General features: G+C 33.8%; 4 protein-coding genes and 1 long non-coding RNA gene across 5 annotated transcripts; 3 read left to right on the top strand and 2 right to left on the bottom strand.

The window, feature by feature from the left end:
* Positions 1 to 9,152: 9,152 nt before the first annotated feature.
* Positions 9,153 to 19,361, top strand: LOC132057532 (peroxisomal membrane protein PEX14). The gene is made up of 13 exons (XM_059450171.1): positions 9,153 to 9,186; positions 12,853 to 13,094; positions 13,183 to 13,231; positions 13,361 to 13,548; positions 15,075 to 15,261; positions 15,399 to 15,488; positions 16,683 to 16,756; positions 16,863 to 16,905; positions 16,999 to 17,066; positions 17,721 to 17,765; positions 17,859 to 17,927; positions 18,435 to 19,026; positions 19,084 to 19,361. The coding sequence occupies exons 1-13, from the start codon at positions 9,153 to 9,155 to the stop codon at positions 19,116 to 19,118; spliced, it is 1,716 nt and encodes a 571-aa protein (XP_059306154.1). The 3' UTR covers positions 19,119 to 19,361.
* Positions 19,362 to 28,455: 9,094 nt separating this feature from the next.
* LOC132055821 (1-deoxy-D-xylulose 5-phosphate reductoisomerase, chloroplastic) lies at positions 28,456 to 34,562 on the top strand. Its single transcript, XM_059447821.1, has 12 exons — positions 28,456 to 28,752; positions 29,061 to 29,242; positions 29,754 to 29,840; positions 30,419 to 30,544; positions 30,660 to 30,722; positions 31,296 to 31,445; positions 31,679 to 31,746; positions 32,161 to 32,272; positions 32,428 to 32,532; positions 32,662 to 32,783; positions 32,947 to 33,093; positions 34,201 to 34,562. Exons 1-12 carry the CDS (start codon positions 28,656 to 28,658, stop codon positions 34,367 to 34,369), a joined length of 1,428 nt encoding a protein of 475 aa, XP_059303804.1. The 5' UTR covers positions 28,456 to 28,655; the 3' UTR covers positions 34,370 to 34,562.
* A 7,928-nt stretch (positions 34,563 to 42,490) lies between these two features.
* Positions 42,491 to 44,151, bottom strand: LOC132055820 (uncharacterized). Its single transcript, XM_059447820.1, has one exon. The coding sequence runs from the start codon at positions 43,797 to 43,799 to the stop codon at positions 42,966 to 42,968; it is 834 nt and encodes a 277-aa protein (XP_059303803.1). The 5' UTR covers positions 43,800 to 44,151; the 3' UTR covers positions 42,491 to 42,965.
* Positions 44,152 to 47,613: 3,462 nt separating this feature from the next.
* On the top strand, positions 47,614 to 50,187 carry LOC132055819 (putative pentatricopeptide repeat-containing protein At1g10330). The gene has a single exon (XM_059447819.1). It carries the CDS (start codon positions 47,811 to 47,813, stop codon positions 49,212 to 49,214), a length of 1,404 nt encoding a protein of 467 aa, XP_059303802.1. The 5' UTR covers positions 47,614 to 47,810; the 3' UTR covers positions 49,215 to 50,187.
* A 2,032-nt stretch (positions 50,188 to 52,219) lies between these two features.
* Positions 52,220 to 53,385, bottom strand: LOC132058162 (uncharacterized). The gene is made up of 2 exons (XR_009415197.1): positions 52,602 to 53,385; positions 52,220 to 52,508 (listed from the first exon to the last, which is right to left on the bottom strand). It is a non-coding gene; the product is annotated as an uncharacterized LOC132058162 (long non-coding RNA).
* Positions 53,386 to 64,287: the final 10,902 nt, after the last annotated feature.

Raw genomic sequence — 64,287 nt, 5'->3', positions numbered from 1 at the left:
AAAAGTATATCACTGTCTCTAGCAACCACAGGCCTTGAAACACTGATATATCCCACGTAACTTTGGTTTATATGCTTGAAAAAATACATATATATCTTTGAAGGCAAAGTTTGCCCATAAGGCATAAGTATGCCCCGTCGGCATAAGTTTGGTAAATCCGCCGCACAAGTTTATGCCGATGGGGCATACTTTTAAAGGGCAAACTTTTTTATAGCCGATCCGGCGTAAACTTGTGAAGGAATTTGCAAAGTTATGCTGGATCAAGCATAACTAAATGTAATTTCCCTCAAGACAAAGTCCTGCCCTCACTCCGTGACTTTTTAGTTAAACATAACTAAAAGTCTGTGGAGGGGCATCTAAAAATTTAAACTTTGCCTTATAAGGCAAACTTTTTTTTTGGTTGAAAGTCTATTTTATTCCATCCAAAAAACTTTTACAGATAATACTTTTCCATGTAAACTTTGGTTTATATGTGAAAAAATACATATATATCTTGAGCAAAAGTTTGCCCATAAGGCATAAGTATGCCCCATCGGCATAAGTTTGGTAAATCTTAACAAGTTTATGTGTGCATACTTTTAAAGATAAACTTTTATCTCTTGATCGGCAGATAAACTTGTGAAGGAATTTGCAAAGTTATCCGATCCGGCATAAACTTGTTGAAAGCCTATATTTATAATGTCTTTAATAAATTCCCCACTACTTAACCCCAACCACCTTAGTCAGTTTTGACACCTTTAACCGTCAAAAGCTTGACCACATTTGGTTTGCAACATTAAACATGTGCCTTGATGTTTCTGCTTGAAAAGAGATGTGACTTAATAATAAGCAGACCTCGCTATATATAAACACTTGCGCTAATATAAGTTTGTACAAAAGTAGTGCATCACATTCATTGATGATGCAACATTCAAGTGCGTGGCATAATGTCACAAAACAAGCATCTAAGCCTTGCCTACTTTGGTTTGTTTATGAACCGCAAAACTAACAACTACATTAACTTGTTCTACCAACTACCAACATATTAACACTACTTCACGGATCCTTCGTCATGGAAGTTCTTTTGTCACTTTTTTCCTTTTATTTACCCTCATCTCTTAAAAGTTTGTCATTCTTCTTTGCCATTTCTTCCACTCACTCCGATCCTGCTTTGTGACCAAGGTCCCCAGAATATCACACCTTATATCTTTCTTGAGCAAAGATCAATTATCCTACTACTGGGTGAGCCGTGCGTAGACAAAGCAAAACAATTGTTTATAGTTAGTAAACTCCACTTTACCAATGATTTTTCCTCGCCTTCCCCTACTTTGGTGCTTCCGTGGTTGGAGTTGTCTTTCTTGGCACTCTTCCCAGCTCTTTGCAGTGTGTGACTTGATTGAAAAAGCTTGGCCGAGATCTTCAATGAATATCCGTCCATGACCATAGCTTGTTCTACGAGAATCCTACCAAAAGCAAGATGTCAAATCAAAACCATTAATCTATTCTAGTTTTCTTTTGTTTTGTGTTTAATGTAAGTTTGAAATTGATGAATGAAATCTTTAATTTAGAAATCAAGGTGTTACATGTCTTTCCCATCGGCATAAGTTTGGTAAATCCTTAACAAGTTTATCTTAGATGGGGGCATACTTTTAAAGGGCAAACTTTTATGCGGATCCGCATAAACTTGTGAAGGAATTTGCAAAGTTATGCTTAGGATAACTAAATGTCTGCCCTCAAGACAAAGTCACGCCTCATAAATGACTTTTAGTTAAACATAACTAAAAGTCTGCTTAGGAGAAGGCATACAAAATTTACTTTACTCAAAGTATATAAAACGGTTTACTTTAAAAGCTCATACCTTCAAAGGACAATACACTTTTGTTATGGTTTTTACCATGACAAATGTCAGTCATGTCAACTCCTTTTCTTGACAACTTACCATATCTTTTTGACTCATGGCTTCTCTTCTCGACCTTCTTTTTTTGTCCGTCACGGCATAGGCTTTACAAGCTGCGGTGCAACATAGGGGTTATTGGACTCGCGACCACATTTTCATATACTGGGGATTTGGTCAAAAAATGATAATAAGTCCTCAAGTAGGTCTCCTTCATCAGATTATCAACAAACTCAATAGGTTCATACTTCTTATAATATGGGCAAGGCATGTTCACATAGGTATTCACTTGAGCATCCAAATTTCCTACAACTGCAAGTTCTATTTCTCAAATCAACAAGATGTTGATATGGCCTATCACTAATTTCAAACCTCTCTCACCATTGAAATCAATATTACATTCCATTGACTTCTTTATGTTGATTTCTAGTACCCTATACACGTGAGATATATTAGTTAACCATGTTTTTGAAATTGACTCAACCGACCTATTCTAGTCATTACCTTAACTCTAATCTCTTCAAGCATAAAGGATAATGGTTTATGCCTTGGTCCTAAAATCCAGGCATTGAAGCCTTTCGGACATATTATTGTCCACACTATCACACTTAATGTCGGTTCTAAAGTACAATTTACACCAAGTTTAATTGGGTAGTACGATAAGATGCAACAATATCCTTACCATCCTCGCGCAGCAAGTCAAGCTTCATTTGTTTCATTTTGTCTTCATCTTCCTTCAAAGGTGCTTTACACTTCCTTAACTGGTTCCTTCTTTGAAGACCTCTCCATTCTTTTGACAGGCCAGATATGTCTCTGCACACATCCTCGTGCTCCACCAAAGTGGTAACAATTCTTTCATAGCTGATTGAAGCCCACAATTTTAGAAACAATTATATATGAATGGACGAAACTAAATGAAGAAAAAAAAGTGATTGTCATACCTTTGCATGTGCCGATATCACAAGGTGTAATTAACCATCTCCCATTCCCAAATCGCCTATCAACAATTTCAAAAACCATGTCCAAGTGTTCTTATTCTCATATTCCACTATAGCCCAAGCAATAAGCAACATTTGATTATTAGCATCTTTAGCAACAAGACGATAGTCGTCCTTTGGTTATTCGCTTAAGAAACAACCATCCAAACCAATACATTTCCTACGGCCACCTAAAAGCATTTTTTCAAAGCATCAAAGCAAATATAAAAACTTTCAAACACCAACCTACCACTTTCTTTTGCAGGTCATCAACCTTAACAACACAAGTACTCCTTGATTAGTCCTCAACATTTCATCCTATAGTCAAATATTCTTCCAAACTCTTACACACATGATCACCCATGATTTCTTGGAGTACTTTAGCTCTACTCTCTCTGGCAAAGTGGTTTTTCCAACATGTATATTAAGTTCTTCCCTCAATCCGAAACTTGAAAATCCTAATGTTTGGGCGTTCGTAATTCTATTCTTGTAATGTTTAGACAAGAACTTGGTATCATATATGTAATTTCTAGTAGTCTCTGAATACACCTATGTTTAGGATTGTAGGTTTTGATCATGAAATCATTAGTCTTCTTGTCAAGACTTACATATAGCAGAAAGGCAGCCATCCCTACACCTCACCCTAACCTTTTTGGGCTCATTGACAAATTTCTCTAACCGCACACCTTTGCCGTGCATATTTTGTAACAAGATCCCCAAACTCATTCACATCCTCAAAAACCATCCCGAACTCCCACATCACTTTTTCAACAGCTTTGTCAAAAATTATCCTTCTCCTAGCCCTCCTAGGACTCGACTCATCATCGTATCCGATTCAACACTATATGCGTCAAACCGACATACACTCGGCTCATCCCAAGAACCTTACCTTTCAAGCTTGTATCGGCGGTGATGGCATCGTGAAAGCCCGTATCCGGACCAACTTCACCAATGTGAATTTCTCCCGGTCATTCTGTATCCTTTCTCTCTCTTCCTTTCCTCCTCCGATACGACCTCCTTTCAGCCCCTCAATTTATACACTCTTCATGAACATCATCACTTTCATGTTCAAAGATCATGTTCATTAAAGAGTTGACTTGAGTCGACTTCCCGAACTATCATCGATGGTGGTCGATTCAAGAATAGAAATTCACTACTTAATGGGTCTTGAACGGCAGTTTTACGATCTGGGCCCATCGGTTCAAGACGATTTCGAGCCGTAGAAATTGGTTCTTTATTAAAAGCAAACCCATCCCCTTCTCGATACTCCCCATCCCTTTCTTTATTAAAAGCCAAAGACATTCATCATCGGGCTAGTGTATTCCAACAAAGAATGGACCATCTACATTATCTAAATTATCAACCACGTGATTAATGACATAGATTTCAATAAGATCCCATTTTCAAAACTTTGTGAAATTTCGAAAATGTCCCTATCGGTGGATTTCTACAACACTATCACTATTAGTATCCTAACACAAAAATGAACAACTTGTAGTATACCCTAGTTCTTTAATATAATCCCTTAGTTCAAAAAAGGACAACCTATCCACATCAATATCCAAAAACTCTGTTATTTGTCCACCCTCATACTTTGGTTGCCCACTACTAACATCCAAAACCCCACCATGATGCCATCTCAATGTTACTAATACAAACCCACTCATACCGAAATTACAATTCGGTAATAGTACAAACAATCGAGACCACACATATACAATAACAATAGATGTCAACAACAATCACAACCCCACACACACATCAAATAACAACAATTAAATTCGGACTTCGACAATACAAGGCCAAACATGTTGTATAAAATCACATTTTGGGTGAAAATAAATTGGGACGCAATTACAACAAAGAATACTACACGACATAAGATTACACATCTCTTAACCAAATAACCCAATTTAAACTAGGAAAACCCATAATTTTTTAACAAACCCTAGAAATTCATACGACAATTCCATAAATCCTATATAATATGGAAAAAAATAAACTTTATGCGTACAAATACCGACAAAGAACAAGACTAACCGGGTATTTTTTCATTCACTAAAAGCTTGAAGATCAATCGACGATTTCGGTCAAAATCCACCGCGATGTTACCACCTAAAGTTAGTTTAACTATGATTCTGCTTGATTTTAAAAGATTTAAAATGGTATTTGAGTGATTAATATGGCGTAAATCGAGTGGAAGGTGAGAGAGAATTTTGGATTTCAAATTTTGGAAACCAAAATAATGAAAATGACACCGTCCGATTTTAATTTTATGAGCAGCGTGCATACACTCAAACTCGTTTAGTGACTTTGTCGATTGAAAGCGAAAATAATACACAAAAATAAGTCCGGTGGGGTCGGACCCCCGCAAAGTCGAGGTGTGTTATGGCAAATTTGGCAATGGATTTAGTTGTTTTGAATACTTTTCCCAACAAATTAGTAATAAAACATGATAAAAAAATGGGGCCTCGTGTTTGAGGCCCAAGGCCATTATCATTTTAATGGCCTAGCCTTGGCCTACTGCCACGACAACATTCTCAATGATTATTTTACTTTCAATAGTGACATAATTACTAAGATATTTCTATTGATTCTCATTTACAGTTATATTTGCAATTGTACAATTAATGATTTTGAGATGTATCCATAAAGTACTTTGGGATGCTAGTAACGCTCTTTTGGGCATTTGTTTAGTCTTATCCATTAATTTCTCACCCCTTATTGCTTAGGCTTTAGACAAATAATTATATACTGAGTCTAATAGTTAGTAATAATATATTTAAAAAATAGAAAAAGGAGCATGCTGCTATTTATAGTTACAAATAAATATACAGTAGAATATCATACTAAAGAGGAAATTAGATTAACCTGTGAGATTCCGACCGCCTTTGTATCCGTTCAAGTTGCCAATATTTTTGTCATTCTGAGATCTCTCCTCCTCATCCTCTAAATCCGCTTTTGAGGAGCTTTCTCCTTCCAGTTTTTTTTTCCCTTCCTTTCTTGTTATTTTTTACTCCTTTTATAGTGTCGTTGTTTATTAAAGTGTATCTTCCTCTTAAAGCACGAGAGTAAGTTCTAGCCTCCTATTTTATTTCATTGTTAACATTCTTAATAACTCTTTCGTCATATAGTAACCACTTCAAACATTTTTTAGAAAATACCATATCTCATTCAAAAGAAATGTTTCTTGTAAATTAAACTTTCAACTTCTTCCATTGTAGTTGCCCACAAAAAACAACAATAACAACATATCCTATGTAATTCCACTGAAATCATGAAATGAAATATCATAATGTTGTAATATTGTTGTGTCATCTATATTGGGGATAGAAATAAATACTAAAAAGAGCAATTTGTTAAAACAAAAAATGGTATCATGGTTACCAATTAAGTCGATAAAAGACCCTTGAAAGATCGATTTCAACCATCTTTGCTACTTCCATTGATAGGAGTTGCACTGCCACCTTCGCACTCCGCCACTTCCACCGGTGTCTCAATAATGGATATTTCACCGACACTATTGTGTCACTTTCTTTTCAGAATTTTTTGACAAGTTAATAAACGGTTCAAGATATTTGCAGAGGATGTAATATAGTAGCTTTTAACAACATGTATGGGTCTGAGTTGGTAGTTGATGATAACCACTGCCAATGAAACCACAGTCCATGAAGTACTAATTCTTGCACCATAGGAAAATTGTCACAGAGAGGTTTTGATCCTAGATGAAGAAACAGTTTCTACCGTAAGGGTGTGTTTTTTGGCATTTTAGGAGAAATGAATTAATTAAATACTACTAAATGAGGGATAGGTGAAGAAACGGTTATTTCTATAGTGTTATGTCTTTTGGTTTTTTTTTTTTTTTCTTAAATGAATTAGTAAATGAAAAGAATGAGTGAGGAAAATAAAAAAATGATAAAATAGATATGATATATGATATATGATATACGATAATAATAATTTATATCTATATATAATATAAAGCTAGACATAGATAAGGTGATGTGGCACCTCTCTATGGCCACCATTCCTATTTATCTTTTTTTTTTTTATCAATTTTTTGCATTTCTTTGCATTTACTAACTAATTGGATTTTAAAAAAAAGACATGCATTAAATATTCCTTTGCAAGGTTTACCCACATACATGCAGTAAATCCTAATTCTCATTTCTTAATTGTTGCATCCCAATGGTAGTTTTGTATACTTCTCTCATACTTAAACGTTACTTTGAAATTAGATTTTAAAGGCACTCTTAATAACTTGTAAATGGGTCCTTAAATAACCTGTAAATAGGGTCTTTATTTACCCTCCACTATGCACGTATGCACATTAACTATTAGTGCTTTAACTAATAAGTAAATAAGTGGTTTATTTCCCCTCTTCTATGTAATCTGTACATATTCCAAACACCATATACTATAAATACAGGCTAAGGATATATTCAGACATCATTTTTGCATTTAGCATTTTCTATTTATGCCATAATCATTTACCCATTTATCTTTTTTGCTTTCTCAATTTCAACTTTTCTTTTTATATTTTCTTCTTGGAATATTTTATTTCCTTGATCTTAAATTCTTTATCTTCCTCAATTTTCTACTTTATTGTTTGATTTTTCATGTTTTCTTGGTAATAGTATTGTAAATTTGTAAAGCCGTTTTTCCTCCATGCATACTTATCATCGAAAACTACAGAGGCAAGTTCATTCATCTGCTTATTGATACTCTATTGTTGTCCCTATACTGTATCTTTTTTTCTTTTAATTGGGTATGCTATTCTTCATGTATTGTGCCTTCGTATATGTTTTATTATGCACTAAATAGTATTTACTAACAAATATATCATGTATGATCTTACTTTCTAAGATTTTCATCCAGTAAATTAGTTTTTTTGCATCCTATATTGATCCTAACTCCTAAAACACGAACATTATTTGTTCTGACAATTTTCATTGGTAGTGCATCATTTTTTGTGATGCATTATTTCTTGCAGGATAAGGAGAAGACCAAATGGTGGATTGATGAAAATAAGACTAAAAGATGACTATGGGGAGATTTGAGGAGAAGGACAAAGACATTATAACCACTTGACATGAATGTCTTTTTTGGTAATGCTTTTCTATTTGCTTTCTCTAAATAGTTTAAAATTAGTATTCTTTTAATTTGACTTCAAAAAAAGAATCATTTGATAATCTCTCTTTCACCCAATGTATCTAAGTTTCTTATAATTTAGATATTTTAGATGGCCTAATTTTATTTATACTACCTATTTGATTATTTGCTTTTTCTACTTTTTCTTGGCTTGATATCTTCTTTGTTAAAATTGTTTTAGCTAGGTAATTAATTCTTTTTCTATATTTATTTTCCATTATTTTAGTAGGAAATTATTAGAGATTTAATAAACTGTCGAAGACCGGAAACATTGAAAAAGAATTGTCTCAAACAATTAGCTAATTATTTATTTCATCGCCATATTTTTGCATGCCAGTTAGAAGGTTTGGTTTAGTTTAACAAATTATGTCGGTAAAATTAAATTCTATTTCTCAATATACTACTAAAAAGCGAATTGAGTGTTTTAATTTGTATGGTTATCAATAATAATATATAAGATGAAATTTACAAAATAGACCGGGAATATTGAAAAAGAATTGTCTCAAAAAATTAGCTAATTATTTATTTCATCACCATTTTTTTTGCATGCTAGCGAGAAGGATCTTGATGTCTCATATATTCTTTCAGTCAAAAGATTCTGTATAAATTATCTAAAGAATTATGAATTAGAAAATGGTAGAATAATGAAAGATGTTTGATTAATAAATATTGTTTCTTTTATAAAAATTCAACATTAGTATATGTTCAATTTTAATATTTAAAAGTCTAATCCGCGCGAAGCGCGGGTGGATTCACTAGTATAAGATAAGATAAGATAAGATTCATTCTGAACTAAGTTAATTAGATCTATTTTCAAGAATTAATAAATAAGCATCTTTTGAAGAAAAAGAAATTATTATTTTTATATTTTGAGTTTGAGCCCGAATTTAGCACGGAACTAGTTGTAAAAAGAAAGAATTCTATTTAAACCTGAACACATGATTCTGTTAACGAGGACCAAAGATAAAACGTACAAGAAAAAAGGTACGTAAAAAGTAAGGTGGCAATTGGGTAGTGTTATTTGAAAATATTTTGATCTTTATTCTCTACGCCGTTACTTTTAATTCTTCTGCTTTTATAAACTAGTAATGATAATGATGATTTGTTTCTTTTTATTTTCCTGAAAATTCAGTTGAGTGGAGTTGGCGAGCATGGGCACTCCATCCGATAATTCCCAAAATCCGGGTACGTTTTATTTTCCCAATTATTGCTCTTTCGATTGATTTGAGTGAACTTGAACCGTCTATCTGATTGCTAGTTTGTCAATCATCAAATTTATTTAATTTTACTGTTATGCTTCTGCTGCACCTTTCCATTTTGGGGCAAACGATTTGAACTTGATAGGTTTTAACCTTTATACACTTTACTCACGAAATTATGGGTTTATAACTTAGAGCCCGTTTGGATTAGCTGGAAAAAAGTGGCTATTTTAAGTGCTGAAAGATATTTTATAAATAAGCAGTTACGTGTTTGGATAAAAGTGCTTGAAGGGTTTTTAGAAGTAAGGTTAGTATTGGAATTAATAGAAAGTTTAAGGGATAAAAGGGTAAAGTTGTTGGTCAAACCAAAATGGCTTTTAAGCCAAAAAAATAAAAAAGTTGGGGTTGAAAGAACTTCTTGATTTTGAACTTTATTGTAAAAAACTTTTTAACTTAATTTAAAAATTTTATTTTTACCAACGCGAAATAAGTTCAAAAATGGCTTATAAGCTGGTTTGACCAACTTATAAGCCAATCCAAACGGGCTCTTAATATTTGTTAAAATTCTAGTGATTTTAACATGTATATCTATGTTCTGTGTCGAAAATACCGTAGAATACTAATTATATCCACCTCTGATTGGAATTGGGGAGGGGAGCTGCAACTTTTGGTTTCCGAAGCAGTTATGTGTTTAGTAACTTGATGTTGCATATGGTGATTATTGGTTTAGCTTCGATGGACTGCTTTTCTGAATCCAAAACTAAATCCTTAAGTTGCCAGACAGACACTGTATATCAGTTATAACCTCTTTTTCTTCTTCTTCTTTTTTTTTTTGGTTATTTCTATAGCAACTAATGGAGTGTGCTAATGTAATTCCCTATATGAATAGAGTGGTTTGTGTTTCGCATATTGAGTACTAGATAATGTCGTTATTGGTCTAACGTTTCGGACGATCATAGGTAGACTACTCCAGCAGTTCCTAACACTGTTGGCAAATTCGATGAGCAATCTAATGGCACTCCTACTAAATTATTGAAAAGGAGAGCGCAGAGGTCACTACAAGAGAAGTCATCGAGAAGATGATTTTATATGTGGAAGAGAGAAATATGTTTTTTCCTACCCATAAGTGAAGCTTCCTAATTCTGTCCCGTTCAAACATGCTCCCTGAAATAAACATTCCCTCACTCCACTTGGAAGCAACTTAAATTATCATGTACATCACCTGGAAGGAAATAGTGAGTACCGCTGGCTGAATTTCTGTATACTCATTTATGATATATGAAGTTTCTTTGATGGAATTTTTCCTTTTTCTTTTTGGGAAGAGGGAGAGTCTATCTTGCTTTGGCAAAATATTGAATGTCCAAGATAGGACGGAAATGTATCTCTTGGTGACTGCAACTAGGTCGTGTGAACCTTGAAGACTCCAAGGAGTTCTAAATTACATGTTAATTATCTTATTGTCATGTGCAGAACCAATGCCATGAAGTAACAACTCTGCAAATGCATACGGTAGTGGACTTTAGGGAATATCGGTAGAAACGGTCAACTCTTCTTGATGCCTGATGCTAATGATAACAATTATTTCATCAAAAAAAAAAAAAGGGTCAAGCTAAACTGCAGGAAAAGCAGAGGTCTGGGGTTTCTTTTGAAATTCTCATATCCTAGTGCCGTCTCTTTTCTGAGTCTGCCTTGTGTTTAGAAGAATAATCAAGTGTTGTGAGCTTGGATATCTGTTCTACCAAAATATTATAAATCTTGTGGTAGAAAACTGAGACACAGAGCATCCTTTTACTTGACTTTTGTTAAATTCTTTCTTTTGATAAGTTGACTTTTGTTAAATTTCATTAAGTTGAGCTTTAGTGGATTATATTTTCTACACAACCATTTATCGATATATGGAGTTTCTTTGGCAGAGAATCTTTTTCCTTTTTCGTTTTTCGACCACAAGCAAGTGTTGAAATTTGCTTCAGTTACCGCTGCATGTTTTTAGCACAATAAGTTGCTTAGTTTTAGGATGAATCTACTATTTTGAATTTTAAATTTCTACTATCTTGGGTTCGTAATCCAAGGAGACGGGGATATTGATGATGATGTCGCTTATCGTGGCGGGGTGGGTGAAATGGAGGTTCGCTTCCGGGGTACTGTGCGATGAGAATGTGTTTCCAAGGCTTAAATGTAAATTCTACAGAGTGGTTGTTGGTTAGACTGACTTTGTTGTATGAAGCAGAATGTTGACGTCGAAGAACGCTGCATGTCCGGAAATGATGAATGTATGAGGATGCTTAGATGGATGATACTAGGATGGATATGGATGCTCGGAGATGGATGTGTGGGTATACTACTATGTATATGGTTAGGAATGAAGTGGATGCGCTATACGGGGCAAGGTGGAAGTGGCTCACATGGTGGACAAGGTGAGGAAGAATCGGGGGATTAGACAAGGTTCGGGCAGATGAAAGTGTGGAGGTCGAGGATTGGTGGATGCGCTAGTAAGGAGGTGTGAGAGGTTACTATATATATATATATATATGTAGTTAGGAAATGATAGAGGTAGGACACCAAAATTGTAAAAACATTACGATAAAGTGAGATATCAATATTAGACAAGACATGACACTCAACGCTCCATGTTTTGAGCCTCGCTTGAGACATGACCACCGGATAGGAAAGTGTGGAGGTATTCTCCTTAGGTAGTTAGTAATCGCGTAGATTCTTTTGTTCGAGGTGTACTACTATCTGTTTCTTCATTTGCTTTGATCTTGCTACTTTGTTGTCATATTTTTGTTGATATCATGCTTCAAACCCTTTTTTTCTCTCTCGAGCCGAGGGTCTATCGGCAACAGCCTTCCTACCCCACAAAGGTAGGGGTAAGGTCTGGGTACAGCCTACCCTCCCTAGACCCCACTTGTGGGAATACACTGGGTATGTTGTTGTTGTTTTATTAGCTTTTTTAGTTTGTTGAGATATTTTAGTTTTTTGAATTTTTGTAATGCAGATTTTCTGCAAATTATGTTTTCAAGTTGGCCGTTTAAAGCCCTCCATGCTTAATAAAAATTGTAGAGACAATTTCAATCACTTTTTATATTTTTGTTGCCCACCATCTTTTAAAAAACCAACAGAGAGACTATGAATCTGTTTGGATTGGCGTATTCTAGGTGCTTTTATGCTAGAATAGCTTTTAAGCACTTTTGTAGTGTTTGGATAAAATAAAAAAGTGCTTTTAAGCACTTGTTTTTAAGTCAAAACACAAAAATAAGCCAAAAGCCATAAGCTAGAATTACTAAACTTATGGCTTTTGGCTTATAAGTCAAAAGCCATAAGCCCATCCAAACGGGCTCTATCTTGTTTCGTAAAAAGAAGAAAGACAAAAGCTGCAACATGTGTGAACTCCTAATATGCTCTTAAAGCTCTTGCAAGAAAAAAGTGTGTTTTTCATCTGTGGAAGGAGATCTAATCATTGTGCTCCATCTTCTCAGAACGGACTTGGCTCTATGAATTGTATAACTGAATTGTATTAGGCGGTTGTGTTCTTTAATTTTTTTAAGTTGAATGGATTACCAGATATCATATTTCCATCTATATTGATTGAAGAAAACAATCTCCATCTATATTGATTAAAAGAAAACAAATCTCCATCTATATTTGTGGGCAGCAGCCAATTCACAACCAGCTGCTAAAGATAATCATGATTCCAAGCCTGAGGCTACAAGAGAGGACTCTCCAACTTCTGTATTTGTAAACTCGGAACCGGTTCGGGAGGATCAAGTCCAAAATGCCGTGAAGTTTCTTTCACATCCAAATGTTAGGGGATCTCCGGTCATGTATAGGCGTTCTTTTCTTGAGAGGAAGGGGCTCACGAAGGAGGAGATAGATGAAGCCTTTCATCGAGTTCCGGTAGGCAACTTTCTGATGTTTTACCTTCGATCTTGGCTTAATTATTATTGAAGCATGTAAGGAAAAAATTAACATGTCTAAATGACAGGATCCCACTCCAAGTGTTTCTACTACACAGCCAATAACTGCAAATGAAGGTGATTCATAATGTTCTCTAGAAAGAACCTTTTTGTTATGTTTTGATATTCTGTTTGTCTAAATTGAGAACATGATATGTCTCTGGTCATTATGCTTATGACATTGCTGCTTTTATTTCTTGATGATAGATGAGAAAGTGAAATCTTCATCAACTACTCAACCGCTGACTGCATCGCAAAATCTGCAGCCTGTATCCGCTCTACAGAGTAATACTGTGAGAAAAATGGAATATTTCTCTCATTTCCATTGGACTCATGCAGTAATGGCTGTAGGCATACTGGCTGCTTCAGGAGCTGGTACAGCTTTACTTTTCAAGGTATACTTAGTAAGGAGATTCCAGTCTATCATGCCACTTGTTACCACATTTGCAGAATTGAGCATGTATCCTGTCATTGGCTAATTGAGAATTTGATGTGACGGATCTTCGAACTGTTAAGTTTTTCGAAGGACTTCTAATTGAATATTGTAGGCAAAAAATATCTTTCTTTGCATACTTTTCTACTTAATCAGTGACCCTTAATGATTTTCTTAAACTTTCTGTCAAATAAATTTGACATATCCATCAAAACAAAAGATTCACGCTAAAATCAAAGTTCTTTGCTTTAGAGATGAATGCAGCTTCCTATTTTATTTTTATTTAAAAAAAAAAGAAATTTAAACTGGTATTTCCATTCAATATTTGCCCCAGGGCTTTGGTCTAGTGATAAGAGCATAGCGTGTGAGGTGTGGGTTAGGCTCAAGCCATGGGTCCTGCTGCAGGTATCAAATGGAGAAGGGTAGAGGCGGACCATTATCCATTGAGTTTCGGAGGCGCGCCACTGGCACTGGAGAATTTTTCGTCAATCAAAAAGACAAATTTAAACTAATATGAGATATCAGACCTTTTCTTTGTGCAAAATCAGTGCTTTTCAAGAGGAACTCTATTTTTTGATTGTCCTGTGCTTTTGGCTTCTCTAAGGTTTTTCATGGGCTTATTCCATGAATGATTTCACGGGAATAGTTTGGTAGAAACATTAAATGCCTTTTCTTTCTAATGCAATTTGAGGACATCTACACTTCTCCATTTACCTTTTCCTCCTATAGTTTTGGAAGAGAATTCCAGTATATCAGTTATCTCCTTTTTGGTGCCTTTAGTTACTTGATCGGGTGTATACAATTAGGTCTTAAATCATAAAATATATTCTCCGTTGGTTTAGTTCTTTGTTTTCATTTAAAATTTTAGTTTTGGTAGTTAAATGTTGTAATAGCTTTGTAGCCACTAACAAGTGTTTTCTCTTATAGAAAATCAAAAGCATAGCAATTCATTAAAAGCTGATATTCGACTGTTCTAGAGTATCTCCTGAATGTGAGTTTGCTCTTATATATGAGATTTTTGCATGGGAATTGAACAATGAACATGACCATAGATTAAATTTTCACCATTTTGGTCATTGAGAAACCAAAAGCAAGCCTTAGAATTTCATAACAAGTTGATATTTGATTGATCAAGAGTATTTGTTAACTGCGCTTTTTCCCTGATATATGAAACATTTTCCTTGGTGGATGGAGCAGTGACCATGACTCTATGATGATATATTTCACTATTTATGTGAGTTGAGAATAGTTCATACTGTAATATGAAGGACAATTTTGAGACTATTATCTGACAACCTACCCAGTAATGAAAATCAATTGTTCTGACTCCTCCATTCCGCGATTTGATTAGATTCTAATATTCAAGTTATCGAATGAGGATTTTAATTCTTTATCTGAACTGATCTTTGAATATTATGCTTCTAGCCTATGTATTATATTGCTAGTATCACTAGCGCTCCACTGAAAATGATAATGTGCTTTTGCCAGCATACTGTTATACCCCGGTTAAAGTCCTGGATTCGCAAAGTTGTAATGGAAGAAGAAGATGAAGAAGGCATTGTGAAGGGAAGACCAAGTTTAGCTGAAGAAGCTGTTGTTGCTGCAAAAGCAGCTGCAGCAGCAGCTGCTGATGTGGCCTGTGCAAGCCAAGAGATGCTGGCATCAAAAACTGAAGGTTTGTTGATAAAGTTCTCGGCTTTTAATACTGAAACAGTTTCTCTTCCTTTCTTCTTAGTGCATACCCCATGCCAAGCTTATCTAATCATCAGCATTTTACAATGAATAATCATCCCAACCTGTTGTCCTCTACAGAAAAAAGGAACTTTGAGGAGCTAGCAAACCTGTTAAACCACCAAGTACGAGAGATGAAATCAATGAGTAGTGCCTTACAAAAGCTGGAAGGTGAGTTTATAGTTGTTTTCAGAACATGCTTCTGCCACTACTTTGTCTCTTATTTTTCCCTTTATCTTTCCAGTTAACATTTGGAAAAAATTTGGTTAAGGTATAAAGTATGTGCCTTTTGAGCACTTATTGCTGTTAGAAGTAACATTCGTGTACGTTAAAGGGGGTGTGTTTTCGAAAAATAGGGGGATATAATGTGTAGGCTTCTAGATGCACTTACTGAGATTGAAGAGTAATATAAGTGCCTCTAATTGAGCGATTAAGGAGGAAGAGAAAGTGATAGGATATTTTTCTGGTTCCACCTTCCTTTGAGGCTTGGCTACTTTGCTTTAAATCTTTTTGGCTTTATGTCTCGGTATTAAACACTTGACTTTTCTGCTTGCACATCAGTGCATATTTATAGTGTCTTAAATGTGTCTCCTCTCACTCTGAGTAGTTCTCGCCGTGGTGCCTATATTCTGAGGGGCTTAATGATTTATGTCACTTTAGTGGTTTCTGTAAAAGTTTTGCTCAAGCATAAAAGACTAGACATTTGAATTTGGAAAGTTCTACATTTGCTTGATCACAGTGACCATGGCCCCCTAGGTCCTGATAAGCTGGAAACAAAAAGGAAAGGGTTTTGGCCTGGATTCATTCATGAGAGTATTCTATTTTCGCTTTGTATTGATTTAAAATTTGTATAGATATAACACTTCTTAGTGTTGCGGCTTGCTAATGCCACTATACCTTTGTTCTTTTTTCTTTTTATTTCATTTAAAGAAGTCTAATTTTTGCTTCATATTCTTCTTATTGAAATAATAATATTATTGAAATAAAAGTTGAAATCTACTTATACTTGTATCTATTGTTTCCTAATTAAATAATGTAAAAATGTAATGTAAGTAGGCGAGGTGTGGATGTAGGGTAGTGAATCAAGGCATTCAAGTCCGAAAAAGTTTCAGTTCAGATTTTGTGCTCTTCACTCTGTTGTCACTCACATTTGTATATTTTGGATTTGATCCAAACTATAATGTTGTCATCTGTCTTGGTGCTTAAGATATAAAATAAATGTCAGGCTCTTTAGGGGAGAAAATTTTGTCATGGTTGTTTAAAATTCGTATTCCTTATCCTCGAACTACCTTAAAGAATAAAGAAAGATAAAGGTATCATGCATAGTGAGCACCAGGTACCTGATTGGTATTTCTATGCGTTCAGGGAAAAGCAGTACTTCCGGAAGAATACCTGCCATGGAACGAGATGATCGAAGAATTCCGGTTTCCCGTTCTAGGGTGAGCTGTATAGTAGTTACAAATAGGCTTGAATCCTTTTTTTTTTTTTTTGATTAATCTCATTTGACTTTTAAAGTTCTGTTTCTGATATTCTTTGATGGTACAGCAATCCTATTCAAATGGAGAACTGGATGTTGATGCACGTTCAGGTTCTAATATCTAATTCTAGCTGCTGATTAATCTTATCATATCACTAGTTTCTTTTTAATGCTGATTCTGTGTGATTCGACTCTTATTTGCAGTGAGATCTTTGTCACCGCCTGCATCTGTGGAACCATCTGTTGCACCCCATCCAAAATCTTATATCGACGTAAGTCCTCCATCCTCTGGGTTGTTACTATTTTTCCAAACTAATATTTGCCTCTGCTCTAGTTCCTCGTCTGTCTTGCCGTTTAAACCAAGTAGGCATGCAACTTTGCTATTCAAATATGACTGGTCTGCGAGCCTGTTAACCATAGCTTTTGCTGTCATGTAGAGTTTCTAGATCAATTTATCATTTATATATTTCTGCCTGACTCCCTTTGAAACTCTATTTAAAGGAAGAAGGGGGTGGGTGTGCAGGCTCATAGGCCATGCTTTCAGCCATCCAGATACGTTGGGTTCATTTCTCCTTGTTCAACTTTTCATCTCATTCATTTGTCCTTTCATTTCATTAATGGCTTTAGTCACGCCATAATCGCCTCCCTTTCTCCTACTCAGAGAAAGATTCTTTTTTTTATGTATGTTATTAGATGTGGTATATGAATATGTGGGAAAGTAGTCACAATCAAATGGATCAACCTAATATATGCACAGAATCTATATGATTGTGATATTTGTAGCTTGTAATGTAATGTGCGTCTATGTCTGGGAAGATTTATAGAACCTGTTTGATTTTCTTCTGAACTAAGATGCTAGGAAATTCTGTAGATTCTCCCTAAGAGGAGTTAGGAAAATCAGTTAATCTAACTTCATAATTTTGTAGATCATGGCTATGATTCAAAGAGGAGAAAAGCCGTCGAACATCCGAGTGAGTCAAGGCTTCTTATTGCACCAATAGACATAACCTTAAGTTTGTGTTGAAATTTTTCATGCTCTTACCTTTATACATCTTTTGTTGCAGGATATAAATGACCAACAACCGAATCCTAACCATCCTATACCTGATTCTCATGTTGGTCCAAAGCCTAAGGTCTCTTTCTCCTTCCATTTGTTCTGCCTACAGTATTGGGCTTGGCACAATTTACTTTTTTCACAGACAAGACTTAGAAATTATTGCCTGAACCTATAACCTTAAATACTAAATTTAATGCTGCTTGTATTTGTTTGGTTCTGCTGGTTCCATCTTCTGTAAGTCAGTGTGCAGCCTACATTTGGATATCATGATAAACTTTAGACACCACCTTCCCACTCGGAAACTTCCTTCATGTAGCTCAAACCTAAAATAATAGAAGTACCGATCCTTAACTGATGCTTTTTGCTAATTATTGGCTGCATTGTTGTTTATGGATTTCTATACAACTGTCACTTTGATTTGGATCACAGAATTACGGTTCTATCTCTTCATGGTAGACCTTTCTATTTGATGTATTTTCCTTTGCCTTCTCTGTTGATGTGGAAGAACTTGGGGAGGTGGGGTGGAGTCAATCTGAATCATTTGTTTGAATTTGAGATGATTTTACTATGTTATCGTGAACAGCCTTGGGAAATTGGCCAGAGTCAAAAAAGTTCAAGGAATTTCCTTCAATCCCGAGGGAGTGGCAATGGCTTGACTTATGGGTATCAAGACAATCTGACGAATGGAGATAGTTCAACCCCTTGGTGGCAACGCAAGAATGCCAGAATAACAGAAATTGAACCTGAGAATGAAAAGAAGTTCGGATCTACTGCTGCACCAACCGAGGTACGACCAGTTCAACGATCCTGGGTTCCTCCCCAGCCACCTCCACTAGTAAAGCCAGAAGCAGTTGTTGCCATCCGACAACCTAAAAAGCCTTTGTTTCAGAAAGAAAAGCTGACAGATGATGAGTTGATGGATCGTTCCTCTGAAATATCGGATGACTTGAAGAGGATTACAAAAATCTCCGAATCGGGTGGTCTCACCGAAGCTAATGACTCAAGTTCTGGGCGACAGTTGAGTGAGGCACCTATTACAATTGGATCGGGTGGACTCACTGAAGCTAATGGCTCAAGTTCTGGGCAACAGTTGAGTGAGGCACCTATTACAAATGGATCGGGTGGTCTCACCGAAGCTAATGGCTCAAGTTCTGGGCAACAGTTGAGTGAGGCACCTATTACAAATGGATCAAGGGTGGTCTCACAAAATGGTGAACAGTTGAGTGAGGCACCTATTACAAATGGTGACAATGTCTTGAGCAGTTAAAGAATCTCTTATTGTACCTGTCCTAAGGTTTGGTTATTGGGTCTTGAGGTTTATCACAATCTTGTAAGTACATGTCATGGATGAACTCAAGTTTCTAATGCTTCCATTGTACTTCTAGGTTGAAATTAAGAATTATACGTCTTAAACTTGCTCTTATGGGCAAAAGAGAAACTGAATACCAAAAGCTTACTTGCAATTACCACTCCACCCCCAAAAGAAAAGGAGGCTACTTATTTTGATTTTGTTATGAAATTATGGATGTCCATTCCTTTTTCTTCCACCATGTTAATGGTTCTTCCTTTTTCTTCCACCATGTTAATGGCTCTCCCATTATCTTCCACCATGTTAATGGCTCTCCATTATCTTCCACCATTTCATTAATAAATGCATATGTATCACTATAAATAGAGGCATGATATGGAATGCACTTGTAATTTGGAAGAACAATAAAATCTCTCTCTTTGTTCTTGTTTTCATCCTTTAATATTGTGACTCTTTTAGTATAACCGATAAATATTTTGAAAAAGATGCGGAGAGTGGAAAACTCTAATTATCCTCACCATTGGTCTTCAGTTGTGTTCATAGAGTTTATAGGTACCTTTTATTAACATAGTAGCCATAGGAGCGGTATGCCTTTGGTAAGTAAAATAAGTAATCGCTTGGATCTAAGCAAAGTGTTCCGAGAATCCTCAAAGATTTAGCACTTTCATTATTTTTGATCAACTAATTTTTTTAAATGATTAATGAAAGTCTATGACAAATCGATTATGTTGGTATCTTCTTTTATAAATCGTTAAGTTTTTTTTTTAATTGTCTTTTGAGTGTTACGATTTTGTTGGGTCGTACGATCCCGATCAGAAATCTAAATGGTTCGTTTGATCCTACGTCACGTGATTAATTCTCGACTATTTGTGCCTCGCCAAATGTGTTCTCGAAGAACAATATTGTTAAGAGGGATTATGATGTTAATCTCATATCCCTTAATGGCTAAATGAGAGCTTACAAGCATGGTCATCATAAGTGACAATATTTTCTATGCCTCGTTGTGTCTAAACTTATTTATGTCTATAACCACAGTGGTAATAGTTTTAATGGGTTTATTGTTGGGACTAAATATGTATGCCTAAATTTGTTCTAAGCAGCAATATCTTAAAGAGGTTATAAGCTATCACGATTTGATATGCTTAAGACACGTTCGAAATTATGTTTTATTCAAGAATGAAAACTTTTGATAAATGTTGCAAATATGATCCATTTTTAAAGTGAAAATAGACCACTCCAAGTAGTAGAATTATGAAATTTAATCCGAGTTAATAAATAATAAAAATTTATCAAGTAGTAAAACTTTGAAATTTACTCTGTTAGAAGACTTTAAAATTTACGCTCGAAGTAGTAAACCTTTAAACTTTACTCCCAAGTAGAAACTTTAAAACTTCACTCTACGAAGCGAAAGAACTGGTAAATATAAAGAAATATTCATAACGAGTTATTAATGAACGTTGTATTATCACATTTGAATAATCGCATTTCCCGAAGTGATCAACAACTTATCTCCTGAGAGATAAAATACAAGGAATATACATTTTATTTGTGTGGTATGAAATTGAGGCATTGCAACACGTACATCTGTCGTATGTAGAAACATCTTGAATAATTTTATTAAAGTATCATTTTAAAGAAAAATAGCGTAAAGTGCTTTCTACTATAACCACATTGATAAATTATGGTTAGTTGTTATTGATTTCTCGAAGGAAATAACAATTAATGTATTTTCCACGAAGGAATTAATAACTATATGGTTGCCTGATACAAAATGATCAGATGTTAATGATGAATCTCCCTTGTTTAAAATATTGAAAGTTTAGAATTCAATATTTATTTAGTGACCTGTAGTGTTCAAATTTTGCTTTCATGGTATCGGAAGTATTTAAGAAATATTTGGTAATAGAAATTAATGATTAAAGGCTCCGAAGAGCTAATTATTTATTTGCAAAGTATCGTGACACTAGCGATGTCCAAATAATATACGATCATGATAAATAAATTGAAGTCTCTGAAGATGTTATATATGATAATACCATTCATCGTAGATGTATCAATCGGAACAACGTAGTAGACCTGAAGTTTACTAACAATAAAAATGGTTATCATATTGAGACTACAAATGATCGGAATATTAAATATCTTCAAGTTACTACGGGTAAAAATACACGTGAAATTTTACCCGAGCATGATGAGATCACATACCACGATAAGCTAAGTTTATTGATATATAATTTCATACAATAGTAAACCGAAGTTTATTAAAAGAAATGATAGTAAACTTGAAGTTCAGTCGGATAATTTATCGATTGACAAGACCATTTTGATCGTCTGAAAATCTGATGTTTAGTATTAAAAACATATTGAAGAACTAGAAGATTCTTAAAGGAATTTGTTTTGTGTTGCTTGTTCTCATGATAAGTTGATTACATAATGTTGGGAAGTGAATCCCCAAAATTAAAAAATATAAAAAAGGTGAATGTGGGCCCTTCCGCTGTAATGTGATGTCTTAAATAGATGCATCTATGAGACGGTCACGTGTATGTTTATTAATCAATGGCGAGTTTGACATTTACGAAGTTAGCTCGCTCGAAAATGATTGAGTTGGAAGCACAATTTTAACATGTAATCAAGACAATCATCTTGATAATCTTTGGTTTATATCTAAGTTGGTTTGGCACTAGATACCTCCATGTCTGACTAAACCATTGCTTATGAAACGAGTTTCGATTTTGATGCAGATATGATATATTGCATACGGCATAACTAAAAAATTTTGATAAATTCTCCTACGTATTTGGTTCGAGTAACTAGATATTTACATCTTTTAGCATTTGATGTGCGGTACATGATTAATGGATATACCATGATGCACCTGGATGGATTTTCCCAAAGAAAATGAGGACATATGTCACTAAAATAAGGGGGAAGAATAGCATTAAAGAAATATATTGTGAATTATCATCGGTATGATCCTCGGATAATTCAAGTCAAATCTTGGAGAAGCATTCTTTGACCCAACTATTTCATATTTCATCTGCAAAATCCTTCTAATGTCACTGAAGAATGATCTACAACATCGAGCATGATAGACCAATCGGTTCCAAATATAATAATCCTTGAAAAAAGGAAGGAGGAAAATGATCATAATAAGGAGGCAAGTGCTGCGAAGAATGACGACGCATAACACTTCATGAAACCTTATGCGAGGTTACGATGCGAAAATAATGAAGTGATGAGATCTCGATGGAAGTTATGTCGGATTGCGAACCGATACAAAATGATATCTTGTCGACGATATCTTTGATACAATATGGCGCGCAATATTGTATAAGATTGATCTAAATTCTACGTACATTTAAACATAGAAATTATTATCAAGTGAAATGACGCGTCTTGGTAAAGCGTAAAGCTTATTGGTTGTCCAGAGAATTTAAGATGTCACATCATTTAAATAGAAATAGATGTTGTCACCTATATGAATCACTTGATAATGATATATATATATATATATATATATATATCGTTATATGGTTTAAAACAATCGGGCGCATGTGGTATAATCGCTTAAGTGAGTACTTGATAAATGAAGGATATACAAAAGATGCCATTTGTCCATTGTTTTTATTAAGAAAAACAAAATCGGGGTTCGTTATAACACAGTTTACTTACATGTTGATGACATAAATCTCGAATATGGAACTCGAGATGAAGAGCTCAAAGCGATTGAATTATATATATATATATATATATATATATAGAGAAAGTTTTAAAAACGGTTTTACATGGACAATGCGCATCCTTTAAGTACTCCAATGATTGTTCGCTCACTTGAAGTGAGTAAAGATCGTTCCGAACCTCAAAAAGAAAATGAAGAGCTTAACCAGTACCATATATTAGCAATTAGTGCACTTATGTATCTTGTAACGCTACAAGACGACATAGCGTTCTCTGTTAATTTGCTAGCAAGATATAGCTCTTCTCCTACACGAAGACATTGGAACGGAGTTAAGCATATATTGCGATATTAAATACGGGTCCGTTTTATACAACAAAGGTAACGAATGCTTGTTAGTTATGCAGATGCAGGTTATTTATCGATCCACATAAAGCTCGATCTCAAATAGGCTTCTTTACATGCGGAGAATAATATCATGGCGATCCACAAAGTTTTGATGCTACTTCTTCGAATCATCTTCGAGATAATAGCTATTCATGAAGCAAGTAGAGAATGTGTGTGTGTTGAGATCGTTGATACATTTCATCGAGAGAAAGATGTGGCTTGAAATGTGATACAAAATTACCCATGAAGAAGATAATGCGCATGCATAACAATTAAAAGGAGGATTTATAAAAGAGATAAACGAAGCACATTTCAAAAGTTATTTTTCGCACATGATCTCAAATATTGATGTGCAACAAATTCGTTCAAGTGACAATCCTGTGATTTGTTCACCAAATCTTTTGCCAACTTCAACTCTTGAAGATGATATTTAAGATTGGAATAAGACCTCCGAATCTTAGTCTTCGTCGGGGGAGTGAAATACGCGTTGTCTTTTTTTCCTAATCATTTTGTCCTTTGTACGGTAAGGTTTTTAATGAGAGCAACTCTCAAGCGTATTAGATATGTGTACTCTTTTCCTTCATTAAGGCTTTTTCCACGTGGTTTTTCCCCGATAAGGTTTTTAACGACGCACATCATCTACATGAGTGTTATGAAATTATGGATGTCCATTCCTTTTTCTTCCACCATGTTAATGGTTCTTCTTTTTCTTCCACCATGTTAATGGCTCTCCCATTATCTTCCACCATGTTAATGCTCTCCATAAATATCTTCCACCATTTCATATATTAAATGCATATGTGAATAAATAGAGGCATAGTTTTCATATGGAATGCACTTGTAATACATCTTGGAAGAACAATAAATCTCTCCTTGTCACTCTATTTTATGGTTTCATCCTTTAAATTGTTTCTTTTCGTTTTTATAACAGATTTTCATTAATTGTTTGAAAGCTTTAATTTGTTGTTCTTGTATCTTGCTGTATCCGATAAGCTCCATTATGCACCAAGAAGCGTATACTTTAAAAATAAACATAAGTAAAATAAAATCGCTTTTGATATTTGTTAACTATTTTTCTGGAAGATAACGATTATGTTGGTCATCATTAGTGAGTTTGAGGATGTTCTATTAAAGTAGTCACCTAAGACCGACCGCTAGTGCAGCGAATGAGATGCATACACGTGTGTTGTCTGTATTCTAAGTGGAAGTAAAGATAATTTAGAGTAAGCGTTACCTAAAAAGACCAAGTACTAGTGTGTTTAGTGACCCATTAGTCATTGCATTGGGTAGGACATATGCCTAATCATTTTTTTGCGCGGATTGCCCTTCTTTTGGGGTGGTATTTAAATTTTCCCCATTTTGTATTTTACTTTTTTTTGGGCGAATACATAAGGTTTTCGAACCCTCGCTCGGGCATAAAATAAAAAAATAATTTCGCAAGGCGAGGGCTAGGGGCGTGTCTGCGGATCCGCATAACTAAAAGTTCTGGTAATTTTTCTTAAGACATAGTTTAGTTATGCCTTATGGGGGCGGTAATTTTAGTTGGGCGCATAACAAAAGTATGCCATAAAATAAGAATTTTCCAAAAGCATGAATTTGCCTTAAAAAAAGTTTTATACCCTTATATTTTTTTTTTTATTAATTCCATAACTAAAAATTTACTTTGAAAAGTAAAAATAAAAAAAAATATACCTCAAGGCAAAGTCTTTTTAGTTAAATATAATTAAATGTTTGCGAAAGGGCTAGCGAAATATAAACCTTATAAGACAACTTTAGTTATCTTTAAAACTTACGCCTTATGGGGCATACTTATTTATGTCTTTATGTGGGCACACTTTTAGTTAAATAACTAAAAGTTTACTCGAAAGTTATATATATATATATATATATATATATAGCGCAAAGTCGCCCCGTAAAAAGTCTGCTTAGGGGGACATAAATAAATTTAAACTCCTAACTTTGTGAATTTTTTTAAATTTTTGATCGAAATAATTGAACCCGAAACCTATGAATTTTAGAAAAGCCAAAATTTAAAGAGCAAAATTTTAAATACCACCCCAAAAGAAGGGCAATTGGCATTGCTTCAAATTTTCTTCCGTGCATACCTTCCCTTGGTACTTTTCCTACCATTTTCCTCACGGAGCATCCTAGTAAGTAATAATGTGATAATTTTTTTAGTTTTACATGATATCAATATCCTAGTTCCTTTTTTGCACTAAATGACGCATACACATGTATTGGTGAATATTTATTATCGGGTTTTTTACTCCAAATCAACTTACCATAATTAAGTGATTTAGAGCCTGTTTGGATTGGCTTATAAGTTGGTCAAATCAGCTTATAAGCCATTTTTAACTTATTCGGGTGTTTGACAAAAATAAAAAACAACTGAAATTATGTTAAAAAGTGCTTAAAATAAGCCAAAATCAAGAAGTTGCTCAACCCCAATTTTTTTTTTTTTGCTTAAAGGGTATTTTGGTTTGACCAATAATTAACTTTACCCTTTTATCCCTTATATTTTTTATTAATTCCAATATTACCCTTGCTTCTAACAATCCTTTAAGCACTTTTATCCAAACACGTAACTGCTTATTTATAAAATGACTTTCAGCGCTTAAAAAGTACTTTAAGCACTTATGCTTAAAAGGTTAATCCAAACGGGCTCTTAATATAGTAAAAATATGCATTTGAGTGTTATAAGTGTATGTATAATCACACGTCGCACATCTATTTAGTGGTTGTTTGGTGCATGGCCAAAATTATCCTAGGATTATAATCCCGGGACTAATTTATCCCATATCTTGGGACTATTTTATATCATTCCAGGAGATAAGTGGTATAGATATCCCTATATCCCAAACATACTACGTATTTTATCTTTTTGCATTAAATTTATCCCAAGATAAATTTATACCTTCTACCAAACACGTGATATAAAAATTAGTACTTTGATATCCCAAACTTATACCTTCTACCAAGTAAGTTTTTAGTCATATTATTTTAGGTTAAATAACTTTAGAAGGACGTTATAGCACCAGTTAGAATGTGGAACTCTAGCAGCCAACAATGTATAACTAAACAATAAAGGAAGTTCTACGTCGCTATAGACGGCGTTCAAGACCAAACACCTATTTCTTAGACTAATTTATTGCTTTGCTTGTATAGACCAAGAATAAGAATATCGACTCCTTCAACCAACTAGGGGCAGTAATTAATTAAATTTAAAAGTTTGTGTGCTCACTGATCACCGTAATCCCAATATTAAGACTGGTATTTTAGAAATTGTCACTACTTTTTTATTAGGGTAGTACACTATTCTACTTCTGAATTTATATTGTAAACTTGTAGACGAAAATGTAGCCAACATAATATTAATGAAAAAAGAGCTCTCTTTATTCAATAAATAAGAACGATTTAGGCTTCTTTAACAAGAGCAAATCTTCACTTCAGGAAATATGCTTTCTCGCTGGTATTTAATATTTAATTTATATTCAATTCTTAGATAACATTTAAAATAAAAAAGAAGCTTATCGTACTCTCAAGATGAAATAAATATCATGCATTGACCGTCTAGATGGGAATCTAAGAAGGAAGTGAATGGCAAATTCCCAAGTACCTTAGATAAACATAAATATTCATAAGTCATAAAGAAAAACCAAAGAAACAAGTCTAAATTATAAAGTGTGAGAATATAATGATATAGCTTCAACAAATATACCATATACAGTCCATTAGACGTGAATGATTCTCAGTTCGTCCTCATGCTTTCTAATGTCCCTTTTAAATATCTTCCACCGCCGGCATCTTATGGATTTGATTCTATATAATCCTATTATTCTATCACTATATTATAGCGGTGAAATCAGGATTTTCACTAAAATAATTTATAATTAAAAAAAATTTATCAAAAAATGAGAGAATTTAACATCTATTATATATATACATAAAAATAATTTGAACATTTTATATGCAATGTAATTTTTTCAGCGAGTGCCCCCAACTCCACCCATGTCCTCATATATATATGATCGTGTAAGGAGATACGAAGTTACTAATTCCCTCTATCAATGTGCAATTTTTAGTACTGAACATGGAATCTAAACCGTAAATGATACAATATGAGGATCCAACGTAGTTATACTAAATTCGTGAATGAGTCTGATTTTGATATAAGAAATAAATCTTGTATTTAACTCAAACTTCAAATAATGTTAATACGAGGATCATTCAAAAGAAATATAAGGAAAAACAACTTATTCCTTTCACCACTATTGATGATTCTGGTTATAACACTATTACTATATAAGTATATAGTACAGCTTTTACAAATTTTAAGAATTTAAACGTATTTAACACATTAAAATTAAATTGTTGGAGTAATATGATACTTTTCTTTCATCAAACTAAGTAGGCGTTTGGCCAACCCATGGTTTGAAACCATGGTTTCAAACCAACGTTTGGACATACGTTTGGAACCATGGTTTCAAACCTCAAATCATCCAAAAAAGCATGATTTGGGATTTGAAACCATGGTTTCAACTTTTTAAAATATAAAATTTAACCCATAAGTTTATATTTTGTAAAAAAAAAACCATAAGTTAGTAGATATTTTTAACAATTGCCCCCATTAATCATTTACCAATCTCATTAACTTCCACCAACCTTTATTTATGTCTACCAACCTTTAATTTATGTGGGAAGATTATATTAAAAAGTCGTTACATTACTATTCATATTAAATTTTCGTTTTTATTGAACTAAAGTTTGATTAATTGATGTTGCATTTTTTAGCAAGGCCTTCTAGTAGTGCACTAATTTTATTATAAATTATGATTTGCTCATTTGGTAAGATTATATAAGAATTGAGAATGTTTTGATCGTTTTCACAATTTGTGGGGTTTTTATGTCTATAAAAAAAAAACAACTTAAAATGTTCAAATTGTATGTCCAAACATGATTTCAAACCATATTCAAACAGGGCCTAACACTTTTACAAATTTCAAGCATTTTGATTTAACACATTTAAATTAAATAGTCATATGATACTTTTCTTTCATCAGACTAACTTTCGTATCAATAATGGATTAATACTGTACGCTGTCTTACTCATTTCTATAATGTACCGAAAGTTACCGCAAGTGGCAAGTATCTCATTTTAAACATTTTATTCAAGAGCAAATTTTTTGGCCGATCTTTTTTGTACTATAAGACTGGTACCACTGCAGCCTTCTTGCGAGCCACATATTTATCCAATAACTAACATTTTACCCACAACAAGACACACAATACCATCTTTCTCTCTGTCTCTCTCTCTGAACGGCTGTCAGTAACTTTATTGCCAAATACTGCACTTTGGTTTTGTAATAAATTTCCTTTGTACTCCTATTTCTTTGGCTCACTTGGTTGGTGGGAGAAATCAATAGTGATTGAAAATGGCCTTGAATTTGCTATCCCCTGCTGATATTAAGTCCATCTCTTTCTTGGATACCTCTAAGTCCAGCTTCAATCTTAATCATCTCAAGTACCAAGGTTCTCTATTTTTTTTTTTTTTTTTACACCCATTTAAGTTTCTTGAATTTGGATAACTCTGCTGAAAGTTTTTCCTTTGAGTATCTTTTGTGTGTTTGATGGTGGTTAAAGTGTAAGGATTTCTTTCTTCTGGCACAGCTGAATAGAGTTGAATTTGTATTTTCTTCAATTTTGAGTTATGGGGGTGGTAAAAGACTTAATCTTTTTGCTGCAATAGTCATTCTTGATTGTGCTTTGACTGATTTGGGGCTGACGGATTTTGTGTTTTTTTTTTTTTTTTTTTTTTTTTTTTTTTTGGGGTGCTTTAGGTGGGCTGTCTATGAAAAGAAAGGAGTGCAGTGGGACATTTGCTAAGAGGGTTCAGTGTTCAGCTTCAGCACAGCCACCTCCAGCCTGGCCTGGAAGAGCTGTTGCTGAGCCAGGCAGGCAGAGTTGGGATGGTCCAAAGCCTATCTCTATTGTTGGGTCAACTGGCTCTATAGGAACTCAGGTTAGTGAATTTTGAAATGATCAGTAATAAATACTTATGAAATAGTATTGTCTTTTTGAGTCTTGATTGGTTCTAGCTTTGTAGTTGGACTAAAGTGCTCGTAGTAGTTATGTGTTAGTTAGTATTTTGCAGTTACAGTGTAAACTAAAATTCAACTCTTTTTGAAAAGAGGATGAAGAGATTCAAATTTACCTAGATTCTATTCTGCATCTTTTCTTTATGTTCCTTATTGTTAGTGGCGTGCTGCTTTTGCTACTGTGTCAATTATGCCGGTTGTCTTTTGCTTCTTTTTTCTTTCTTTTTCTTTTTGTATTGTTTCGGTGAATGGAATTCCAGTTATTATAGGTTGCTTGCTATTCGAGAGAATCAAATCAAATCTCTACTTTTGGAATACTAGTATATAGGAAGTCTTTCCAATAAAATCAATGCAAATTATTACTTCTATTAAAAAATTTGCCAGTTGTCTTTTGTTTAAGTTCTGTATTAATCAATTCTAAGTTTGTGTCTGCAGACATTAGATATAGTTGCTGAGAATCCAGACAAGTTTAGAGTTGTTGCACTTGCTGCTGGTTCAAATGTGACTCTTCTTGCTGATCAGGTTAGTATTCGTTTACTGCAAGTGGAAAAGACCATGAACTGTCAAATCTGAATAGAATAAATATATCCAACCTCTCAGCTTTATTAGCTGTATCACTGAATTAACATAATGAGATACAGCATTAACATTTTGAGGTCATTATGTGGCTTCCACCTTTTATAACGCTACTGGTTTTGTTTAAAGATATGATGATCATTCAATTATAAGATGGTTCCTCCTCGTTCCACCCATGTTTTCCTGCCTTTCCTAATGCTCGTATGTTCACAGCACGTTGATTGACATATCCCATTAACCATGTCGAAACTCAAAAATCAGGGCCAATTGTACCATGCTTTTTATCACTTTTTTTCTTTTTTCTTTTTTGGGTTTTGGATGTGAAGACCTTCCTACTTAAGAGATTGGTGAAATTCATTCAAACTTGTTTTATATCAAACGTTATTTATATTTTGGATTGCAATTTGCACTGTGATGGAAATATTGGTTCTTCCACATGGATACCCAACATATCAAGCTTCTCTAGTTAGACTCTTTTATCTGGCTGTCTGGTCTTGATGATAAAAATTGTTATCTCTGAGTAGGTCAAAACATTCAGACCAAAACTAGTTGCTGTTAGAAATGAGTCATTGGTTAAGGAACTCAAAGATGCTCTTGCTGATATGGAAGACAAGCCTGAGATTATACCCGGGGAGCAGGGTGTCATCGAGGTTTGTCCAACTGAACTTTCTCTTCAGCTAGTAGAAGTCCATTTCACTTGTAGGCAATTACTTTGTGACCTTCAAAAGATATGTGTTGACGATTGTTGTCGACAATGTGTCTCAGGTTGCCCGCCATCCGGATGCTGTCACCGTAGTTACAGGAATAGTTGGCTGTGCAGGTTTAAAGGTAAGGTTAAGGTTTTCGTCTATTTGAATCTTTTCGATATTGATAGTTCTGCCAAGATATCCTTATGCAGCCATTCTAAAAAGAAAGCAGAATAGAAGAAAAGAGCGCTGAGAGAGTGAAATGCGTTCTATTTCTTGTTTTTAAAAGAAGCAAACAAGATGTACCCGCTTAAGTAAGAATAAGAAATCAACTAGAAGGTTTCTCCAAGTTGCTTTCTGAGTTATATAGTGGCAGTGTTGGAAATACTTCCAACTTTACATGAAGCAAAGATGCACTTTATCTTGATTTCTTTTGTAGACATGAATGTGCATAACTTTAATCACCCAAAAATGGAAGACTAAATCTGCAACAGAGCTAGTTCCTTTCTTCTACAGGATGAATTTTCAGTACTTAAATGATTTAAGCCACTAGTGGCACTGTATGCTAGTTTGATAATGAAAGAAATGTCAGTCATTGCTCTTCTGGCTGTTCTATTTGATAAATGCATCTTTACTTGTCTTTCGTGGCTAAGGTAAAATAGTGAATCATTCAGAGAACATTCTCAAATTAATCTGGCTTTATTTGCTTCACTAGCCTACAGTGGCTGCCATAGAAGCAGGAAAGGACATTGCTTTGGCCAATAAAGAGACTCTAATTGCTGGTGGTCCATTTGTCCTTCCTCTTGCACACAAGCATAAAGTGAAGATTCTTCCAGCGGACTCAGAACATTCAGCTATATTCCAGGTACTGTTCTATTCAGATTGTAATTGTGTATGGAACGGTTAGTTATTGAGGCTGAGATTGTCTCCATATCTTTCTGCAAAATTCACTTAGTAATTAGTATGATCATCTGTAAATGTAAATCATGCATCTCTATCAACCTTCAATTTTTCATTGATTAATTTCCAAAATAACTTCCAACACTGGTGTCTTCCATGGTAAGAGAGGTATTTTCTCACTCTTTTTTGTGGTTTCAGTGCATACAAGGCTTGCCAGAGGGTGCTCTTAGGCGCATCATATTAACTGCTTCTGGAGGGGCTTTCAGGTATAAAAACTTGAACTTTGGTCGAATTTCAATAATTTGTATATATCTGAGTTTCTATCCTCGTATTGCAACTTTCATATCACTCTGCAAACCCAAAGAGATTCAAAATCCTTTTCTGTTTTTCACCTTTCCATTATGTGAAACAGTTACTCAAAATATTAAGTGCTACTTCTTCTTCAAATCCTAAATGACGACAATAACAGAATTGTTGTATTTCTCGATTAAATGACTTCCCTTCCCAACCCACAACCCCTACTACCACACATGAGAATGCCAAAAAATCATACATGTGTGTAAGGCTTCATATCTCTATATGTTAGCGCGCCAGATATTTGAACAAGCAATTTCTTCATCTTTCTTTTAACTATATGTACACCTTGTTAACCTTAAAATCGATAATTCTGTCACTTGTAGGGACTGGCCAGTTGAGAAATTGAAAGAAGTTAAAGTAGCTGATGCTTTGAAGCATCCCAATTGGAACATGGGAAAAAAGATTACTGTGGATTCTGCCACTTTATTTAATAAGGTATTCTCAACTGTTGTTTTTAGATCTTTGCTCCACAATTGTTATTTCGTAGATTTCCAGCTCTTTATTCCATATGTGAACTGTCGGAGACTCGGTGTTGTGTTACAAATTTTTTGCATTAGCCTAGGTTTAAAGCTATTTTTTTTGTTTCTCAGGGTCTCGAGGTTATTGAAGCTCACTACCTTTTCGGAGCCGAGTATGACGACATTGAAATTGTCATCCACCCCCAATCCATCATACATTCGATGGTGGAAACACAGGTATAAATTTTGTATCTATCCTTCCTTCAGCTCTGAGATTATATCCATTATGTAGTCTAGATGAATATGCTTATAACAGCATTTTAATAGATTGACAGCTTTGGAATTCTTTTCCTTCTTAATTTGTAGGATTCATCAGTATTGGCACAGCTGGGGTGGCCTGATATGCGCTTGCCCATCCTTTATACTTTATCCTGGCCGGACAGAATTTATTGTTCGGAGATTACTTGGCCTCGCCTTGATCTTTGCAAGTAAATAACTTTCTTTCTTTGTTTTGTTTTGCTTATTGCTCTAAGCTCACTAGGGATCTATGTTTGCTTACAGCTTCGTTTATTTTACTTTTTCCAAATATGAAATAAGCTTTGGCATTTCCTTTCCAAATTAGTATAACTAATTCTGAGCATAATGGTATAGGCTCGGATCATTGACATTTAAAGCCCCTGATAATGTAAAATACCCATCCATGGATCTGGCTTACTCTGCCGGGCGCGCTGGAGGGACCATGACTGGAGTTCTGAGTGCAGCAAATGAGAAGGCAGTGGAATTATTTATTAGTGAGAGGTATGTAGTATGTATTCTTACATTTGACTTCTGTACAGGGTCACATTATATGTCCAGATTCTGTAGTTTGCTAATAATTTAAGATTCACTATGGCACCTTCTAGTAGTCACAGCAACTCTATCTAAATTAACATTATGATAGTGACATTAATTCGTTGAAAGACATGGGTGCTAGATAACGTCAAGGGATGCAAAGTTCATTGCATCCTAACAGTTAATCTATCTGTCCTGATTCTTAATATTTATCATTGGGTCTTTCAGCACTTAACAGTTTCCATAACAAATACCGTACATAATATTCTTTTTGAAATCTACCAATAGCGGAGGACCCATAAGTTGACAATTAGTATTGAAGCTAAGTATTCTTGTTTCTTGTTTGGCCTTAGAATGTTAAACACATAGGTCTTACCCTATACTTGCTGTAAAAATCTATTCTTTCTCATTGGATGTGGTTCAGATTTAATTAATATGTATCAAATTGTAACCTATTCTTCTCTTTTCTCTGTTGCTGGATGGATGAATATATTCAATCTTTCCGATTGGATGTGGTTCAGAGTAAATGGATGATAGTTATTTGTTGCCTAATTATTTTTCAGTTGCATTTTCAAACATTCTCATGGCACTGCTAGAAATATTAGTAATCTGTCTCCTTTTTCAGTCCTTCAAAATATAACTGTTTCCAGTCTATTATTTTTCTTTTTAAATTTATCTTTCCTCCCTAACTTCATTTAAAGCCTAAATTTATGATCAGTAACCATTAAGTCTATTTTAAGCGGAAACTAACGGCTTTGCCTATCTTGAACTTAACGAGTATATCCCCCCAAATAGAAAACCACCTTCTGCTTGGACGTTTCAACACTAGAATTCTACAAACATTTGATGTCTGAATTTCTTTAGCCTGCTAAAGAAATGTCTGTTGGCCGATGATTATATTTCAAGCTGTGTGCTCAGATGCAGTTATATGTTGGTTTTACAACTTTTTTTTTCTTCTACAAATATTCTTAGCACTGGAATATCTGTCTGTCTTTTGATCATCAAATGTGTAGAATCTTGTACATGACCCGGATCATTTAAAGAAAAACAACTGATGAATTGTCCTTGTTTCAGAATTAGCTACTTGGACATATTCAAAGTTGTGGAGCTAACCTGTGCGAAGCATCGGGAGGAGTTGGTATCTTCTCCATCACTGGAGGAAATTATACATTACGACTTGTGGGCTCGAGACTATGCATCCAGTTTGGAAACATCATCTGGTTTGAGTCCAGCTTTTGTATGATTTGGTTTTTGGTCAGCATGTTGAGATGAACGTGTTTACCCAGTAAAAGGAATTTGTATAGGGTGGTGCAATATGCAAATGTGTACCGTAGTGAATGTGATATGATTAGGTTACGTGTACTACATCAGGCAACTCACCCTTTTGGGTAAATTCCTTTTATACATGCAATTCAATCTATTTCTTTCTTGGAGAAGAGTCTTTCTTGGAAATTTTACAAACAATTATTGGAAATATTGCACAAAATAAACGCACACAGAAAAGGGGTGCAGCAATTCTCCGCTTTTGGCCATTTCCCTTCACTCATTTTAAGGGGCTGCAAAAAAATTTTAATTGAGATCATTTGGCTCATATTACTTTTAGATATCATGTTCGTAAGGTTGTATGATGCTTTAATTTAATCGACGTTTGAAGAAATTATAACAAAGTTGGTACAACTAGGATCTCGATTTTTTAGTTTTGTTCTGATAAGTAAGATTTATTCGTAGTTGGTTAGTTCAACTGGATCTTGCAGTTTTTCCTTTAAGGAGTAAGCAGATGATTATGGTCTCACTTCTCTTAGACTCTGACAGAATGTTATAGAAGCAAGAAATCTCTTAACAAATTTGATGTGTCTTTCATTTCAAGTACGGTATATGGAAATGCAGAGTTTCCTGAATTAACCATGTTTTGATTTTGTTTGAGCCTTGGGCCGTTAGTAAGACATCATTACATACAGACCATATAAAAATGGGTTTGGGGAGTGAGGACATGGGGCTGAGATAGGTGGGGGTGAAGGCCCAAACAAGGAGAGGGGCTAGAGTTTGATCATGGGTAATTTACAAGAATGACCTTGGAGGTGGATGATATTGAACTATTGACCTCGTTTGGCCGATAGGCAAAGCTTCAAATTTAACAAGTTTTGACTATTGGTCTTGAAGGGTTGCCAATAGGACAAACGGGGGTAAAAAATTCAAGATCGTTCATTTTCAAGATCATTGGGTGTAATTTCTAGGACGATCGTTGAATAAAATCTTTGATTTAAAGATGAGTGACGAGTTATCATTCAATCGATTTGTCTTTTTCCATATTCCAATTAACATTCTGTTTATTTATTCGTGGTCCTTCGTCGAAAAATCAATGGTTAGAGAGAAACTTGTTATCCCGAGTAATTGTTCTCTTATTCGTCTTTATGTTTAGCGTGCTTTTAGAATAAAAAGTTCTCCTATTTTGTGGTCGAAATTAAACAAAAGATCTCTTTTGTTTTTGTGTTCTCTTTTTGGTTGAGAAAGAATTTGGAAAGTATTAGAGATAATGATCAAACACACATTTGAAATATTTCTTTTTTTTTTTTTTTTTTTGTGAAGTTTTCTCCCCGAACTAAAAATTAACTCAAAAATAAAGAAATACAAATGTGTTTTGTTTCCTATCTAAACTATCACCAACTATTATCAAAACACACCTCAAACCCACTAAGACTAAATGTTTAAATAGAAGAAGCCAAAGAGAGAGCGCGTGACAATTAAATAAGAGGAGAATAGTTAATGTACCAACAACAAGAGCTATAAGATGTAATTAAAATAAATATAGCTTCTTTTGCCCATAAAATTTCCTATTTTAGTCCAAAGCATCTCTTTTGTTTTTGTGTTCTCGACTCATTAATTTTTAGGTGTTTTCTGATAAATAGTTTAGGTCGGAAATGCAAACACCGATATTTCGTATCAAACCCGCAAAACACACCTGATACCAAATGTTTGTTTTGACCATTATCTCTTAATTTTGTTTTTAAAAATTTTCAATTAATTCCTTTGATTATCCGTGTAGTGCCATTTGACACCATTTTTAAACAAAAAAAGTGAGTGTACACCACGCACCATCTCTTATACTAGTTTTTAAAATGTTTTGATAAATATTATCCGGTAGTGCCATAGCCATAAAAAATGCAAACTTCGATTTAGTTAAAAAATGCAAACTCTTGATAGTTCAAGTAGAAAACTTATAAAAAAATAATAATACTTCAAGTGCATTTTTGACTATTATCTCAAACTACTATAATCAAATGGAAATGGTGCAAAATATCTGGTGTCCACTTAAACCCCAATTAGGGAGGACAAGTGCTATGAAGAAGCTCCGCTAAGTAGGAACGTCTTAATCTCTTAGCTAGTTCGTTTCATTATCTTCCAAGTTAAATGCTTTTGTACTCAAAATTTAGGTTGACTACTAGCATTAAGTAGGAGAATAAACCCACTGGGTGAGTGACTCTTCCATAATATTTTATGACAAGCATTTCTCTGCTAACCAGTTACTCTACCAACTACAAAAGTTTTTGCTGAAACAGTGGTGTAAGTAGAGTTTTTTGCAAGTAGTGGCAAGTCTAATATCACAACTCTATTAATATAGAGGTCTGATGTGATTGTAGAGGCTCTAATATTTTATTTCATGTCTCAAATTGATATTTATTTTACATAATTTATTTTTATAGATAACTGACGTTTCGGGGACAAAATAAGCGACTTTGTTATGTTAAAAAAGTGAACTCTGGTCTAAAGAAAGGTGATTTAGTATACCATTTCAAATAGAATAACCAATTGAGGAATCAAATCACTCTTAAAACCAATCTATTTGTTCTCTAAAACAAACAAGCTATGCATCTACTAAGTGGCAAGTATAAAATAAATTCCAATAACAGTAAATTTCAGAATAAACGATAAAAAATCGAGACTTTTGTAAACGTAAATTTTAGGTGACTGGCAAATATAAAAAAAAAAAAAAAGCAAGAAAACTATTTCTTTTCAGGAAAATATTTTCTATCCTACCAAACACACCCTGAATGCAAAGACTTGCAAACTTTAGTCTTTGGTAGATTATATGCAGAGTGGTCGGCAGAAAAGGTTTAATAGGAAAACTCATGGAAGCTCACTACTATACCGATTTGGTTAGATACCCAAGAAATCTTGGTGTCTGCACAAACTCAAGGGGACTCTAGCTTTTGCATAGTGATGAGTAGTGACCAAAACAAAAGAAACTAAAAGGAAAGTCTGTGAAAATAGACTACAACTAATTACATTCACATGCTCTTGCTTCCTTACTACATACACCTTTCCTTTATTTTCTTTTTAGTGACGCCAATCAGAATTTGATATCAATCTTCTACCTTTTTTTAATTTGTTCTATTGGCGAGTCACGCTTTTTTTTTTTTTTTTTTTTTTTTAAAAAGAGTACTTTTCAACTTACCCCATTATGTGGAAGATTTGAAAATATTAGGCCCTTCATGTTTTGGGATTGTTTTCTTCCAATCACTAGTTAACAAGAAAAAGTGCCACTAGTTCTGAAGCTATAACAATACATAAGAAAGTGTACCACGTATGCTTAGTGCAAAAACAATCCAAATGTCCTTAATTTCACACAAATAAACATTGATTAGAAGTTTCTGATGTAAAAATAAAAGGCAGAAATGTAGCTTCCAAGTATAAACCAAGTTATACACTGGGATCTCGAACATGATCCCTTCACAGAGAAGCATTACATAAAGCATATATGATGCAAGAAAATATTATGTAGAAGGATGAACAACAAGCCTTATACCCAATTACTAGTTGATTTCTCTGTCCATTAAATAATCAAATAAAATTTATTCATTAAAAACATTTAGGTTATGAATTTAACCTTATTCATCTCACGTAATTTAAAAAAAAAAAAAACTAACAACTTATTCGAAATAGTGGACGTTGAATATAGTGGAAACATTTTCAGTGATGCTAAGGACGTTGAATCAACGGACGACTTTGTACAACAAAGGATGGAAATGCTTTTCCTTTTTCCTCTATATGGGCTAATGGGAGTATATTAGAAATAAACAAAAAATTGGAAAAGCAAGAAAAAAGTACTCCCTCCCTTTTAATTTATGTAAATTCATTTGATTGGATATAAAATTTAAAAATAAAGAACGCTTCTAAATATTGTGATTTTTAAATATGTCATAACATTTGTGTGATTATGTTAATTTTAAATTTTGTGCCTTAAATACGTCAGTAACGCTTCTTTTACCGAAGATATACAAACAACAACAACCCAACGAAATCTCACAACGCGGCCCTATAAGGTAGGAAACAGATTTAGACCTTACTCCTACCAAGCAGACGACGATCAAGCTCGAAAGACGCTTTGCTCAATTAAAGATAAAAAAAAGTCATTTTTTAAATAGATTAACAATGAAATTGGTCCACATAAATTTACGGAGAGAGTAAACCAAATGTGATTTCTGAATAAAGACGCAAATAATTGTGTTTGTAGAGAAAACAAAGCTAAGCTCTTGGATTTCTATTTTCTGAAATCCAAAAAAAGAAAGAGAAAGGGAATATACATTATAAGAGCTCCCAATCTTTTTAACAGTCATTATTGTCCCGTTGGATCCAACTTTGCCAGGTGATAAAGGTTTGGCATACTGTTATCATATACCCCACAAATTACAATACTATCATAATTTTTTCTGGTCCTCATCACTGACTAGTAACTACACAGACTTGAGTCTTTATTAATTAATTAATGCTAATAATCAGAAGCAATATCAACCAATAAACCTAAAGAAAAATAAATGCTCTTTTCTTAAAGAGTGTTTTATACGAAAAACAAAGACTTCATGCTTGAGCTTGGCAGAGCCACACACAAGACAAAAATGGGCCAGAGATATGATGATTTTTTTTTGCGGGCCAGTCTGAGAACATGACCTTAAATTTTCGGGAAAGATCATGGATGCCCCCCTCAAATAAAAAAATTTATCCGCTCATATACCCATAATTTTTGTGTCTTTAAAAAAAATTAAAAATATTTACCCAAGATACCTCTCCATTATGATGCCAATACGGTATATAAATATACTGAGATGGTATCGAAAGATCTTGCCTTTTCTTTTAGTCATTCCCACGATACCATCATATATAAATATACCGGACATTTATTTAAATGATCATGTTCATTTATTAAAATGACACACTTTTTTTGGAAAGGAATCTCTCTGATACCATTGTCTTATGTTATACCGTGATGGTATCATGAAGGAATGTTTCAGTCCTTAGACACTTCTCAAGAACATGGCACCATCATGATATATAAATATACTGAGATGGTATCATGGAGGACTGCTTAGTCCTCCATGATACCATCGTGATATATAAATATACTGCGATAATATCACGGAGAGGAAGGGATTTGGCCGAGGGGTATGTTGGGTAAATATTTTCAACGGGTGGAGCTAGAAGCGAAAATAGTTTGGGAGGAGGCATGAGCGGATAAATATTTTATATTTTGGGGGCAATTAGTGATATTTTCCCTTACTTTTCTCGAGAAGACTTTCAAATTAAATAATACCAAAACTAAAACAAAGGAACTTTAATCCTAATTATTAGAAAAAAAATTATTAGATATTGATAAATTACAAAGAATTAAACCTTCACAAATTTACTCCTTTTGAGTTTTCAATTATCATTGGATATTCGAAATTCATTGATCTGTCTAATTAAAATATGCTCGCATAAAGCCTGTTCAAGAGAAAACACGCGTCTTACTATTCGCAGATTTGAAGGGAGACAACATACTCGTTTTATTTCTCCCAATATGTTCTTGAATATTGACAAAATAGTGTGTTCGATTTTACATAAATAGACATGAATATATATTGTTGGTTGTCAACTCCAAATAATGAAACGTCTTAAATCTTATCCACCTAAAGTCTTCGTGTGTTAATCAATTTTCCATTTTTATCTAGACGTCTAAAAAGTCTGATAAATACCTCAATTCTCAAGATAAGAAGACATGTCCGAAGGTTCTATTTTCCAAATCATTTTCAATCAAATGTGGAAAGCAGTTTTCCATTTCCTTTTCATGTTGAGAATAATAGAGTAATTTAATTAACTTCCTGCTAATATCCTGAATGACCTTTTCACTTCTAGAAGTTTAGAAAGTTGACTTTTCACATTCCTTAAAAATAGTGAAAATTCATTAAGAAAGGCTTCCCTTGCTTGCAAGAAATCTTACATTGATTGGGTAAGTGATGACCAAATGTTTATTATCATTAATGTAGTACAAACCATAATTAACACAAGCCTTCCGACATTCTTACCTGCAATCATCAATGACATTCTTTTGTTTTCATTTGATTGCTACTACTGTTATTTCCAGTGTATTAATTAATTTGGAGGATATGGTATGTTGTCTCCTTAGATTGTGAAAGGCAAATGGTAAAGCAAAGTGAATAAATGGGATACGCTTCACATGCATGGTTATATGATATAAATTATATGTCGATCGTCGAAGGTCCGATAGATACATCATACATCTTGCCACATTCAACCTGAGTTGTATTATACCTAATTCGAATTTATATTTGTATTGTCACATATTAGTTATACCTAATAATTTAATTAATGAAATTTCATATCAAGGTTCTTTTTGTTTAAAGAAGACATTTTTCTTCCACTTAAACACGTAAACAGAGAAGATAGCAAGCGTTCTATGCTATGTTACCATCTTGCCTCTCTTATTAATAAGTATATAAAATTCCCGCTTGAAATCTACGTCTTCATGTGTGTATATATGTTTTAGCATAGTCGGACTCGGAATTTGACCTTTATAGACTTTGCTGTAATCGATAATAATTGGATTTTGAACAATTTCAGTATATTTTTTAATGAATTTCTTATATAAAGTTTGGGGCAAAATTACTAAATTCTATCGAACTTATATACATAATTTAAAGCTTAGATCAGGCCTTCTACTTAAGGGATCTCGTTCACTTTTACTTGTCCACTATATGAAAAATAATTTTTCACTTTTACTTATCCACTTTATCATATCCAGAGAAAGACAATCTTTTATTTTTTCTATTTAACCTTTAACATTAACTATTAATTCCCTAAATTATTTTTCAAAATTTTTTGAAATGCTAATTGTCATGAGTATTAGAGTAAAATCTTCATTTCATTTTTTTAAAAGGAAGTGCAAAGTTATGGTAGACAATAAAAGTGAACGGACAATTGCAACAGGACTAGATCAAGGGAAAGTGAATTTGCACATTCAAGTTACTTGCCACTAATGGTATCATTTGAATTTGGTTGAAAATTGAGATTAGTGATTTGATTTAGACTTCTAGTTTTTACGTTAGATAACTAATTACTCTCTCTCCTTATTCCTTTTTATGCCAAAAGATTAATCGATAGAGTAAAACTCTTGTTAGGTACATAGAGCCGTAGATGTTACAATTGAACGTTTGATCTTGGATGGAAGGTCTTTTCACGTGCTAGAATTATTTAAACACAATTCAACATAAAATGTCTAACCTCCACATTATTTGAAGGTCCACAACAACTTGCATAAATGTTGCTCGTATAACTTTTTGGTTTTGCTCTCACGATGATGGTGCCCTACACTGATTATTTATTTATCTCTTGCTTGGCAATCAGGGCACTCTATCAAAGTTGGACAATACAATCCCTTCGAGAAAGTGCATTAATTTTCTTCTTCCCTGAGAAGAAAGAAAGATATTGATAGATATAAATAAGTCTTCAACAACTATTAGTTGATAAGGTAGAGTTCCTCCATTTAAGAAATATATATGCATTATCAATGAATCCCTTTCGAGCTCCCGCTCGTCAACTTTGTTACTAAAAGAAATTGAGTTGGTAACTTGGTGGAACTTCTGTATTGTCAAACTGACCAAACAGGGAAAAAACAAAAAGAATCGATCACATCGGAAAGTTAGGCTGAAAAAAAAAATCAAATAGACATTGGTTCACATCTCATGTTGGATACCCTCAAGATCTGACTTTCATGTACAAAATCAGTTTAGCAAGGGTTAAATTTCTTTATTTGTATTTCAGAATGGGGTATTGGACTATTGGTGCAACACGTCTAACAATGAATTTAATCTGAATTATAGAGCTATGATACAATTAAACTATACCCCAAACATTTATTTTTATTAACTTTAGACCCAAAAAAAAGAGGAGTGTTTTCACTCTTCCTCTATTCCACAATCGAGAAATGCAGCAGACGCGCATTTTTGGTCCCACAAAAGGTTCTTCCATGAAAATGAGCGGGAGAAAGTAAAAGAAACAAGAAAGGTAAAGTAAGCGACATCATTTTTTCTAGTAAAAATAAAAATTTATTTTTAATATAGTGGATAGATAAAAGTGAACGGAGAGAGTAGTTACAAGATTATTATTAATGAAATCAGGAAAATACTACTACTAGTTTAAAAGTTCATTGATAATTCATTAACTGAGATAAGGACAAAACTTATACAGATATTTACAGACGGTCTAATAATCATTTACTCCATAATTTAACCCCTCTAAATCCTAACATCTACCCAGATATACCAAATAAGAGATAGCAGGTTCGAAACCCCCGCGTGCTTTTCAATGGAGCTCGTCGCACGGACTAGTGCAGTTTACCTCTCCAGTGTGATTGCGAGCTATTGCACTGGAGTAAGATTTACCCATGACATACTCGAAAGGTAGCCGCTGCAGATTTTTTTAAAAAAAAATCCTAACATGATCACTCCAAAACCATCACAATCAACTAGGTACTCGTAATTAATAAAGGCCTTAATCACGTATTCACCTTACAATGGCAGTACATTATTCTTACTCATCCCATTCATGTTAGCAAAGAATCCCACTAGATCTTGCCTGTAAGGTAAGTAAGTCTTCCTTTTCTCGCCTCCATTCTTCACATAATTCATCGATTTTGGGGTGCCCTTTGGTGGTGCATTATCAGTCTTCATCGTTGGCTTCTCCAATTTGTTTTCTTTCTTTTTAAACGAAGGAGTCAAAAACACGAAAGTGTCCTTACCATCACTATTGCTCCTATAAAGTAGGTTCCGAAATTTCCAGCGTTTTGATGAGGAACCTGTAGAGTTGCTCTTTTTACAAGAATTTTCCGTCTCTTTAGGCCTCCAAACGCAGTATGTTCCTGCAGGAATCGATTCCAAATCGTCTGCTTCAGATGATGAGCAAGACGAGTTAGCTTCTCGTTCTTCTTCCAGGAAAAGTTTCCTTAATGGAAGCCGAATTGTTTTTGGCTTACCAGAAGCCGAATTCGAGTTTGTATTCGAATTAGAGCTACCAAATATGATGTTGTCATCGTTGTTGTTTGACAACAAATCTCTGTTGAAAATCGGGTAAATTGGACGGATCTGTCCGTTGTAAAAGATCTCATCAGCTGCAACTGGTGAAATTTCAGACTCTTTTACAAAGGAAAACTCAAATTCATCATCATCTTCATTTTCATCCTTAACTTCCCTGAAACCTCCATTATCATCAACAAAAAAGTCATCATCTGTTCCATTTTCAAACCTGAATTCTTCAACAACTCTATCAGCAATTTCAGCCAGCTGATTCCTATTGGAATAATTATTGAAACTCAAAGACTGTGATAACTCCCGTTTAGCCTGCATTTCTTCAGCAAATTATCTGATTACCTTAAACACAAGAATAAATTTGTTCAGTTTGAGGACAGAGAGAGGTTTTTTTTGTTTGTTTGGTATAAAAGGTGGAAAGTGTGGGCGTCGGTTTGAGATTATTGAGGCTATTAATTCGAAACGGAAGGAAGATAAAAAGGAGAGGGGGATATAATAAGGTGAGGGGAGGTGTACAATAAGTTGTTGAGCTTTAACTGGTGTACCAAATAATCGGTGGAAAATTAGAATAATTGACCTTTGAAGTGTCAACGTATTATGTACATGTAATATTTGTGTGTACACTAGGAACAGTTCTTTGCTTGGTTCATACGTAATATATTATGAGCTAAAGTTCACACGTGTATGTGTTTACTAGTCCACATGTAATGTAAGAGATTTTTGTGTGGTGTTCTAGAAATTGGCTGCGCTGTTGTCTGCGGTTTCTTTTCTATGTCATCTCATTTAAATAAATGCGAGTTGGCTGTGTCTGTTGATTTATTAATCAAAAGAAGGGGGTTGTTTTAATGATTATCTTTGTTGATATTTTGTTGTTTCTTTTCCATTTTCAGAATTCTCGATTTCTTTCGTTCGATAAGTCATTAAGTCATTCTTCTTGTTTGATAAAAACTTAAAAATATACACAGCTGGAACAAAACGAGATAGTAACTTTTATTTTCCCTATTTTATAGCAGTGATGTTCATCTTGGACTAATTCACCGGAAATTCGTTACCTATAATTATCAATTCTACACGTGAAGAGCGAGATGGTGAGGGTGTGTGGGTACGTAATGCCTAACTCATTTTTTTTTTTCTCTAGAAACCAAACTGTAGCATGTCTTTAGTCGTTAGGCTTTCTTTGGGTTATATGTGCAAAACGTTGAAAAAGAAGTACAGAATCTGAAACTTGAAAGTCATGATCGATTCACATGTCATTAATTTCTTTGTAACGAAACCGATATTGCAACTCAATGAATTTCAAGTTTCAGAATTTGTATTTCCCCAAGTGTTGCATATATCGTCAAAACAATGCCTAGTGTGCAAGTGCGACCAAATGGTGTAGTATAGTTGTCGTGCTGTCGTTAATTAGCAATACATAATCTAAGAAATACATGTGAATGCATACTTTTCTGTCCACAAAATGAACTAACTTTAATGGCGAGTCAAGCGTATTATGGAGTGTCATTATGTTAAAGTGATTAATAATACACAATTATAACACTTTAAGACCTATGTAGTATGCCTTTCCGCACATTATAGGTCAAAGAGAATTAGAAAACCGAGCGATGGTAAGGAACCGCCGACTTGACATGCCTATGTTGGTTTCGTGCTTTCTACAATTTTCTTTCAAGAGTTGCTAAATTGTCATATCAATTTGACTCAAATTTGGTTATACTTATGTAAAAACTATCATAACCTCTATTGTATAATTTTAAATTAAGATAAACTTTAAGAAGAAAAGATGGAAATAACATTTTTTTTTTAATATAAACTGGCATTTTATTCATCTTCTAATCAGTACACTTTTGAATATAATTTTTAATTCTTTATTTTCTAGATAGAAATGACATTAAGTATGCATAAATTATTAAATTTGACCTAAATAGTCATATGAATTTACCCCATTTGGATCATTATGATCAAAATAGTGTGACAAAAAGATCTTATTGTTTTCCTTTTAGGTTACAAAAGAGAGACGCAAAAGTCGCATCTATAAGAAATCTTCTAGGTTTCTTTTTTTTTTAAAAAGATTAATATATCTACAGATGGACTAACAAGGAGGAAATGCATGTAATTCTTCATATATAATATTGGTGTTTAAACCAACTAATGCGTTCCTAAATCAATTCATTAGATACTTTTGTTGAATATAATTTTTAATTCTTTATTTTCTGTCTTACTTATACAGATTATCAACTTTCCTGGTAGGGAGAGAGCAAGAGTGTCATTTTGGAACACTGGGGAGTACGAAGATTTTTCAATTGCGGCCAGAAGGTTCTGGTGATTATCCCTATTGGAAATAATAGTTTAGTAAATGACGTTTTTTTTATTTTTTCTAAGAAATCTGTTGTTTAGTAAATGATTACGATCTAAAGATTTTTTTTTAGTAAATTTTAAAAATTATGAGTGAATAAAATTTTATACACGTTACACGACAGTTTAATATTTTACTAGTACAGTCAGACTTCTTTATAACAGCATCCGCATATAACATCTCTCTATAACATCCATATTTTTTCGGAACCGATTTTTTATGTTATATCTATAACAGCAACAACCAACTTTATAACAGTAAGTTCTTTGTAAAATTACCCCTCATATAACAACTATCTTCTTTTTTGATAATATAATAATTAACCATCTATTTAAAAATAGAATATCTATGATTAGACTAATAGTATAGAAATTTTGACCAAATATTTGATCCTTTAATACACTATTTACGACAAATAATATTATATGAATATATATTTTTTCATCCTTAAAAGATTTTCCTTCGTTAGACAAAGTGTGATTAAGTTTAGATTTTACAACGTAAATTGAAAAATTAGATTTTATGAATCTTTTTTGTCTACAATAACGAAATATTATTTAAATGTCAATGCTATTATAAGTGTACAACAACCATTATTTATAATGGCCAAAAAATGTCAAACCTAACGATGCCATTATAGAGAGATTTGACTGTCTTAAGAATTATATTTGCATTAACGCTTAAAAATTGGGACAAAATTTAAATTATGACCAATAAACGGCATAAATCAGTCAAGCTTCTGGTATTTGTTTCTTCTGACATGATATTTGGGCTGTGTTGGGGAAGGGCCCAATAGGGATAATATCCAGGATCGATGAAGTAAAGCTGGGCATTTTAGATGGGTGTTCGTGGTGAAATTTGTTCCTTATTACAAACGGTGAGTTCCCAATGATGAAATCACAGTATTAATAATGTAGGTAACCAAGCAAATGTAAGTTGTTTAGTATTACAAGTAATTAGACAGCTTCAATCTTTTTGATGCACACGTTTTGATTGATTCTCTTTGCTTGGACTAGCCGCTTTTGCACTATCATTTAAATTTCTTCGTATTTTGTCAACATGATAAATAATAAGCAATGCCTAGAATATTTCTTTCTGGAAACCAAATTCTAGCAACTAGCCATTTGGTAATTCAAAAGAAATTAAAGAGTTTCATCCATTGAATATTTTCTTTCTTGAAGGCAGGGTCAATGATGTTAGTGAAACTATCTCCCATGCCAATTTTGGTTATAGGTGGACCACGCTAATTAAGACACAAGGTAATAGTTATCATTAGACATATTCTTCTACCACCGAAAAATAGAAAATAAATAGGTAACAATTGATGGATACAAGTTGTTATTCTTTGATAAAATAGTTTAAAATATCCGTAGCTGGACTGGAAAATTTTACTTCTCTTCGACTACGTATATATTATCAATTCCTCACGAGAAGAAGAAGAATGTTAATATGTAAGCAGAAAATAGACAAAAACCATTTTAATCAAGTTAGATAATGTTGTGAAGTAATTAGACTGCTTCAACTTTTGATGCACACTTTTTCTTTAATTCTAAATTTGCTTAGACTAGCCGCTTTTGAATAAAAAACTTTATCTTGTATTTCACCTACACCAGTTATATTGGTGAAGTATTAGAAGTAATTAGACAGCTTGAATTTTTGATGAACACGTTTTGCTTAACTCTACATCTGCTTAGACTTAGCCGCTTTTGAATAAAAAACTTTATTTTGTATTTCACATACACTAGTTGTGCTAATTTTTTTTTTTATTATTATTATTATTTTTTTTTTTAAAAAAATATTTCAAAGGTTTGTTAAACCAAATTACCATACACTTTTGAGTTTACAAACTTGTGAGACAAAACCTCAGGCAACTACGTATCAGTCGAGGGATTAGGGATAGTGAAAACATGGTTGTTCAACAGTTCTTTATTTCATAGGACAGTGAAAATTTCTTTGACTGCTTAGGTTCTGTTGGAATGCCAAAGCCAAAAAAACCTGAACATATGCTTCAACTTCTTCAGCATTTCATCAAACACTCAAACCAAATCAAACAAATACACTCACTTGTCACAACCAGTGGTTGTCTCCTCCTTACCTCTCAATGGATCAACACACTTGTTTACAACACCCTTATCAGGGCTTACCTCAACATTTCTCAACCTCAAACAACTCTCACCCTTTTTACCCACATGCTCTTTCATCAAGCTCAACCCAATAGTCATACTTTCCCTTCACTTAACAAAGCAGCCTCATCTTTCCCACCCCATTTGGCTTCATATATAGGCAGTAACCTTCACTGTCAAGTCTTGAAAAGAGGGGTCTTGGGTGACCCGTATGTGTCCACATCTTTTATCGGGTTGTATTCACATGCAGGTGAACTCGAGAGTGCACGTAAGGTGTTTGATGAAATTCCTGAACCGTGCGTTGTCTCGTATAATGCAATGCTTGATGCTTGTGGGAAAAATGGGGATATGGGTTTGGGGTTCTTGATGTTTTCTCGCATGATGTATAGAGATGTTTATTCATGGACTAGTATGATTCATGGGTACATGAAGAATGGGTGCTCTGAGGTTGCGGTTAAGTTTTTCGAGAGAATGATGGTACATGAAGATGTGAAGTGTGGTTTATTGAAGCCAAATGAGGCGACTTTTGTTAGTTTACTTTCTTCTTGCACGTTTTTGGATATTGGTGTGGCATTATATCTAGGGAGGCAAGTGCATGCTTACATGGTAAAGAATGAGGAGTTGAGTGTCTTCATGACGACCGCATTGATTGCGTTTTATGGGAAGATGGGTTGTTTGGTACATGCTTCAAGGGTATTCGATGCAATGGTTAGCAAGCAGGTTTGTGCTTGGAATGCTATGATTTCGTCCCTAGCTTTGAATGGTAGAGAGAAACAGGCATTAATGATGTATGAGAAGATGAGAGCAAGGGGGCTGCAACCAAATGAGATTACCTTCGTGGCAGTTCTATCAGCTTGTGCGTGTGCCAAGCTTGTCGATTTGGGTTTTAAATTATTTAAAGCAATATCACTTGAATTTGGACTTGTACCTAAGATGGAACACTATGGGTGTGTAGTTGATCTCTTAGGGAGAGCTGGGCTACTGCAGGAAGCGTACGACTTCATAAAAAAGATGCCTTTTGAAGCTGATGCCACTGTCTTGGGTGCTCTGATGGGTGCTTGTAGACTTCATGGAGCCATTGAGTTGGGAAATGAAGTAGCACAACTATTGCTCAAGTCACAACCGAATCATTCTGGGCGATATGTGCAACTCTCAAGTATTTATGCTGGCGCAGAGAGGTGGGATCATGCTGCCACCTTGAGAAAAGTAATGTTAGATGCTGGAATACATAAGGTTCCAGCCCACAGTCTTATTTAGTAGAGCTGATAACTGCAACAGCTTTTATTTTGCAAATTTGCCAATGAGCCTTCTTGGTGATGAGATCTCGACTCATCAAAATCAGCTAAAAGGATCCTGCATATGGATTTTACACACAGATTGAAGCACTGCATAAAGAAAGCTGAAGTTGCAACAGAAAAAAATTAAAAGCTGAAGTTGCAACAGGAAAAATTAAGGAAATGATAGATTTCTATGAAAAATGCATAGCAGACATGGTTCCCTAATCTGTTTGACGAGGTTATTACTTGATTGGCTGATGGAGTGCAATAAAGTAATTGCAGAGAGAAAATTCTTGGAAAAATTGGACTTCTTGGAGTTAAAAAGTTTTCTTTGAAGGTTCAAATTTGTATGTTGGACTCAGAGGCATATATCAAATGTATATTGGCAGACACGAACTTTAAGGAAGCAAATTTTTATTGCATTTGTCCGCAAGCAGACATGCATCATCTTGACGTGAACAAGTCTACAGGGACTAAAAGAGCATAAAAACTTGTTTGAGGAGCAAGGAGCTTGTTATCTGCTAAGAATAAGAAAAGAGCATCGATTTGACCTGAGCTCTGTTATTGAGAATGCTTATTTAATGAGCGTTGTCAATCTTATGTCTTGAAGGGGATTCAAACCTCTTCATGCTCTTTAGTAATAACATTACGAGCTACATGCTAGTCCAGCAACTGTCTCTAGCCTATTCTTTGAGTGCATTTGCTCTTCCTATAGATGGAGGAAACTGCTATGAGAATGAAGACATTGAACTATTAGCCAATGTAATGCTTATTGTTATTTGTTAGTATGTAATGCTCATTGGTAGTAATAGTTCTAGTTAGTTGTTAGAAGTGATGAGCCCAAATGGTATGTTTCTGTCTCAGATTTGTGATTAAATGTTCACTTTGGTAATAAAAAGTTTAGTTATCAGAAAAAATAGTAAACATGTAATCTCGGGTTAGTTTGGTTTCGATTTGACTTTTTTTGGTTAATACCATATCAAATCAATTCTGGTAGGATTTTTTTCTTCAATATCAAATCAAATCAATTATGGATGATCACTTTGCTTACAAGACTCTTAACTTCTGATGTATTCAAGCTTGATTTCATAACTGATAATCATGTGGGGCTGCAATAGTTGGAGGGTAGCTTAGCAATCGTGCATTCTTCATTGGCTCTAATGCCGGTTTTGCTCTCTGAAAACCACTCACTTTCCTGAATTGAGGCCCAATTTTATTTACTTTACAGATTATCAGACCTGGGCTTACAGGTATAGGAAATAGCTGAATTGTGGAGGTTATGATTCGGGCATCTATGACTTAAAGAAAGAAGCTTTTCATGCTGTTACGATCCCATTAATCTCGACAAGATGCAGAGGATTCTACAACCATTGTAATCTACAATTAAATTGAACAATTAATACATTTTAATGTCTATGCACTAGGGGATGGTCCAAAGAATATTTAAGGCCAAACAGTACTTGGAGGAGGTAGGGTATGATCTTGCTGATGTGCAGCAGATGGAGCATTTCTCAATTAAACACATAAAGCTTTGCAAGGTAGGTTGGCTGCTCATGGAAGACTGGCTACCAGAGATAGGATCTCACAGTGGGGGATTGATACTAGCTTACTATGTCCATGCTGTGAGATGAGCAATGAAGATTCGAACCCTCACCACCAAGGTGAAAGTTCGGTAGCCAACCAACTGAGCTACTAAAATCCCTACTTGCTTTAGTTTTATTTTCTCTTTGTTTGAGCTGTAAATATTTCCCTACTTGGTAATAAAATCCTTTATTTACCCAAAAAAAAAAAATTGAATGATTATTGTGTAATAATATCTATGCTTCTCTATATTCTATAACTAGTAAATTTGCTCGCGATTATAAAAACAATTTAAATAACGAAACTGCTTCCAAACTACCAATCATTTAGCGGCTGGAATTTATAAGTTGTCTGTGTCAAAATGGATTTATAGCGTTTCTTTTTTTTCAGCATATTGTTCGGTATCTGTTCTCTGAGTATTTTTCATTTTCAAGGTTAAAACTTGACATCTCTAAGACAAAGTAGTTACTATTATTGTTGTATTTTGACATTTAATACATCTCCAAATTATTTTCAAGTTCATACTTGTCAGCAAACTACAAATATTACTGCACTGATAACCAAAAACTCTACAACAAATAATTGAGTCCAGCAGGACCAGCACTCCAGCCCCACGCTTAGCTACTTGAAGTCGAAAAAATGTACTGCTCGGGGGAGCAAGGGCGGTGCACCAGCAGCACTAGCGGCAGACCCATAACCGAGTGCACATCCTGCGGCCATGTAGTGGAGGAACGATTAAGCCAATCCCACCATCCTTTTCATACCCGCAACTTCAACATATGCATATACACCCTTGTGTCTGGGGCTGCGTTGCGCAAAAATAATCATGCTCCTCATGAAGCAGTCTCCTCTACTTCAGCATATAGCTCTCTGTGGGTGCTTAACGAACAGGAAGAAGAGAGATTCTAGATTATATGGCTCAGCTCTGGAACACAGGAGAGGTGTTGCAGGCAAGAACACAAAGTTGCGCTTATGTCCGACTCCTTTAGAGTTTGGATTAGACGATGAAATAATCCTTGACAAAAACTTAAAGAGACTGCTTTACAAAGTCAACATCAAATGGAAGTCCAGTTGTTAGACAAGAAAATGCATATTTCAAAAAGATAGATGTTCAGTAAACCCCTCCCCTCGTCCAAAAGATACATTCCTCTCTGCCCATATTTGGAAAAAATATGTACTTAATCGAACCTATCATTTAGTTGAGTCAGATAAACCGTAAGTGTCCAGCACACTTCCTACGAAGGAAAAAAAGCTGAAATGAACACTCTCAAAAGAGAAGCAAAGCAATATCCCAAAAGTCAAATGGCTTAACTTTGCACTCAATCAGCATGCTGTATTACTTCATAAGGTTTAACTCTAAAATTTATAGGAGTACCGACACCTACTGCGAAGCAAGAAGGCAACTGAAATTTAAGGCCATAACCAGTACAGCCACAGTTTTATTGTTTAAAAAAGCTTGTATTTGCTGAAAATACAGTTCTGAATCTTCTCTTCTGATGATCGGAAAGCAGGATATGCTACATTGCTACTGATTTTGGTTTTCCTCAAGTAACAAGGACTGTTACCGTAGATATTACTCACCACATACATCATAGTGCAACTTTATTAAGTTGGAAAAAAAAGAACTCTAGAGGGTTGATCTCTTCTATTAGCTGCAAGCAGAGTTTCTCACACATAAATGAAACAGGTCTACCTGCATAAAAAGCAAATAAATAAAACAATTCAACACCACCCATAGCATTATGAAATAATGATTCAGACAAGATTTTGTTCAGCAAAGGGTAACCTTTTCCACTTCAAAGTCCTCCTCCTCAAGTTAATCTTGTTTTGGGTGGACAGCTATAAAATGGTGCCTGTTCAACTCTAAATAATTTGGTGAAGAGAAGTTTTTCAGTTTGTAAAAAATTCTACTTATGTGAAAAACATTCCGAGAGAGAAAAACACTTGATCTTACGCTGCTCAGTACCATGGCAGCCTCAAGTTAATCTTGTTTTGGGTGGACAGCTATAAAATGGTGCCTGTTCAACTCTAAATAATTTGGTGAAGAGAAGTTTTTCAGTTTGTAAAAAATTCTACTTATGTGAAAAACATTCCGAGAGAGAAAAACACTTGATCTTACGCTGCTCAGTACCATGGCAGCTATGGCGTATGCTCCTGAAACTCTTTAAGCAAGACTTGAAGAAAACAAAGTCAGTTCAAAAGGGACACAAGTGCAGAAGCACAAAAGGAGTATATAGTATTCCATCCCACTCTGCATTTTCTGGGCACGGCAGAAAGGAAATTATTACCATATGCTTTGAAGGGGAACTAGGGAAGTCAGTGCACCGGTGTTAAAATATTTTGATGATCTAGATCTTAATGTAGATTTTATTAGATCCCTACAAAGCTGATAAGTGACTTTTTGCTTATCGACAAACTCCAGCTTCAAAACAGCCTAAAGATGCCAAAGTCACGTGAACCTTGGAGGATTGATTCTTAGCATCAGACTAAGCCTATGTAGGGAAAAGACATCCATTAAAAAAAAAAAAAAAAAAAACGAGGAGAAAGAAATAAGACCGAATGGGAAAGTAACAGGCCAGACATCAAAAGGCTTAGCATGTAACCAATAATTCATTAACTAACAGGCAGATGTTAGAGCTACATAAACATAAAGCTAGTTATTTCATTACTAAGAATAAATTTGTTGCAACGCTTTGATTTTAGTAGATATATATATAAAATTATTATTAGTAAATTTATAAAAGATTTTTGGGCTTATAACAAATTTAAATGTTATGTCTTTTTTGCAAGAATACAAAACTTTAAAATAATATACTTCTATGTTAATCCGTAAATTTTATGATTAATTTATATATTATTAATGAAGCTTATGTAAATTTTATGCAATTGAAAGACTCAAGGAGTAATTTGAAAATAAATGGCTAAAATTAAAATTATAAATTTCACATTAAAACTTACATAAAAAAGAAGAATTCAAATTTTTATCAGGCATATATTGAGAATATAAGTTCAAAATTGGTGTGTATACAAAATAAAGAGAGTTTTTTCTTCATTTTCTAAGTAGACGTATAAAAGTACTATGAGAAAAAGCGGGAGTCTAAACTAAATATGTTAGCTTCTCCATAGTCTCATATTTGTGTAGATGAATATAGCGGATCAAGTTAATCATTTGTTTTAAGAGGAAAGGGGATCAAATCATTATTCCCTCCATTCTTTATTTTTAATTTCTCAAATTGTCTTAAAATTTTCTTCCAACAAAAATTAACCCGCAAGGGTTGGCAGAATTTGTTGGTGAGTGGTTTTACACACAGAGATCTCGGGATTGATTTTTCTCACCGACCTTCTCGTTCACAAGGCTCATTCTAAAAAAGAATAACATTAAAATGTCCGCACTAAGCATTATTACAACGCAATTAACAACTTTGTTGCTCTACATCTCTTATGTGATTTGCGAGTTATTGCTGAAGCCATGGAACAAATGGAATCTTCTATAAACATAACCGCTACCTACAAAAGAGCATCCGAAAGGTATCAGCTGCGGTTTACCTGAGATCTCCCCCAAAAAAAAAAAAAAAAATTTACATTGTTAACTTATTTTCAGCCTTTTCCCTTGTGTAAATTCTAGAGTATATCAATAAGACGATAACATTAGCTAAACGAAAGTCAACTTTTCTTTTTTGAGTTCATTATGTTACTCCGCGTGACTCCGCCTACATATGCGTGTAATTATTATTTTTTCAAATGCATATAAGTTGATTAAATATGGATATTTACTTACTTACTCACATCATGATGCATATGACTGTATTAAAGACCATGATGTTAAAGTTGTTCAATAGCCATTCGATGTTGATTATTTAGAGAATTAATGATAGAGACTTTTGACTTTCTAAATTGAAAAGGATCTAGAGAGAAGAGTAAAAGGAGGAGGTGCAATTAAGAGAATATAAATAAAAATTATGGCCTAAGAGAGGTGCCAAATCACTTTGCCTATGATTAAAATTAGAAGTGAAAAATTAGTGAAACCTTCAATTAGCCGTTCTACTATAAATTTTGTCAATCTAGAAATGAAATGTTCATCTATGTGCATACAACAATTAACTATACATTGACCAAATCAAAAGTATAAACATTCTTTGACTATACATTGACCAAATCAAAAGTATAAACATTCTTTGAGATTCACTTTATAAATACCTAAGAGAGGTGCAATATTGTTAATCTATACTATATTAAAAGCGAAGTCAATCTAGAAATGTTGTTTGAACATTTTATTTAAAAGTAAAACATTCTTTGATTAAAAGACTCTACAATACACAAAATTGTCATTTACAAATTTTTTTCAAATTAATACTTATTAATTATTTTACCTTATAAAAATATACCTGCTGACAATTGATACTTACAAAAAATTAATACGTGCATGTAACCAATTCTATTTCACCTAGAATTTTTCCTTTTTTGAGTTTACTTTTATGACGCAATCTATTTATTTCCTTCTATAAACAAATTTGTTTGGGTTAATTCTACAGTCTAAGTAATAGAAGACTTTGACGGGAAAAAAATTATGTTACTTATTTTGGCAAAAACTTCTAACCCTACTGGTGCCGCCATTATGGCCATATTTAGTTTGAATTTGGGTAAAGCACTACCGACACAAACATTACCAAGTTTGTAAAGGACTCTAACTTAATGGTCCATGTCTAATATAAAAAGATGAATTCGTATCTACTTTTTCTAATTTTTAACAATTTTTAATTTTGAATGACACAAATTATTGCTATTCATTCTGATTCTTGTCATGTATTTTTTTTTTTTTTTTTTGGCATGTTGTATCCATATTCAATTTTTCTATGCAATTTTCTAACTTCATATTTTTAATTTTGAATGACACAAATTATTGTGGCTATATTGAAGCATTCTGATTCTTGTCATGTAATTATAATTCATTTTTTTTTTTTAAGTACTTCTATTACATTCTATAAACATAGATATTTTTATTAGGTTTGTATGTTTAATCCAAACTTGAAGACACAACTAAGCCTTTTCCTTTTTCAGCTCTTGTAATTCAAATATCATGCTTTCTTTTGATCGTGTTTTCTTTATTTTTATTTTTGTTTGTTTTGTATGATCAATTAATTTTCCCTTTGTTATGATTTATGACATAAAATCAAATTTGTTGAGTTTGGTGACATTAATTTTCTGAATATATTTTTGATTAAATTATTAACTTTGTTGGTTTACATTATATAACGTGAAGATTTTTGATATATTTTTTCGTTTTTTATTGGTTAAATATTACATTCTTTTTCGATGGAAATTAGTCAATTCGGTGCCAATTGATGATGTGTACTCGAGGTTATGTATGTATAGTTTAACTGGAGGATATACGGATTTGATAAGATGCATTAATTTTACTCCATCGGAGAGAATAGTATTTTCCAGTTAGTCAAACTCGCTATCAATTTATGATGCGTAGTAGAAGTGCAATTTTTATTTTTGAATTGACCTCTTGATCAAAATGTGTGCAATCATATATTGATTTTCTAATTTTGGGTTATTGTTGTTGGCCTTTTACCCTTTAAAAATCGATTGCACACCGAAATAATTGAATTTAAAATTTTCTAATATTTAGAAATAAAAATTTGATTGTTTTTAAATATTGACTACCTTTAGGAGTTCTTTTTAGGTAAAATTTTCCCTACCATTTATAATTTATACTACCTTTTAATATTACCATTCGTAGCTAAAAATCAGCTGATTTGTGTATGTTTTCGCATGTATTTGTTGACGGCAAATACATGAGCATGCAGTAAAAAAAAAAGAACAGACTCCTTTATTTTAGGCTGTAACGGTGGTGGTATTAAATGAGTAATTAAGATATTTTTTACCTTCTTTTCCGCAAAATCTCCTGTAATATTCCCTTTCCTTACACGTTTATCTTCTTCCATGCATTCTTGAACATTCAAACGTAAAAATTCAAATTTCAAATTAAATCTTCAACACCTTAAAAATACATTGACAAAACAAACACGATCAATCAACCAATGTATTTGAAGTTTTCAATATTGATTTCATTTTTATTTACCCATGTATTTGATAGCATAACTAATGTATTTGACGTTTCCAATCAAACTCCATGTATTTTATATTAAATATCATGTATTTGTGTGAGTAACAATTTGCATCACCCATGTATTTAGTGGTAATGTATTTGAAGTTTTCAATATTGATTTCGTTTTTTATTTACCCATGTATTTGATAGCATAACTAATGTATTTGAGTTTCCAATCAAACCCCATGTATTTTAAATTAAATCTCATGTATTTGTGTGAGTAACAATTTGCATCACCCATGTATTTGATGGGATTAATTTGAACAAAATACATAAATATATAGAAACTTACCATGTATTTGCGTCACCCGTGTATTTAAAACTAGATGAACATGGAATTAATTTGAACAAAATACACAAATATATAGAAAAACTTACAAAAATACACCACCAACCACAACAATTGATAGTTATATCATAGAACATACACAAATACATATATTTTTTTCTCAAAACCCTAAAAAACTTTCTCTCCCCCTCCTCTCGTGTGCGCCGCCATAACCACCACCATGGCTTTGAAGCAAAAACAATCACTTCCACCAAGTTGATTTTGTGGAAGAATAATAACACAAATAGCGAAAATTTCACGAAACAAAGGAGATGGGATAGAACGTGAGTACTTTAAGGCTTCTTTTTCCTTTTTTTTTGAAAAAAAAAAGAAAGAATACGACAATCTTCTTGATTGGTGAGAATGGAAGTGAAATTTTGCGAAGGGTGAAGAGAGAGAAGGAGACGATCATAAAAGGTAAGTTATGAAAAGGAGAGAGAATGATAATGTATATTAAGTGAGTAATATTGTTACCATTAAAAAGGGATATGGGATTGGGGGTGCTAATTTTTTAGGTGTATTTGTGAAATGGTAATTCAAAATTCTTTGTGTAGCTATAATAGTTAAATTAAAAAAGTATTTAATTATTATTAGTAATTAAAATAAAAGCTAGTTATTATCACTAATTATGTATTAGAAGGAGCTATAACGCGTAAAAATTCCTTCTTTTTATTTCCTTTCAGGAGTTGGTGTCCTTTTTTATTTAGTAACTTTCTATATCAATGCAAAATCTACCAAGACTGTTTCTTCCCTAAAAAATCGATCAATTACATTTCTTCTTGGTGTACGGAAGTAGGATTCTTCGTTTTCTTTTCCATTCACCCACTTTCAATTCCTTTTTGGTTTATGTATCAATTTTCTTGTGTGTATTTGAATTCGAACTATACATAATTTTACCTTACATCGATCCTAATTTAATTTATTTCGAATATTTAGGACTTTAAAATCAACTAAACATTAGTTATTAAATCTTTCTTTATTTGAACTATATAAAAACTCTTAATATTTAGAAATTTAAATTTAAATAAAATTTACTTATATAAATTCTTTCCTTCTTAATATAATTTATCAAACTAATGCTAATTTGGTGTTTATATGGTAAACCTTCGCCATATTTGGTGTTATTGTCAAACCATGCATTTTACGATCCATAATCATTAAGCATCAACTAATTATAGCCTTCCTGAAATATTTTAAAATATGCAAGAATTAAAAAATAACATAAAAAGGAACATCTCAATGAATGCCATATTTCAAAACAAAATATAACCATTTTTCCTTAGTAATTAGCATAAAATAATTGTTCTTTTTGCGAAAATTGAAATACAGATAAAAAATGAGAGATCATATGCCAAAAAGATGTAAAAACGTTATGTGTTATAATGGTTCTGGTTTTGAAAAATATGAATCAATTTTCAATTTCAACTTTATTGTTATACCACTGCTGGTACACATTATTTAGTAATATTTATATTATTTATTTAAATTTTATATTCACAGATAAGGAGCACGCGCAACGCGCGTACACTACACTAGTTTGGAAAAAATTGTGACTAACTACAATAAATATCGATATACACAGATCAAGAGCTATAATGACTAACTACAAGGAATAACTATGTACACAAATCAAGAGCTAAGAATGTGATTAAAGAACATTTCAGATATTACAAGTTGGAGACTTAGTAATAGGAAATAGTTAGTATATTTCTTTTAATTAATTGAATTTGTTAATTATGTCTAAACTTGTTTTAATTCTAAACTTGTTTTAATTTAATTTAGTTCGGTATTACTACGTAAATGCTTTAAGTAAGACAAGGGGAAGAACTTGATATGGTTAGATGTTTGGACAAAATGAGAGATAAAAGCAAAAAACTGAGAAAAAGCTTGCTAATGTTTTCTTTACCCATATCTTGTCATATTTTTTCAATAAAAAGAAGAAACCTAAAGAGAAAGAAATAATTAGGAAAAAAGTAGAAAGAAATAATGATATCACCATTTGTTTTTACATTTATCGGTAAATTTTTCTCTCAACAACATCACTTTCTTTCCAAAGCACTTTCCTCTTAAATCGCGAAACAAATCCTTCTTCCTCTTTTTTCCTTCTAATTTGACGTGAAAGTCAAAAGTATGTTTCTCTTTGCAGATACTTTGTCGTACCATTCTGATACTTTGGTCACTCTTCTATAAATTTAATCTATCAAAAAAATTGTATTTGGGCATGCGATTCTTTTCCTTAAAAAAAAAAAAAGTAGATTCCAATCCAAAAAAAAAAATCAAATTAAGCCAAACAAACATTACCTCCATGGCTCCATCATATTATTCGCTCAACAAAAACCTGCTTCCTGCATGATACATTGATAATCGCCGTAAGTAATTAACATCTAATCATATGTGAATGTCATTTCAATGTAAGAATGATCATTATTTTCTGAAAGTTTAGCTATGGAAAAAGACAATTACGTAAAACATGGCTTAATTATATCAGTCAACATGATTATCGTTAAAGAGAAAAAGCATCAACAATATCAAAAGTCAGCAGCAAGTTAGGACCTAAGAATTCAAAGAAAAAGTAAAAACAATTGGAAGTAGATGAGGAACGGACAAAATTCAATGTTTCTAATCATACTTCTTGTAGGTTTGGGGTGTGTCAAGGGCGGATTTACGTTGATCCGAGGAGTGTCACGTGACACTGCTTCGTCGAAATTTTTTACTAGATATAGATATTTAATAAAAAGAACGAAATTAGAAGGTAAAATGAATATAGTGACACTGCTTCTAACAAACTTGAGCACTGGACTATTAGTTAGGCGCTTCAAATTCGTGGGCGAGGTCCTGAGTTTGAACCCCCACTCAGCCTCAATCTTTTTGTTAATTTTAAATCTTTCAAATCCTAATCAACTGGACGAAAAGAAAAGGCAATAAAATCAGTTAATTTAAATCCCAAATCAAGCATAAAAGGGCAGTTACTATGAGCATAATTCATTAGAAATTTTTTTACCATAAAAGTTAAAACCCTAAAAGAACTCATAAGTCATAGCCTTAAAAGTTCTTTTTATCAATTAGAATATAATTTCTTCTCGTCCCTTATCCCGATTGGCGTATCAGTTACTAATTGTACATATTACATCACATCAGCCTAAATTTCAATGGAGCGATATTATCATAATGAAGCATGGGACGTATCCTCTTGTGTTCCGACTAGTGAAATTTGCTTTCTTTTACCAGTTGCTACTGCTACAGTTGAAAGAGCTTTCTTTGCGATGAAGTTGATGAAGACTGACTTATGAAATCACATGGATGATGAGCTTTTAAGTGGTTGTTTGGTTCCTTATATAGAAAAAGAAGTATTTAGTAATGTTTCTAATGAGGCTATTATGGATACCTTTCAAAAGATGAAATCTCATCCAAGAGAATTGCAATAATGTACTTGAAATGAGTTTTATTAATATGATTTGAGTTATTTTTTTATAATATGATATCATTATAGTGATTTATTCGGTTGTTCACTCTTTTACATGGTGACACTGCTCATGAAAGATCCTGCGTACGCCACTGGTGTGTATATGTGCAAGAAAGGGCAAATGGGCCAGAAACGGTTTGTAGAATTTATTGAATTTTAATGGGTGTAATTGTATAGTTATTGGCTTGTTAGTAATTGGTCATTTGATAAATGATTTTTCAGATTTTCTAACTAGCACACTAAGCATAATTAAGAGGATTAATAGAGTATATAAATGAGGGGAACAGGCCATTGATTGCTATTTTATCTATATTATATTAAAAAGCATGAACTCCCTAACTTGAAAGTTAAATTACATAAATACCTTTCTAGATAAATAACTTAAGTATCTAAATTTTAATTTAAGATAATGGGTACGTACGGACTCCTCCATCAACAGTCACTCCCATTCATTTTACCATCAACGGTCACAACCATATTCATTTTACAAATATATCTTCTTTTTAGTTTCCATTAACTTAACACCCATTCATTTTACAAACGCACCTTTTAGTTGTGTATATGTAATGCTCATTGGTAGTAATAGTTCTAGTTAGTTGTTAGAAGTGATGAGCCCAAATGGTATGTTTCTGTCTCAGATTTGTGATTAAATGTTCACTTTGGCTCCATCATATTATTCCCTCAACAAAAACCTGCTTCCTGCATGATACATTGATAATCGTAGGGACCTAAGAATTCAAAGAAAAAGTAAAAACAATTGGAAGTAGATGAGGAACGGACAAAATTCGATGCTTCTAATCATACTTCTTGTAGGTTTGGGGTGTGTCAAGGGCGGATTTACGTTGATCCGAGGAGTGTCACGTGACAACAACGATCGAATTTTTTTACTAGATATACATATTTAAAAAATAAAAAGAACGAAATTAGAAGGTAAAATGAATATAGTGACACTGCTTCTAACAAACTTGAGCACTGGTCTATTAGTTAGGTGCTTCAAATTCGTGGGCGAGGTCCTGAGTTCGAACCCACACTCAGCCTCAATCTTTTTGTTAATTTTAAATCTTTCAAATCCTAATCAACTGGATGAAAAGAAAAGGCAATAAAATCAGTTAAGTTAAATCCCAAATCAAGCATAAAAGCGCAGTTACTATGAGCATAATTCCTTAGAATTTTTTTTACCATAAAAGTTAAAACCCTAAAAGAACTCATAAGTCATAGCCTTAAAAAATTCTTTTATCAATTAGAATATAATTTTTTTCGTTCCTTATTCCGATTGGCGTATCAGTTATTAATTGTGCAGACTATATCACATCAGCCTAAATTTCAGTGGAGCAATATTATCATAAAGAAGCATGGAACGTATCCTCTTGTGTTCCGACTAGTGAAATTTGCTTTACTTTTGCCAGTTGCTACTGCTACAGTTGAAAGAGCTTTCTTTGCGATGAAGTTGATGAAGACTGACTTATGAAATCACATGGATGATGAGCTTTTGAGTGGTTGTTTGGTTCCTTATATAGAAAAAGAAGTATTTAGTAATGTTTCTAATGAGGCTATTATGGATACCTTTCAAAAGATGAAATCTCATCCAGGAGAATTACAATAATGTACTTGAAATGAGTTTTATTAATATGATTTGAGTTATCTTTTTATAATATGATATCATTATAGTGATTTATTCGGTTATTCACTCTTTTACATGGTGACACTACCCATGAAAGATCATGCGTACGTCACTGGTGTGTATATGTGCAAGAAAGGGCAAATGGGCCAGAAACGGTTTGTAGAATTTATTGAATTTTAATGGGTGTAATTGTATAGTTATTGGCTTGTTAGTAATTGGTCATTTAATAAATGATTTTTCAGATTTTCTAACGTAGCACACTAAGCATAATTGCGCGATTGCCAAGGCCACCTTACAAGTATTGAAGCTCCACATGATCATCGTTTATGAAATCAACCTTGAAAACATCAAAAGTTAGAGTCTTGTAAGGAAGTTGATCATCCAAATCGTCGTCATCGGGCTATACAAGAGTCCCATCTTGGTCAATGGCAGCTGCAGTGTAGCGGGTAACAATAAAAAGCTCGTGGGCTTAATGGTGGTCGTATACCAAGTAATGAGTATCCCAACAATAGGATGACTTGCGCTCTAGGTCATCATCGTCAAGGCAAGAAGTAGGTCAATCACTATCAGCCCCGAAATCTTCACTCTGAATGAGAAACCTCTTAATTGGATCCTTATGGAGATCCCACGCTTCAATCTCCCTAAACTCGGTAAGAGCGAAAAATAGTTTCTGTCCACTGTGGAAAAAAAGTTGAGTGTATTGTCGTAAGGGCCCATCTAGGGCAATCCAGCAATTGGTATCGGCATCTATTCCTCCGGGCCTCCTGCAGAATGCGAGTCGATCAAAGTCGTAAATGGCCATCGCTACACAGTCGTCGTCCACAGGAGAGGACGAAAAAACCATCGTCTTGATGATGTATCGAGAAATCTATAGTGGGGTAAGGGGAAGGGATTTGTAGTTAAGAAAGCTTTCGATCAAACCAGACTGGCTGTTCCGAACGACGCCCGTAACAACAGGAAGGGTGTCAACAGACGGAAGGTTGATCCTTTTCCCGGAGAGTGGGTTAAATAGAAACACTTGACAATCTTTTTGCTGTATATAAACAAGCCAACCCTGATATAATGATCCCAAACAAGAGGAGTCACCGTCAGGAGCCTGTTGGCTCTGCTCAACCTGTATGACATCGCCTTCAGCCCGTCGGTAGAATTTGTAAACAGTGCCTTCCGGCAGCAGCATCAACCAAGGAATCACTGATCTTCTTTCTGGAGGACTAGAAACGTCCCTTGAAGAAGACAAAGACAAGATTGAAGATAAGATTGATAAAGCATCGGCTCCAATTATTGTCATTGGGAGGGAAGGGCATACCGCTGAGTTCGCCATGAATGAATTCATTGAGAGGGCAGGGGAAACCAAAGGGGATTATTTATAGCTGGAATCGAAAGCCCCAGTTTTCTAGGTTTCGGTTTAGCCGCAGAAATACCAAAAGCTTCTAGGTTTCGGCTTGCTTTGTTGTTCCTCAATATAATGATCCCCAAAAAAAAAAAAAATCCCGTAAACCCACACTCAACTTGCTGTCTTGTTTTTTCTTTCCTTTTGCATTCTCTCAATCCTTGACCTTAACACTTTGTCCTACTCTTTCTCCTTAGTTCTCCAACTGTTTATATGCACTTCTGTTAGTGTATGTTACACCACCTTATCTTAGCATATGTTGAACAGGTTAGTACAACTTGACTGTCAGATCGTTAGGTAATGCTCTAATATCATGTAGTTAGGTAACTTAAGAGAGATGTTTATTCCATAGTTGCTAGCTTCTTCCATCTCCATTCATGTTTCTAATAGGCTTTTCAAGCAGCAATATTGTCAGCATTATAATTAGGATAAACTTTAATCTTGTAAAATTCTTCTTTTAAGATAGTACACATGGAGAAGAGAAAACTAGCTGATCTCAAAAGTATGGCTTTGTGAAAACATCAGCAACTTGTTTTGCAGTCTTGCAATAATCAA

The sequence above is a fragment of the Lycium ferocissimum genome, chromosome 5, assembly GCF_029784015.1.
Source record: "Lycium ferocissimum isolate CSIRO_LF1 chromosome 5, AGI_CSIRO_Lferr_CH_V1, whole genome shotgun sequence".
Taxonomy (NCBI): domain Eukaryota; kingdom Viridiplantae; phylum Streptophyta; class Magnoliopsida; order Solanales; family Solanaceae; genus Lycium; species Lycium ferocissimum.
This window is presented reverse-complemented; position numbering and strand designations above follow the sequence as displayed.

Excerpts from the sequence above, each read along its gene's own strand:
- LOC132055820 (XM_059447820.1), bottom strand. The coding sequence starts at position 43,799 with ATGCAGGCTAAACGGGAGTTATCACAGTCTTTGAGTTTCAATAATTAT.
- LOC132055819 (XM_059447819.1), top strand. The coding sequence starts at position 47,811 with ATGCCAAAGCCAAAAAAACCTGAACATATGCTTCAACTTCTTCAGCAT.
- LOC132057532 (XM_059450171.1), top strand. The coding sequence starts at position 9,153 with ATGGGCACTCCATCCGATAATTCCCAAAATCCGG. Across the intron at positions 13,232-13,360 it reads GCCAATAACTGCAAATGAAG|ATGAGAAAGTGAAATCTTCA; the intron begins GTGATTCATAAT and ends TCTTGATGATAG. Across the intron at positions 17,766-17,858 it reads AAAAGCCGTCGAACATCCGA|GATATAAATGACCAACAACC; the intron begins GTGAGTCAAGGC and ends CTTTTGTTGCAG.
- LOC132055821 (XM_059447821.1), top strand. The coding sequence starts at position 28,656 with ATGGCCTTGAATTTGCTATCCCCTGCTGATATTAAGTCCATCTCTTTC. Across the intron at positions 30,723-31,295 it reads TTGGCTGTGCAGGTTTAAAG|CCTACAGTGGCTGCCATAGA; the intron begins GTAAGGTTAAGG and ends TTGCTTCACTAG. Across the intron at positions 32,533-32,661 it reads ATTCGATGGTGGAAACACAG|GATTCATCAGTATTGGCACA; the intron begins GTATAAATTTTG and ends CTTAATTTGTAG.